Source organism: Phoenix dactylifera, chromosome 1 (assembly GCF_051530095.1).
Source record: "Phoenix dactylifera cultivar Ajwa chromosome 1, Ajwa_hap1_PhDact_Kaust_v1.1, whole genome shotgun sequence".
Classification (NCBI taxonomy): Eukaryota; Viridiplantae; Streptophyta; class Magnoliopsida; order Arecales; family Arecaceae; genus Phoenix; species Phoenix dactylifera.
This window is the reverse complement of record NC_143190.1, coordinates 17,249,735-17,306,756: the sequence shown is the minus strand read 5'-3', so window position 1 is coordinate 17,306,756 and position 57,022 is coordinate 17,249,735. Positions and strand designations below refer to the sequence as shown.

General features: G+C 39.2%; 2 protein-coding genes across 2 annotated transcripts; one reads left to right on the top strand and one right to left on the bottom strand.

Moving 5' to 3' along the window:
- Positions 1-10,184: 10,184 nt before the first annotated feature.
- On the bottom strand, positions 10,185-13,711 carry LOC148715089 (uncharacterized). Its single transcript, XM_088721054.2, has 2 exons — positions 12,665-13,711; positions 10,185-12,566 (listed from the first exon to the last, which is right to left on the bottom strand). Exon 2 carries the CDS (start codon positions 11,954-11,956, stop codon positions 10,364-10,366), a length of 1,593 nt encoding a protein of 530 aa, XP_088577180.2. The 5' UTR covers positions 11,957-12,566; positions 12,665-13,711; the 3' UTR covers positions 10,185-10,363.
- An 8,356-nt stretch (positions 13,712-22,067) lies between these two features.
- Positions 22,068-36,706, top strand: LOC103714425 (RNA polymerase II transcription elongation factor). The gene is made up of 5 exons (XM_008801666.5): positions 22,068-22,251; positions 22,334-22,541; positions 26,702-27,069; positions 33,051-33,093; positions 35,948-36,706. The coding sequence occupies exons 2-5, from the start codon at positions 22,427-22,429 to the stop codon at positions 36,391-36,393; spliced, it is 972 nt and encodes a 323-aa protein (XP_008799888.3). The 5' UTR covers positions 22,068-22,251; positions 22,334-22,426; the 3' UTR covers positions 36,394-36,706.
- Positions 36,707-57,022: the final 20,316 nt, after the last annotated feature.

Sequence of the window (57,022 nt, the reverse complement as noted above, 5' to 3'; positions counted from 1 at the left end):
TGGGTCATCTCAAGATTTGGGGATGTCCGGCCCACGTCAAGCGACTACAGGCGGACAAGTTAGAGGCTAGGACCATAAGTGCTCGTTTTATAGGATATCCTAAAGAGTCATTAGGATACAATTTTTACGTCTCAGAGGATCACAATGTGTTTGTGAGCCGTCATGCCATCTTCTTGGAAAATCAGTTTATCCTTGATAGAGGCAGTGGGAGGAAAATTGAGCTTGAAGAGAAAGTCTCTGAAAAGCAACGAGTCATGGATCCTATAGAACCCATTCATACAGAGCCAGTACACGATGTCCCTCAACCACCTCGTAGATCTAGTAGGGTCTCCCATCCTCCCGATAGATACTTAGGTATACTAGAAGAGGATACCGAGGAAATGTTCCTAGTGGGAGATAGGGATCACATACAGGATCCCAAGACCTACAACGAGGCGATATCTGATATCGATTCCGAGAAATGGCTGAAAGCTATGAAGTCAGAGATAGACTCCATGCATTCCAACCAAGTCTGGACCTTAGTAGATCCACCAGAAGGTATTGTACCTATTGGATGCAAATGGATCTACAAAAGAAAAATAGGTTCGGATGGAGAGGTAGAGACCTATAAGGCAAGGCTTGTGGCGAAAGGGTATAGTCAGCGCGAAGGTATTGACTATCAGGAGACCTTTTCACCTGTAGCCATGCTAAAATCCATCCGGACATTGCTTGCCATTGCAGCATTTCATGACTATGAAATCTGGCAGATGGATGTGAAAACTGCTTTCCTGAATGGATATCTTGATGAAGATATCTATATGGAACAGCCTTTGGGTTTCACTTCCAGTGATAGAGATCACAAGGTCTGCAAGCTGCAAAGGTCCATCTATGGACTAAAGCAAGCATCTCGGAGTTGGAACACTCGTTTCGATGATACAATCAAAACGTTTGATTTCATCAAAAACGAGGAGGAACCATGTGTTTATAAAAAGGTTAGTGGGAGTGCTGTCGCTTTTCTCGTACTGTACGTAGATGACATTCTCCTGATTGGGAATGATATTCCCATGCTAACCTCGGTCAAGGTCTGGTTGTCAAAAGAATTCTCCATGAAAGACCTTGGGGAAGCATCCTATATTTTGGGAATAAAGGTCTATAGAGATAGATCTAAAAGGATGCTTGGCCTGTCACAGAAAATGTACATAGAGGAGGTGCTGAAGAGATTCAGCATGGAAAACTCCAAGAGGGGTCTTTTACCCCTAAGGCATGGAATTCATCTCTCCAAAAAGATGTGCCCCGACACACCTGAGGAGATTCAGCGCATGAGCAAGATTCCTTATGCATCGGCAATAGGAAGCCTCATGTATGCCATGCTATGTACACGACCTGATATAGCTCTTGCTGTAAGTGTCACAAGCAGATATCAGTCGAATCCAGGTGAAGAACACTGGACAGCTGTGAAGAATATTCTTAAGTACTTAAGAAGAACTAAAGATTTATTCTTGGTTTTTGGAGGATCATCAGAGTTAAAGGTAGAAGGGTACACAGATTCAGACTTCATGACTGATGTCGATGACAGGAAGTCAACATCTGGATACGTGTTCTTGTGCAATGGTGGTACGGTGAATTGGAAGAGTTCTAAACAACCGATCATTGCTGATTCTACTATGGAAGCCGAATACATCGCCGCCTCTGAAGCTGCTAAGGAAGGCTTCTGGTTCAAGAAATTCATTGCAGAGTTGGATGTGATGACATCAGATGCCATAACACTCTACTGCGATAATAATGGCGCCATAGCCCTTGCTAAGGAGCCAAGGTCTCATCAGAAGTCTAAGCATATAGAGCGGCGCTTTCACCTCATACGCGACTATGTGGAGAAGAAATATGTAGAGGTGCAGAGAGTAGACTCCGCGGATAACGTGGCAGACCCTTTCACTAAGCAGCTGAGTCAGCAAAAGACTGAAGCCCACCTTGAGAAGATGGGCCTAAGATATATGACCAATTGGCTTTAGTGCAAGTGGGAGATTGTTAGATGTATGCCCTAGAAGCCAATTTGGCTGACACATTGTTGATTCTAGGGACATAATTTTGTACTTGACTATTTATTATTGAATAAATAAAAGGCATCTTTTTCATTCATATTGTTTATGTGTCTATAAATCGTCCAAGAAATTAATAAGATGATGATACATATTCTCAAGAGTTGAGAATTTGAGCCATGTATCATTGGTGATTAATTTCTAAATGCTCCTGATCAAAGGATCATCACGAGGACGGTGATCGATCCGATCAGTGCACAGATCACTCTCCTTCTGGATGGACGAGACTTGAGTCCACAGTGTAGGGACACTGAAGTGATAGTGCAGGTGCTTGTTAGAGAACAAGGGTACTGAGCGTGACCAATACAAGAAGTCACTTGGATGTCTATCCACTCGTCAGTGACTTGCTTGATGTTGCAGTAGTGTGACTGGTCCTTTGACCTGCGGTGCTTCGGCTACTCACAGTGAGGTTATTGTAGTTTGACTGCACACATACATGGTCTCTAGCCATATGGGTCCATGCAGTGTAGATTGGCTGCAGTAAGTTCACTGTAGGAGTAGGGTATGCACCTATATGGAATCTATCGACCTTGATAGATAAGGAGAGATCCTATGTGATTTATAAGACTGAGTTCGTAAGACCTCGGCCGGGGCAGTATACACAGTGGAGAAAGAGTTTTTCACTATCGAACTCGAGTCAAATAAATCTTGACATATGACAGACGATGGGGTTTGACGAGTTGTCCATGACCTCCGTCCTGTAGGGATCCACGATAGTAGGACTGTATCACATGTTAACTGCACCTAGAGGTTCATCATTCCATTCTGCTGGGTAGCCACTACATGCTGCTAGGTGTCACTGGTGGATGGTGGGACTTATAGGGATTATCTTGATGATCGATAAACCCTAATGAGTTGAGTTGGAATCGTTCCAACCCATTGAAAGGAGTTTTCAATGATATAGTGATAGAGATCACAATATATCTCACTACCAGTCAGAATAGAACCTATGGGGTCACACACACTAGAAGTATTGACCGATCCGATGGTTGAAATCGTGATTAGGAATCACAAGAAATCAATTTGATTGATAAGAAGTTGAAGAAGAAACAAAGGGAATTAATTAATTAGACTTAAACACAAATCCTACTTCGGAAGGGATTCCTAGAGTCCTAATTGGATTAGGGCTGGGAATCCTAGTTGGAATAGGACTGGAATTCCTACTTGGAATAGGATTCCTACAATCCTAATGAGATTAGGAATTTTGAATTAAAATTGGATTCCTACTTGGAGTAGGATTCCTAGGAATCCTAATTGGATTAGGACTTCGGATTCAAATCTAATCCTAATTGGATTAGGACTAAATACATCCTAATATGGATTAGGGTTTCTTAAGTCACAATTAATTATTAATCTAATGAATCAATAAGACTCCTAATTGGATTAGGATTGAAGAGTTCAATTGAGTCAAAATTGATTCAAGTTCTAATTGGATTAGGACTTACCTAGATTGGATCCATTGGTTCACCCTTGGGCTAAACCTAATAGGATTAGGGCTTGACCACATTAGGGCAATGCAAACCCTAATGTGGACTAGGGTTTACCAAGAGGGAGGGGCGCAAGCCCCTCCCCCTTGATCCATTGGTGCGGCACAAGAGAGGGGGCCGGCGCCCCCTCTTTGGAAAGACGTCTAGGGTTCCTACTTAGTAGGAACCCTAGATGGCTATAAAAGGAGGTGTGAGGCCGGCGCCCTAGGCATAGAAGAACTCCTCCTTCTCCTTGCCGTGAGCCTCCCTCTCCTCTCTTCTTGTGATCAGCCGCAAGCAAGGAAGACCAAGGCCAAAGGTTGGCGGCATCCTCTTCCTCCCTTCTTCCTTCCAACGCAGGGAAAAGAAAGAAGGCTGCGTGGGGATTCTTCTTCTTCCTCTTCTTCAACCTTCTTCTTCCTCCTCTCAAGCACTTTCAAGAGTTGAAAGAAAGAGAAGAGATCAGCCATCAAAGGAGTCTTTGCAAGGGAGCTAGCACCCCGGGAAGACAAGAAAGCTTTGATCGGTTCTCTACTTCGTGTGGATACCCGTAGAGGCCGGACGTTTGAACGGCTTCAAGCGAACCCTCTCCCATAACCACGAATTCAGATTCGCGGTGATCGTCTACCCGCGCAAGGTGAAGATTTGATCTTCCTATTGTTTTAAAAGCTTTAATTCTTACCTAATTACGAAAGGTCTCGAAACAAGCGTTCATGCGATGAACGTCGAACCCGTGTATGCCGATTCCGCTGCCATCTGAAAAATTTTTGAAATATCAGCGGCATGGGCGGGTTCCCAACAACTAAACGGCACCTCGCGGGAATTCTACATCCGCGGAAAGCCATACTGCACCTCGCGGGGTCTTACTATGCCCGGCGGCAAGCAGAATATAAGTCGTAGGACCGGCCGATCCTACGCCTAGGGCCGTGTCCCCCCCTAGGAAGGGACTGGGCTCCGCCCACCCAGAAGGCTACTATGTGCACAAAGGCCGATGTTCAACCCCATCGACTATAGGTGTCCTGCAGATACTGTCAAGCCATGCATGAATGCCATAATGCACCCTCCCAATACTCTATTAAAAGGAGCATAATTAAGACTACCACTCACTCGACTCCGACCCAATCATAAACTAACATCAGGTTTGGGAGTGAGGGTCAAAGAAGTGCAATACAACTCAATATACCACTAAAAAGGCTCTACAAATCTTTGAAATAGAGGAAATGAAATCAATTTACAAAAGAAATCATTTCACAATTCGGAATCAATTTGATTACTCATCAACCCCTCGTAATTCCTCTCAATGTTCCCTCAAATGCATGTACAGAATAATCAAGCATGGAGAATCAAGATTATAGAGGAATCTACTACAATATCAGTCAATATGCACAAGTGGAATCAATTCACACTTGGCGACATTCATGAAAATGAATTAAGAATGCTCATGGTGCAAAGTACATGACTCCCACTCACCTGTCAATCCGGCACAACTCTGATACGCCTCCAAAAATCTACAGCAGGCAGTGGGGAACTTCTTCCTCTTGTTCCCTAGCTTCTTGCCCAACTGTGACATGCATTTATAATACATTTAGTCCTGTATCAAGGGTCATAATCTACGTGCCAATTATAACATGGAGAAATTTAATTGATTCAACTCTCCCGTTCCCTAAATCTTTTCTTTTCTTTCTTCTTTTTCTTTTTAATTAATTAACTCACCATTTATGTGTATTAGGGACTCCCTTGCACGAGTACAAGGTCTCCCTTAGCCTAATCTAGGCTTAATACCCTATTATGGCATGAAATCCCTTATTTTCCACCCGGATGAACAGTAACCCGAACTGATAGTGGGTTACTTCATCCCGGTTTTGATCCACTTCCAGGACTCCAAATTTGATGAAATTTTTACCTAACATTCTACACTCATAGAGGATTCCAAAGAGATAACATGCATCATCATCGGAGGCCGTTTGACCCCCTAAATAATTCGCCGAAGTTGGGACTTCGACACAGTTTTTCCGTAGTGCCGGAAAAATTTGTTCAAATCCGATTCTTCCTCTTTTAACCACCTCTACAACCCTTATCCGACCCCTCTAGACTATATCCACCCTTTGTATAGCCTAATGTCATCAAAAGACTAGATAGAGACGGATATTTACCTTTTTCTTCTTGTGAAACTTGAGTCCTTGCGTAGAAGGGAAGGAGATCTACACTTTTCCCTTCAGCTGGCAGCGCAACCGGAGCTTCCTTGCACCTCGAATCCCCTCCCTCTTTCTTCTTCTTCTTCTTCTTTTTCTTCTTCTTCTCTTTTTCCCTCTCTCTGTGTTTCCACGCCTGAGACCTCCTCTCCCTCTCTGTCTCAATTCCCTCTTCTCAGCCAACCCACCGCCAGACAACCCCCATTTAAGTCAAATCAAAGCACTATTCACCTTTGTTTAATATTATTAAATTCCCATTTTGCCCCTAACACTTCAACATATCTACAACTATGCCATTATCTTTTGATTCCTTCCAATTTTACCCCTCATATCAATTTTAAATGACTATTCTATCCTTTTTTATATAAAAAAAAATATTTTGGGGTTATTACACATGAAATTCTTCTCCATCAGATTGGGAGAAGCTCGTGATCGCACGCCTAAATTGGTTCGTTCTTCCTATGGGAAAATATTTTTTTAAAAATTCATGCTGCATTTGAGCCCATGAAAGAATTGAATTGGCTTCTAATGAGTGGAGCCATTGTTTAGCTCTATCCTTAAGGGAAAAAGGAAACAGCCTAAGTTTCAGAGCATCATCAGTGAAGTTCTGAATTTTGACAGTAGTGCAGATCTCAAGGAACTCATCCAAATGTTTATATGGGTCTTCATTGTTAAGTCCATAAAAAGAGGGAAGCATTTGGATGACACTAGACTTAATTTCAAAATGTGCAGCAGCGGTGGTATCAGGTAGTCGAACACAAAATGGAGAGGTATAAATAGAAGGAGTGAAGTACTCCTTTAGGAGTTTGGGTTGTTCTTCAGCCATCTTGATAGGTGAAGCAGATCCTAGGGTTTTATAAGTGCGGATTTTAGCTCGAAGGGTCCTAATAGAACGCTCTATTTCAGGGTCAAAAGGTATTAATTCAGGAGACCTGGAACGACACCCTAGCATACACTAAGACTCATCTGATTAGTCAAATACAGTCAAGCATGCACTAAAAAGAAAAATACATCAATTCCTTAAGTTCACCCTAAAATCACTAGACAGCTCCTAACTGGTTTGAAGATGGCACCTAAGCCTCCAATCCGGTCTAATGACTGAGCTGACCAGGTAAGCTCCCAGGTAAGTGGGGGGGTCACGATGCTTTGCAAAGGTCCCACTTAAAAACCACTTGCCTCGAACAGATGAACTGTCTCCCTTAAAGGGACAAAGCTTGCCTAGACATCAACTAAGCCACAGAGCGAAATTGGTGCAACTTTCGGTGATCTTCATCCTATTGAGCTCGAATGTCCCTAGGGGCCAACGTCTAATTGATTTTAATTAACGTGATAGCTATGTGAGAATTGATTCACCTAATTTGAGCAAGAATCTGGTGATGAAATCCAGTTCTTATCTTGTTGGGGTGATTGCCCTTACTATGTGCGAATTAATTGGTGTATGTGTATCAGGCATGCATTCACACTTTTGCTGAATTTAAAATCAAACAATCACCACTCAAGAAAATTTAAATAAGAAAGGTTTAGATGTTACCAAAGGAAATTTCCCCAGCAATTTTTTTTTACTTTAAAGCAAACCTCTACAGCCTTCCTTTTCTAGCAGTTCTCTTTTTGATTGTCCCAAATTTCTTCTTCGATTCCTGATCAAATAAAAATCAAAAATTAGTAAGAGAGGAGAATGAGATAAGGAAAGTAAAAATAGAAACCATTTTTATTTTATTATTTTTTTTATTTTTCGAAAATTTTTTGAATTTTTTTTTTTAATAAAAAGGAAAACAACTATGCTACCAATCCCCGGCAACGGCGCCAAAAATTGATAGTCAACTTTAAAGACCACGCAATAGCACGTATCTAGTAGGATAGTGATTACGGGTATCGATCCACAGGGATTGGGGTACAGTTGTTTTTCTTTTAAAAAAATAAAATATTTAAAAAGGAAGAGTTGGTGAAGAAAATTAAACTAAGGAATTTTAATAAAGCAAAATGCAATTAAAAAGATATCAGTTTGGGAGAACCTAGGGCAAGGAATTCACCACTAATATCGGAACAAGGGTTATTTATATTTTAATTTATTCTTGGATAAACATGCAAATTGGCTACAAGCCTAATAAGCATTTAAATAAAAATTCACAAAAGTAATTTGGGCATAATCCATCTTCGGTTGGCATGAAATGTCTATCCTAATCTAAGGTGGTAGCACATCGCATCTTCCCTAAACATGGACTATCTTATATTTACTGAGTGATCATGAAGAACAGTTGTACGAACATCATACTTAAAATCACAGAAATTAAATATGATTCAAAAGAAGATATCCATTATAAATAATAAGTTCATACAACTCCAAGAATATAAATAAAATATAAAAACCCTTGGCCCTTTGTTAGGGCTACATCCAGCCCTAGTGAAGAAATCAGCCTTCCATGAAGTTGTGGGCGGCAGCAGCAGCACAGCAGCGGGCTCCCGTCTCTTCCTTCATGATCAGCTCCCTTTCTTTCTCCCTCAGCACTTCAATCTTATATTTTTATATACATGGGAAGTTATTCCCAAAATAACCAAACTACTCTCTCCCTTTACTTTTTCTTTCTTCCCGTGGGATTGGCCTGTGAGGGAATTCATGCCTCCGAAAGAGAAGAACTCTTCTTTATATAGGCTCTCCCTCCTTCTCTCTTCTCGGTTGAGATGAGGATGAATCCCGCCAAAGTCGCAGGAGGTTGCTTGGAGCTCGGATGGCGAGGACGTGGACTGAGAGGATCTCGGACGCGGCTGGCGACGTGGCTCTGTTCGGCTGGGAGCAGGAGACTCGGAGAGGATCATGGGACGTTGGGGTTAATCCAAAAGAAGGTTAGCTTGGTTCGGAAGAGGAGAACGCGGCTGGGGGTTTGGATTCGGTTGATGGCTGGGAGATGAACCGCAGATGATTGGGATCAATCCGATCCGAGCTCATCTGCGTTGGGATGCAGCGGAGAAAATCTCGGACGCGGAAGGAAAGAAGACGCTGGGATTTGGAGAAGATCTCGGAGCTGTGAACGGTGGACACGGCTGATAGCGGGATGAGGATGACTCTGTTTGGATCTCGTGAATGCAGGGGAGTTCGGAAGGAGCTATCCGTGGGTGGTTGTCGAACGGGATCTAGCGGAAGCTGGGAGGAGATCTAGCGGAGATGAAGAGGTTGGGAACGGAATATAGCTGATGAACCTTGTATTGCGGATGCTGGGAAGAACTGGGAGTTGATCCCTTGAACTGCAGACGCGGGAGATTCGGTGGATGCTGCCGTTGGCTTTGTTTTGTTGCTGAAACAGGGGAGGATGATGCATGGGATTTGATCTTATCTCATGAGCGTTTGAAAGGATTTCGGAACTCGGTTGGTTTGGTGAGCTGGGAGCTGTGCTTGGTTTTGGGATCTCGGTTGTTGAACGGTATGAGGATGGGAGTTCGGCTGATAACAGAGGAGTTGGGATGATGGAATCGGATCCGTGATTCATGGAGAATCAGTGTGGAGCTGTTAGCTTCCAGACGCGGAGAGAGATGGAGGCTGGCTTGATCCGCAAACGGGAGGGAGAAACGTGAAGCTCGGGTTGCTAACAAATGCTGGGAGATGATCGCGGATGGGGAGTTGGGATCGATCCGGAAGAAATGGAGCAACGAGAAGATGCGTTGGGGCTTTGTATGCGGAAGGGATGTTGCTCACAGTTGAGAGTAGATTAGGGTGAATCACGGAAGAAGATGAGGATCGGTGGGTTTGTTCTTTGGAAGAGAAACGGAAGCTTGGACGTGAGAGGTTCTCGGCTGAAATGAGCGTGGATAGGCTGTTACTCTGTTCCAAAACAGGGGATAAGGATGCAAGGTTGTTCCGCTAGGAGGATTAGACGTGAAAATACGGGAGGACTGAGCTGGGAAGTGATCACGGAAAAGATGGGATGAGCTAGAGCTTTATCCCGAAGGAAGAGGATGCTGGGTTGTGGTTATGTTCCTTAGTCCCGTTTTGGGTCCGAATGAAGGCTGGAGTGTTATTTATTTTTTTATTTTTAAATGGGGAAGGGACTTGGTTTGGAAGGAATAAGGGAGTCGGTTGTTGAGCCCAATGTTGAAAGAAATAAGGAAGTTGGGAGAGTAATGAAACGGATCTGTGAGCTAAGATATTGGGAGATCAACATGGGACAGCTGGGATCAAACTTGGAGCATTAATTACTAAGCACAGGTTCAGCTGCAGACGTGACCTGCACACATTAGACTTAATCATTAAATAATTAAATCAACTCGAATCACCTCTTATAATTATTAAAATGCAATGATGAGGGTAGCACATCTTTTATGGTTAACTTGACCAAATATGTCAATTAAAATAATGATAAGTGCTATGAATAAGATATTAATTTATGCATTATTTAGCACTTATCAGGTAGCCACTTCTAAGGTCCATTTTGGAGAAAATATTTGCTCCAGAGATCATATCTAGCATGTCATCCAGTCGGGGATTAGGGAATCGATATCGTATCGTGATTTTGTTAATTGCCCGACTATCAATGCACATTCTCCAAGTTCCGTCTTTCTTGGGAGTCAAGAGTGCAGGTACTGCACATGGACTTAGGCTTTCTCTGATAAATCCCTTCTTCAGGAGTTCTTCAATCTGTCATTTTAGCTCAGCGTGCTCTGTGGGATTGAGTCGGTATTGAGGCAAATTTGGCAGGGTTGCCCCTGGAACTAGGTCTATCGCATGCTGGATGTTCCTCATAGGTGGTAGTTGTTCGGGAAGATCTTCTGGGGTGACATCCTTAAAGTCTTCAAGGAGGCTGGTCATTTCATCAGGGGTCTGACTTGATTCGTTTATGCTAACTTCCTTAACAGCCAAAACCCACACGGAAGGGTTTTTCTTTAGGTCCTTTTCCAGTTCTTTTGCATTGATCAAATGTAATCCCTTGGATTGTTTTTCGTGTTTGGGCTCTATAGTGTTACTATCTTTGGGCTTTCTAGGGGGCGAAGGGTACAGTGTGATTTTCTTGCCCTTGTGCATGAACGAGCAAGCATTGGTCCGACCAAAGAGTGTGGCATCTTGGTCAAAAAGCCAAGGTCGACCTAAAATAATGCTGCCGACGTCCATAGGAAGAATGTCGCACCATACCTCTTCCTGGTATGATTGGAACTTAATAGGTACCTTGCAGCGGTACCTAACAGGTATGGATGAGGTATCTAACCAGGCGACCTTGTATGGATTGGGGTGGTCGACAGGTGTTAGCCCAAGTTTAGAAATTGTATCAGTAGAGACGGCATTGATGCAGCTACCACTATCAATAATAATTTTGCAGACCTTAGTTCCATTACTTATGTAGGTGTGGAAGATAGTGGTTCTTCGCCAATCTTCACTTTCTTGTGGTTGGGCCAGGGCACATCTTAATACGTTCACCCTTACTTCTGGCTCAGCTTCCTCAATGGGACTTGGTTCTTCATACACCTCAGCTAATTCTGGGTCAGCTATGTGTACTTCTTTATTTCCTATAGCTTCTTCAGGGTGTTCCTCTTCGGTCTCTCCAATGTGTAGGGATCTGGAGGGGCACTGGCTAGCAAAATGTCCGATCCCATGGCAATTGAAGCACCTACCCTTCGAGCTACCCTCCTTGCGGCCTTCAACAAGGATGCCTTTGCCTTTGTCTTCCCTTCTAGGTGGAGGAGTAACTGGTGGAGGACGGGTGGTCGGGGTCGGATTTGGATGGGGTCTGGGAACCTGGTGAGACTCGGGTCTAGGACCTAGAATACTCGGGTTCCGTGGTTCACTTAGTCGGGTTATAGACATTCTTTGGAACCTCTCGTAATCTTGGGCCAATTGATACGCCTGTTCCAGACTATAGACCTCACGCATGAAAAGCTCTCGCTGGATGTCATTTCTTAACCCGGCACGAAATCGGGAAAGGGTGACAGAGGGATCCTCGTTGACATGACATCGCATGAGATACTCATCAAACTTGGCGATGTAGTCAGTGACTGATTTGTTTCCCTGGGTCAAGGTTTGCCATTGATCAAGGAGGCGTTGTTGATAGGAAGTGGGAAGGTATTTCTCCCTGAGTTTATCCTTCATTTCATCCCAGGTTCGGATGGGCTCCTGTCTCCTATGTAGAATTAGACGTTCCACATTCTGCCAATAGTATTTGGCTTGACCGAGGAGTCTCATCTTTGCAAATCGGATTTTTCGTTCTTCAGACATATCGTACCATTCAAAGTAATGATTCATATCTGATTCCCAATCAAGGTACTCATGAGGGTCCAGACGGCCTACAAAACTTGGTGCCTCAACCTTGACACTCCGCAGTATGCGATCATCGAGGTCATGGTGATCATTATGTGGTCGGTTTGCAGGGTCGCGACCTCTTTAAAAATCATTGTGGTAAGGTCGTGCTCTGATACCAGACTGATGCGGAACGATTATGCACAGAAGCCTAAGCTAATGCGGGGTGGTCATGCAATTTGATTAAGATCAGCAATCAGATTTTTAAAACTAGCAGTCACAACATAAAGGGTTTAGCAAGGCGATTAGATTATAATCGGAAGACTAACGTTCATGCAGTTAATCGTTCCTTTTAAAACTCTAAAGAAGTGCAGGATCGGCGTTGGTTAAGAAACCAATGCTATTAGGGCACCCCAATTCTGTTTAATTTCTACTGAGTGATTAAGCATAAGAAGACAGGGTATCTTGCATGAATCAATAACGATCTACTCATTAAATTTGTGGAAAGGTCTCACCAACACGTCGCACAGGACTTCTGGAAGAGGGAGGAAAGTTCCAGCGGTCCGGGTCGTCGTCAGGTCGCCCTTTGTCCACGCACTGGATGACCCGATCAGATCTGAAACATGACCTTCCAATGATTAGTTCTAGTAGATAGAAACCAGGAAAAGGATAAAATTTCGGAAGAACTGAGGAGCCGGATTGGAAGGAGGAAACCGGAAGAAGAAAGGGGCCGGTAGATGCGCCGTCTGCGCAGAAGAATGTGCGGAAGAACAGGAAAGCTGCTGCTCACAGAGAGGAGGAATTTAGGGAAAAAGAGGGGAAGAGAAGAATGAACTTGCCCAAGGCCAAGTTTCAATTTCTTTTCTATTATCAAATATTTTTTTCAGCTTCCTTACATGTAGTACAAGGCCTCTTTAAATAGGCTTTTACATAGCAATTTTGTAATTTCAAAACAAAGGGGGGAACTTGATTTGCAGGAAGACTTAAGAGTGTTGGAACTTGCTATGGAGCGTTGGGAGCCAGCACTTGATTTGCCTCTTCGTTTTTTTTGTCCCTTTTGCTATTTCTTAAGAGGGTTGCTTTGAAAAAGGAGGGAGTGATGTTTAGCAAAATCAGTGGGACGTTGCTGCATTGTGGGAAATATTTGTGGTGTCTTGGGAGCCGGTCCTTTTGAGAATACTTGGGAACAACAGCAAGAAGTGTCACTAAATGTTCTGATGTGATGATACTTGGGAACAACGAGAGGTGTCTCTCTGGCTTACGAAATTGGAAAGGTCACGGACGGCTAAGCTTCCACTCTGCTTTCTGTTTATCGCTTTAAGCTGACCACGAATATTGTTATACTCTGCTGCCCGAACTTTCATGTTATCTTCAATTTTTGCTTCTTGGACATGAATGCAGCCAACAATCCCCTTCCCTGAAGTGGAACCAAAGTAGGGACGATGAACAGGAGCCTCTCTTTTCTTTTTTTCTTCTTTTTTTTTTTTTTTTTTGCTGGAGCAACCTACATTGGACTCAAAATTCCAAATACAAGGACTTGACTGTCTTGACCAAATAGGACTCAAAATAGAATTAACTGGAATAAAATAAGTAGACTAGTAAAAGTAACTGGACTCAAAATGAAGTACGACTCGGACTCGGCTCTAACAATCGAGCCAAAGGGATACTGACTAACTGGTATCCGCACCACATGGAAGATTAGGTTATCTTGTTACAAGGTGAGGACGTGGGCATGGAAAGGCTGTATGCTGAGAAGGTGAACGTGTGAAGAAAGGAAAAGAATTTGATGAAGTGCAGTGTGGGTTTAAGCATTATTCAATTGGATTAGACTTGATCTGCATACATAAGGCTCAATCAATAAATAATCAAATCAAACTTGAATTACCTTTGATAATTTATTAAAATGCAGTGGTGGGGGTAACACATTTTTTATGGTTAAATTTACAAAATATGTGTATTAAAATTATGATAAGTACTATGAGAAAAAGGATAATTTATGTATTATTTAGCACTTATCACACCTCCGAACCTGCATTTTGCTAGTCCTCGAGCAAAATAAAAGCTAACTCACTTTCGCAAGAATTGCGATTGCATTTACCGTATGCAATAAGGCTTTAAACCCCTAGGTGGCCCTAGTGGACGAGTTTTGTCTCGTGAGGGTTTCCGGCTCAGATACCCACAAACTGCTGTCTAAAGAATTTATTTTATAAAATCTAATTTCAAATGCCTAAGTGCCAAGAATTTCAAAAGCACATAAAATTTTAATTACTAAGTCAGCCCAAATCCTAGGTCAAGATGCAATTCCAGTTGAGGTTATTAAGTTTCTGTTAGAGAGTTGTAAGGTTTATTTATACTTGGGTGCTTGGTGATATCTGGACCATATACAAGCTAAGGCTTTAGATTTTCCAAAATATTACTAAAACTAGTAGTTTCCAAGAATGGGTCAGATAAGACCTATTCACTGATTCAAAATCATCCTTATCTTGCAAGATTTTGAGAATTGTGGATGTTTACTTTAATACCTCATGGGCTTTATCTGTAATATTCCAGTTTACTCGAATTTTTACAACGATGGCTCGCACACTATCGTCTTTTTCAAGGTTAATATTATTTTCTCTTTCGCTATTTTTTTATTTATTTATTTTGTATTTATAAATAAATTATGCACTTTTACTCTTGTAATGATTCCTCCGTGTAGCGAGCATTCAGTCAACAACTCCCACACCAGATGGCATAAGGTGTTGGGCATCAAGACTCCCCTACGGACCTATGCTCGGTTTCTGCTGAGTTACGCCCCGTTCGATGCGACGTTCGCAGCGGAATTCGAACGGAACGTCGTTCATCGCATAAACGCGCCTCGAATCGTAGAATTCAAAAATTTTTCTGGATCCAAATCCAGAAGATCTTTGAATTCATTAGGGAGGGAAGATTAGAATCTGAGGAAGGTTGATTAAGATTCATAAAACTGAAACTAAAATCAGAAGAAATTAATTTGAAGATCTCATCTTCAAAAATTCTGCAGTTGAAGAATACCGCAGCCTGATGATCTATCTAGGTTCCTGTTTGAGCCACACAACTGTCCGACCTCTACAGGTATCCACACAAGGATCTAATTTTCTGAGATAGGATCTTACCGAAGTGCTAGCTCCTTGCAAAGACCTCTCATGACTATCATATAGATTAGAAGATAAAAATCTGCAACATACCTCCTTAAAGAAGAACCCTTTCTTCTTCAACCTTGCTTGCGATGGAGGAAGAGGAAGGAGGAACCTTGCACGTGGATCTTCCTTGTCTTGCTACCATGGAAGAAGAGGAGGATGAAGACCCCTTGCTGCCGTGGAGGAGGAAGAAAGAAGAGGAGGCGTGGAGAGGAAGAGGAGAGAATTCATTCATAACTTCTTCCTTGCTACCCTTTTATAGATTGGGTTTAGGGCTCCTCCTAATCTTATTAGGAGTATGGGACTATAACCCACCCTTGGATTAATGCTAAGTGTCCAATCCTTGTGCTCATAGATGCATGACATGTGTCTATTTAATCAATTGATTAATTTTCTAATCATATTAGGATTCCTAATCTCATTAGGAGAATTAATTGATTTGGGAGCATGCATCCTACGACGTCATGTGGACTTTAAGGTCCGCATAGTGTGAACATGACTTAAGTCATATTCATCCTACAACGACATATGGTCTTTAAAATCCGCACAAACCTTGGTTTAATCAAATTGACCCAATCATGAATCCAAATCAATTTGGGTCAAACCTAATTTGATTTGGCTCATTAAATTAGTCCAATTGCAATCCCATTGCAATCAATTCCACTTAATTCTTCTTCCATTAACTCACTAACACTTAGTAGGTTAATTCAATCACCAATCATATTGATGATTGATTTCTATTATAATTCCAAATCACAATTATGATAGTCTAACTAATTAAATCCTCTATATGTGTGACCTCGTAGGTTCTATTCTGACTGGTAGTGAGAAATATTGAGATCTCCATCTCAATATACTGAAACTCCTTTCAGTGGGCTGAAACGATTTCAGTTCTACTCTTAGGGTTCACTGATCACTAAGTGAATGCCTTCGAGTCTTACAATCCACTAGTGACACCTAGCAGTATGTGGTGGGAACCCAACAGAATGGAATATCTGAACCTCTTGGTGCAGTTAGCGTATGATACAGTCCCTCTATCATGGATCCCGACGTGACGGAGGTTATGGATATCTCGTCAAACCCCATCATCTGTCATATGTCAAATTTATACGACTTCCAGTTCGAGATATGGAAAACTCTTTTTCCAAAATACCTGGCCAGGAATTTATCGAACTCCGTCTCATAAGTCACATAGGATCACTCCTAATCTATCAAGATCGATAGATCCCATCTAGATGTAACTCTATTCCAAAATGAACCTATTGCAGCCAATTCGCACTACAAGGACCCGAATGACTAGGGCCCAAGTTCACATGCTCGTCAAACTACAGCAACCTCATAGTGAATAGCTGAGGCATCGCAGGTCAAAGGACCAGTCATACAACTGCAGCATAAGTAGTCACTGACAAGTGGATAGACATCCATGTGACTACTATCTTTAGTCACGCTCAGTACCTTGTTCTCTAATAAGTACTTGCATAATCACTCCAGTGTCTCTACACCGTGGACTCGAGACTCGTCCATCTGACTAAGTGATTTGTGCACTAATCTCAGCGGATCGATCACCGTCCCTCTTGATGGATCCATCGATCAGGAGCATTTAGAAATTAATCCCTAATGACACATGCCTCAAATTCTCAACTCCTTAAAATTATGTGTCATCATCTATTAATTTTTTGGACGATTCATGGATACATACAAACATGAATGAAAAATAAATTGCCCAATCTTATTTATTAATAAGTATCAAATTACAAATTTATGCCCCAGATTACAAATATGCATCAACCACATTGGCTTCTAGGGCATACTTCTAATAATCTTCCACTTGCACTAAAGCTAATCAGACATATATTTAAGTCCCATTTTGTGAAGATGGACTTCTAATTTCTTCTGACTCAACTGCTTAGTGAATGGGTCCGCCACGTTATCAGTGGAGTCTACTCTCTGCACCTCTACATATTTCTTTTCGAGGTAGTCGCGAATTAGATGAAATCGCCGCTCTATGTGCTTGGACTTCTGGTGAGACCTCGGCTCCTTAGCCAGTGCTATGGCACCATTGTTGTCACAGAAAAGGGTTATGGCATCTGATGACATGACTCCTAGCTCTTCGGCAAACTTCTTGTACCAGAATGCTTCCTTCGCTGCATCCGATGCAGCAATGTACTCTGCTTCCATGGTAGAATCTGCAATAATCGGTTGCTTGAAACTCTTCCAATTTACCGATCCTCCATTGCATAAGAATACATATCCTGATGTAGACTTTCCATCATCAGGGTCAGTCATGAAGTCTGAATCAGTATATCCTTCTACCTTTAACTCTGTGCCTCCCCCAAAGACCAAAAACAGATCCTTAGTCCTTCTCAAGTACTTAAGGATATTTTTTGCAGCTATCTAGTGCTCCTTGCCTGGATTTGACTGATATCTGCTCGTGACACTCACAGCATGTGCTATTCAGGTCGAGTACATAGCATGGCATACATGAGGCTCCCTATTGTCGATGCATAAGGGATCCTACTCATGCGCTAAATCTCTTCAGATATTTTGGGGCACATCTTTTTGGAGAGATTTATTCCATGCCTTAGGGATAACAATCCCCACTTAGAGTTTTCCATGCTGAACCTCTTCAGCACTTCTTCTATGTACATTTTCTGTGATAGGCCAAGCATCCTCTTAAATCTATCTCTATAAACCTTAATCCCCAAAATATAAGATGCTTCACCTAGATCTTTTATGGAGATCTTCTTAGACAGCCATAACTTGACTGATGTGAGCATGGGAATATCATTCCTAATTAGGAGTATATCATCCACGTACAATACGAGGAATACTATAGCCCTCCCACTGATCTTTTTGTACACACATGGTTTGCTTTGATTCCATGTGTGTCACTAGAGACCCAAGAAATTTGCTCGAGGTGACATCGAATGCATATTTGCTCGGATTAAGCTTCATGTAGTACATTTTGAGGGTTTTGAAAGCTTCCTTCATATTGTCAATATGTTGCTCAGCTACTCGGCTTTTTACGAGCATGTCATCCATGTAGACTTCTATATTGTGGCCGATCTATTCTTTAAAAAATTTGTTGACAAGCCACTGGTAGGTTACCCCTGCATTCTTCAGTCCAAAGGGTATAACTTTATAATAATAGAGGCCTTTGTTAGTGGTGAAGACAATTTCCTCCTCGTCCTCGATGGCCATTTGAATTTGATTATAGTTGGAGAATGCATCCATAAAAGTCATAAGTTGATGTCCCAAGGTGAACTGATCGATCCTCGAAAGAGGAAAGCTATCTTTGGGATAGGCTTTATTCAAGTCAGTGTAGTCAATACAAACACGCCATTTTTCATAATACAACATTGGCCAGCCAGTTAGGGTAATTGACTTCACGGACAAATCCAACCTCTAAAAGCTTGTCAATCTCCTAATCTATGATTTGTTGCTACTCCAATGCAAAGTTTCCTCTTCTTTTGCCACATAGGTCGGTATGCAGGATTTACATTGAGCTTATGGATGATCACCTCAGAACTTATATCCAGCATGTTAGAGGTCGACCAAGCGAAAACATCGGCATTGACAAGAAGGAAGTTGATGAGCTTTGTTTGATTTTCTCGTCCAATTGCGAGCCAATCAGAACAGTTCGGTCAGGTTCCTCCTCCTTCAAAGGGATATGCACTAATTCTTTGACCGGTTCACCCCGCTACTCCTTCAGTTCATCTCTTGAGTCCTCAAAAATTCATCCCTATTTTTTATTGCGGGAATGTCTCCACAGGCTTCTTTCCTTTGAACGTGACCATATAGCACTACTGAGCTAACATTTGGTCTCCTCAGACTTCATCGACTCCATTTCTAGTGGAGAATCTCATGAGCAAATGGTAGGTAGACTGGTAGCTCGAAAGGCATTGGGATGAGGCCAACCTAAAATCGCATTGTAGGTAGAAGGGATTCGGACTACTAGGAAGTCTAGTTTCACCATGCTCTACCAAGGCTCTTGACCCGCAGTGATAGGTAGGTTAATTACATATTCCATGAGAATAGAGTCTTTTGAAAAATTGACTAGTGGTGAATTGACCTTTCTTAGCCATTCGGCAGGTAACTTTATTTTTTAGAAGGCATCGTAAAATAACATATCAGATGAACTTTCATTATCTACAGGAGTTCCTCTTACATCATAGTTTGAAATAGTAAAAGAGATAACAACAGCATCATTATGAGGAGTTTGGACTCCTTTTAGGTCAACATCGAAGAAAGAGATGACATCTTTGTCCTCTATCTCTTCGGGGACATATCTTCCTCCTGAGCACCTTAGTCACGGCCTCGTAACGAGCCTAGAGATCCATCAACAGTGCCTCCTGTGATAGTATTGATAACCCCTGCTGTTGGTCGGTTATCAATTGGTTCTTCGGAAGGATGTTGGTCCGAGGCAGGTTCCTCCCAACCACACTGATTATTGACATACCAATCTAATCGACCATGTCAGATGCGTGCTTCGATCTCATCCTTCAACTAGATGCACTCGTCGATATCATATCCGTGGTCATGGTAAAATCGATAGTACTTCTTCTTATCTCTCTTGTTCGCTAGTGCCTTCAATCTCCAAGGGACTCTCAAGTATCCTTGGCTTTCTATCTCTATTAGGATTTGGGCCCTTGGTGCATTGAGAGGAGTATATCTCTCAAACTTTTGAGGTGGGCTTATCATCTAGCAAGTACTTTTTTCGTCTCAACGAGAATCTCTTTTTGGCGCATCCCTTTCATCTCACCTCCTCTTGCTTCCTTTTTCAGGCCTATCCTTGGTTGACTCTCGTCGAGATACTATAGCTTTCTCCATGTTGGCGTATTTTTTTGCTTGGGCCAACATCTCTGCAAAATCTGTGGGAAAGTGCTTCTCCAAAGAGAAGAGAAATTGGAACAGTCTCAATCCACCCTTCAATGCCAACATGGTGACCGATTGATCCAGTTCACGCACTTCCAATGTCGCCGCATTGAAGCGGCTGAGAAAGTTATGGAGGGTTTCTCTTTTCCTCTGCTTGATGTCAAGCAAGGCGTCACAGCCCCAATGCTGCCTTTGGCTGCTGACAAAGTGTGTCATGAACAAATGATCGAGCTGCTCGAAAGAATGGATAGAACTTGGTTGAAGTCTCGAGTACCGAAATCGAGCTGCTTTGCGGAGAGTTGCATGGAATAGCACAATATCGATTGCACCATGAAACATCATGAGAGCTTTGAAGCTCTCCAAGTAATTTAGGAGGTCCAAGGTGTCGTCATACGGTTCCACCTGAGGCATTTTGAACTGAGGTAGAATCGGCTCCTCCATTATTCTTTAGAAAAAGGGTGGGTCTGTGGTAAAGTCGAGGTCATTAGTGGGCTTCGAAGTCTGTCCTCTTAGCGCCTTGATCTAGTGACCTATCTCTTTGATCTTTCGATCGAGGTTAGCCTCTCTCCTTAAGATATGGTCTGTCCGGCAAGGGAAAGAATGCCCTGGAGTTGAGTCTTTATCTGAATGGGGGCTAGGCATACAGTGCCTCTCTTCTCGACCAACACTCCTTGGTTGCATATGTCGGCTTTGCCTAGATTGTCCAGGGTTTTTGGGACGATGACTTGGAGGTCGTGCATGATGATTTGGCTTGATTGAGCAGGATCTAGCTTTTCGAGTCACTGCTGGTTTGCTATTATCTATTGTAGGCCCTGGATTGCAGTTGTTAAGGCACGCGCCTGCTGAACGAGTACTTTGAACTACTCAGGAGTAATAGGCGTGGCCGGCTCTGGTTGTGGGGCACGGGGCAGGCTCTACATGGAGGCATGGGATTCAGGTTGAGCTCGTCATTGTGATACACTAGATGCACCTCGACTCCTTCAAGACTTCATGATGGATAGCAAAGTAGTTTGATCTCTCTCTCTTTTCTCAAGTACGGGTCGGTACACCCTTCCTCTAGTGCCAACCTGTTGCTACTAGAATCCAAGTTGAGGTCGATCACCACCCAAGTTACAGTGAGATCAACCTTTGCCGAAGTGAAAGGCTAGTCAGCTGAGAGCTATGGAGTCGTGTCTAGGATTTATTGGACCAAAATTGCCACTCTAAGAAATGAGCACGGCCTACAAGAAGTCCACTTGCCGGAAGGTTTCTGGCAGGGGACCCTCCGATACTTAAGTCAGTAGAGATCTAGAACAACAGTGAAAAAGAAAGAGAATGAGAGTGGAAGAGTGCGAGAGAGAGAGAGAAAGAGAGTGTTTGAGCGTGCTTACTTAAGGATCCTCTTGTCAACCCTATATATAGATAGGGGTGAGTATCGATTACCTTATTCATCGAAAAGCGTGATAATTGCATTGCGGTAGCTGACCTCATTCACTTAGTACACGATAAGGCTCTTTGTGATATATCTGCGATATTAATGGTGTTGATTATGTATTTATGGCGGAGCTGGATGGACCGTTGCTATGACCATAATTGCCACTTCTTCAATAATTTTTGGCTTTACTCCATGACTGGACCAACCAGCATGACACATCGGCTAGAACTGAAGTCATTCACCTCGGTCAAGGCCAAGGCCAAGGAGATCGAGGTAGTCTGAGGTTAGGATGACTAATATTCTCTCCATCAATAAATATAATGAAGATGACAACAATAGTGGTAAAAGTATCACGTAACGTGACGAAGGTGATAATAGCAATGGCAACGATGATAAAAATAATTGTGATGGGGCTGATGATGATATGGTAGAGATGGCTGCTATGATGATGACAATAGCGGCAACAATATGGTGGAAGCGGTGGCATTAGTGGTGACACGATCACAGTATTTTGTATGTATGTGGTCATACTAAGGGTGCTGGTGGTAATAGTAAATAACATAATTTTCTTGTTTTGGGAATATTGAAATAATAAAATTTTATTTTCAAAATAATACAAGTGATATGAAAATAAAAAGTAAAAACAATAGCAAACTTTTTTTTTCTCGGTATTGTGTTTTTGTGTTTAAAAATAAAAAACAAGCAATAAGAGCGACACCTGACAGGCCGATTAGGATTTGGATTCATTCACCATAGAAGTTAGAGGGAGATCGACCATTTAGGGTTAGATTTGCTCGAATCTCTCTCCTCCCATTCGATCCCTCTCCTCCTCCACTCCCACGGCGCCAAGGCAGGTATGCCCTTTTCTCTCTGGTCTCGTTCTCCTCCGATCCCCCTCTCTTCCTGGGATAACCTTTTCCTTCTTGGGCATCCAAGGTACCAAATCGGGTTCCCGTCGGCATGTAATTGACTCGCTTCATAAACGAAGAAAACGCAAGCTCAACGATATCCAATTGCAACAGAGGAGAGATGGCGAGCAACAACGGAGAACCGAGCTCTGCCCCGCAGCTGGACAGATGGTACAACATCAGATTGGGCTCCTCCTTCAAAGATCCTTCTTCCACCAAATTCTGCACGCTTCGATGTGAGTTGCCGCATCCGAATCCCTTAAAAAAAAATCACAGATATCAATTTTTGATTATCTTTTCCTTTCTCGCCAGGATTCTGTTGGAAATTATGTATGTTTATTGTTTTTCGTAGATGAATTCTTATAAACTTGAATAATTATATCTTTGTTGGATTTTGCGTGAAATTTTGGCATCAAACTGTATGACTCTGAGATAATTCTCATAAAAAAGTCTGTTTTGCTGTGGATTCTCCTGAATCAACTACTCCTATTGCGCTCTGCATGAATTTGCGTCTACTTCTAGGGTCATGGAATGTTGGTTCCTTTGATAAATTTATGGTTATCACAAAGAAATACATTGGTAAAACAATTATCTCTTTTATTCTACTATGAGGATTGTTTTACAATTTTGCGGGGAAAAAACCTTGGTGTGATGAGAAAAAGGGAAAACGAATAATATACCAGTTGTCCAATAAAGACATGATAAGATGAACCAGGTGCAAATATTGGAAAGAGGTATTACTCATAGCACTTGTGTCTTATCTAGTCAGACTTGTCATATTTTAGCTTCCTCTTTTAATGGTCAAATGACGGTATCATGGACATACCTTTCTGGATTATGACATCTCAGATATCAGTGATGTGTTTCCCCTGATAATTCCAGGCAGACATAGCAAACCACTCTTAACAGGTTAAAAAATTTAGGTCTTATGCACTTATACTTACAACATTGCGAGTCGCATTTCAATTGATAGTATTTGCTACTTAATGATGTTTGAACAAATTCAACCAGATTGGTGAAGTAGTTTGTATTTCTTCTTGTTTCTTAAGGTGGTGAAGAACTACACCGATGCCTTTTGAAACCTGACTAAGCCCCATATTTAGATGCTTGAGTTCATGAGGCATTCTTATGGGAGATTCGTCTCCATGAAGATATGTCATCCCATTAGTCACGTTCTTCGTATCTGCACTCTTTGCTAGCATTGAATTAGATAACCCATACTTTTTTTTGTACTTTGATAGATGAATTTATGGAATTCAAACTATCTACAAAATGACATTGGCTTTGAATCATTATATGCTAAGGTGTTAGCACCCTTTCCAAATTTCGTTAAGTTTTTGTAACATGCAAGATCGGGATGTTAGTGAGCAGAGTCAAACTACTTCGCGGGCTTGAGTTTATTTATATAACGTTTGTGGAACTAGTTTGTCAGTTGCCCATTTAAAAATTTGGATATGGTTGACTTGGGCTTGGCCAATTAAGAACTCTACCCAAGGCAGCAGTATATTGTGTATGGATATGGTTCAGTTCGTGTAGATTTTGAATTCTTACCTAACTTTGAGTTTCCCAGACCCCTAGTCCACTTAGAAGTTGGGTAACACACTATTATAAGGATTTGATCAGTCTTCTTAAGAAGGGGGATCTGCCCAGAACTAGGCACATTATTCTTTATATATTTTTAGTAGGAATATTCCTTTGTTCAGGTAGTTCATTTTTTAAGTTTTCTTTCCTTCTGTTTGTTTCTGATATGCCCCAATTGTAGAACTACTTTTTAATTAGTGGTGAAATACTTAAAAGAGAAATTTTAAGGGATTTCCACCTTGTGGGAAACCAAAGCACCTCTTCTCTTCTTTGACTAGAATTCAGTCTTTCGAATGTTTTAGGATTTACAATATGTTATTACAGTGTTGTTATGAAGATCCTCTTCTCCATCCTTTCATAACACGTTCCTGGCGATGACTAAGGTTTGAGAACTTGGTTTTAATTTTGGTTTTGCTTAAAATACTTAGTTTAGTCCAGTGGCTTTGGCTCCAATTTCAATAGTTTTGGACTAAAATTCAAAAACAATACACAAAGTCAAATCAATTAGGAGAAAATTAGAATGAAAAGAATAAGTCAAGTCAAAAGTTAGAGTTTTAACAAGTGGCTTCATGCTGAGGTAATCAAGATTTTTTTAAAAATATATATATAATTTTATAAAATGATGTTTGCAATATAATATATCTACCAATATTTCCCTTGGAAAAGAAAAAATCTACTAATATATCACGCAAAAGGTGCAGAGGCTAGCCTTAGAGACTAAGCTCTCCCGCTCACATGAAGCCCTGTGTGGGGAGTAAACATAAAAAGAAAGTGTATCTTTCTTTGGGTCATCTCCTTAAATTCTTCATGGGAACTATTATAGTTTAAATGAGGATTGTGACATACTCTCTTATTCAACTTGAATTTTAATAGGAAACTAAATTTGTATTCTCTATAATTTAAATAAGAAAATGCAGATCTGGTTTCATAATTCACTCTTTAACTTTTCTGATTTTCCCCCTTTCCTGGGTTGGGAAGATCTCACTCTTGTGTTCTTTCAGAAGGACTCTAACTGCTATATATTAGACGATCAAGACCATCTGTCATGGAGATGGACAGTCTAGCATGTGATCTTTGTGTTATCCCGTACCACATGCATTGCACATGTCAATGTCCATTCTTTTTTTTTTTTTTTTTTTTTGGCTTTGCAATCTAATATTTGACATTTAAGATACCTATGAGATTGAGTTTCATTTTTCAAGGCTCTAGGAATTATAACTTTTCAGTGCTTTTGAATCTTCTCAAAACTCGCAGTTCTTAATTTCAATGAACCGCTTCTATGCATTACAGAAATGAAGACAATAAGAGGGCATAAATAGCTCAGATGTACTATGAATATAGAGAAACATGAATTGCACCTTGGGCAAGGAAGCATTGCAACCATAACACCATCTTCCTTGACCCTTCCTAAAACCATGTCTCAGCCATCTGCCTGGGGGCTATGAAGTTTTCCTACCCCACACCATCATCTTTGCGAAGAAGGTTTTTGTCTTTTTGGCACCAATTTGCTATGATTCTTCACCATGCAATTAAGGTCCCTTCTTCAATTGGAACTGCAGAGATCACAAAACTTGTCTATGTCGGTGGCATGGATCAGTATCACAAGAAGGTTACTTGTTAGCGCTGGAAATGCTTTTGTTTGCATTCAAACCTTATCCTGTTTTCTTCCTAGCTTGCTTTTCTACCTACACTGCCTTTGGCCCTGTTACACTTTTGCAATAATGATGGGTCTTCATTTTTTTGTTTTATTTTTTGGTGGTGGTAGCCCTAGTGGCAGTGGGGTAGAGAGAGGAGAAGCTGAACAAAGGAAGGGAGAAGAGGTTTAAAAATATGAGCTCTTTTTTTTTCTTTTAATTTTGGGAGACATGAGATCTGAACCATCTATATTTGGTAGAAAAGTCAGGAGCCTTTGGGGCCAAATAATCTTAATAGCAACCCAAACTAACTCTTATTCTCTCTTACAAATATAACACATCTTCAGTCCACTTTTTTATCATGTCAAATGCTTAAATCTAAAGTCACTTATCAAGAGCCCAGCATAAACTTTTGTAACAACTTGCAGTTCCATGCAACCTGATGGAGAGAATAGAAAGGTACGACCTTTTGTTTTTTTGATGTCAAGAATTTTGCAGCATATCTTTGCTATGGTAGCCATCAGCACTGTGGTGAATCATGTTCATAGTAACTTACTAGTTACTCTTGTTTGAACCCAATTGAACATATTTTAAACTTGGATAAATTATGAAGTGGACTGCAATATACTCCAAGCTGAGTAGAATAACTGAGGGAATCTCTGAGCCATCAGTTTCATAATTACTGTTATTTAGTGACTTGTTAAGGAGCAACCTGCTGTTTTGTATGGTTTCCTAATTTGTGTGTGGGGAAAACCGGAAAAGGCCTTACTTTTTTGGAGTAATGTCTTGTACTGATAGTTTTCTTGAACTCCTTATGCTGTACACTCTTGATTGTTCCAACACTAGAGGGCTCTTGTATCAAGAAAGCCTTCCAACACATGCTCCTTGATGGTACATTGATTATCTCTAGAGCTGGTGCTTGTCAGATTGGTATATGATTGGATGCTGATGGAATGCCTGCTCGTGGATCACCAGATTGTCTTCTTTAGGTTTATGATTGTGTTTTCATTTAGCCTTCCATATGAGTGGCCACTTTAGTGTCATCCAGAGATGTCTCAAATTTTCTATTTTATCAGACAATATAAAGTTCTGGAACTTCTTGATTTCTACGGTTGCTTCCACATAACCTAGTTCTAGACTAACATATTAAAATTGTGTTCATGGCTCTCTGTAATTTACAGATGAGTTTAAGCCAGCCTCAATTGATAAGAGCCAGGCTGGATCACTGCATAAGAGTAAGGAGAACAGGGTCACTGTGGAATTCCACAACAATCAGCCTGGGAAGCCGAAGGTGACCTTTGAAGGCAGCAGTGAGGACTACAAGGACAATGATGGGGTCTTATTTTTTGATGGGGAGACATTTCGGTTAGAGAGATTACATCGGGCTGTGAAGAGATTGAGGCATGTTCGGCTGCCTGGGGAGTCCGCTGCTGCAGCTAATATGGTATCTGCAGCTTCAACTGGTGCAAGCGTAGAGTCTCGTTCTCCTCCACTTGGAAAGATTGCGAAACTGCAGACATTGAGCAAAAGTGTAGTGCATTCAGTGCCTGTAAGTTCTATTCAACTTCTGAAACTAAGTTTGTAATTGCTGATTCATTTATTTGATTAGTTGTTTATAATTATGCTTGTACTAGAATTACATATAGTTGTAGAATGAGAACCTAAGATGATGAAAGCATATGAACTACATTATTATTTTTTATTATTATTTAGATGAAGATTAGAATAAACATTTTTACCTGTAGATTTCATGTCTATGTCATAATTGGCTGACTAGACATGCTACATGCATTTATGTATGTTTGCATGCATGCACGCATGTGTATTGCTTTTCATTAAGAATATCCATGACAACAGTTAATTTAACTTTATGGTATAGCCTGCAGATGATCCATCCTTGTCGTTTAAAAGGCCTTAGTCTCATGCTATTATTTACTGAATACTAGCAGATGGTAGCCTATTTTTCCTCTGGTTAATGATAATGATAATAATAAAAACTTGAGTGCACCAAACAGGCAAACCAGATGCAACTATGACATGACCTTTTAGCTTAATTCCATGTGTATCAAGTTGGTGTATAATTTTTATCATTCATTTCTTGACATGTTAAGGACCTGACAGATTATTTTATTCATTGACTAGGTCAAAAGTGTGATTATTGAGCTTCATGTGGAAGCAACAATTTTATTTGATACCTCTCTTGTGGGGAGATGTCCTGGGTTTGAACTGGATGGTGGCATTTTCACTTTTTGCCAAAAAAAGAAAATCCTATATCCAATCAATTTATCAGTCTGCAATGTTCATTTTTGAAGATGATGCATGGCAATGCTGTATCAATTTTTTGTCTGAAATGAAATCATCGATACAACAAATAAAGTAAAAGACATGGGAGAAGGTTTTTTAGGCTGCTTTGTAAGCCAGTAGAATGCAATGAACCCAAATTTAAGCTAGAAGGAAAAAAATGAAGATGAGTATTTTATCTGCTAGAAGGAAAAAAATGAAGATGAGTATTTTATCTGCTAGAAAGAAAAAAATGAAGATGAGTATTTTGTCTATGCTTAGCATATCACTCATCGTTGTTTCTATGAAAGGGTAGAAAGCAAACAACCGGGGACATGATGCAAATTCTCTTTGTAAACTTGGAAATATAGAAGAAAGATTGTCCACACAGTTCATCTTTTATTTATGCATAGATTGTTTATTTAGGCTTCACCAACTTAAATCTAACCTGGGAAAGGATTTCATAATATTTTTTAAAAAAATTGTTAGCAATTGATATATTCCTGTTTTCTGATATCTAACTCTAAAAGGCAGCCTGCTTACTTTTGTCTGTGTCAGCTGCCCATTTATCTGATTTGGTCCTCATTGGGTTGACCACCATTTGAGCTAGCTTGTGGCTACTTGTGCGGTCAAACTGAGCTTTTGATGTGCAATTTAGTTTGAATATTCATGTTTGAGTTTGTCTTCACCTTGCTCGTGTTCTGAATGAGCAGACTAAAACTTAAGAGATATACTAATGTTCTGTATGGATGTCTAAAATATTCCTATCTTCTGAAATTTAACATCTGATAAAGTTCAATTTCAGCATCTGATAATATTCCTATCTAAAAACTCTTGCCAAATTAGTTTAGTTGAACTCAGATATCGCCAGAGTCTGAAGATTAAAGTATCTGTTATCAGTGCCAGAAGGAAACCATCTTACTTATATCTATGATTCAAATGAAAGTATTTTGCTGAAGCATCAGTTCAACCATCACTTTTGTAAAATGCTTGGTTTGGAGAAGATCACTAGGGTCAAATGCTGAACACCTGGCTGCTTTAAATGGTATTTTGGCTTTATGTTTTCTCTGTCAAGTTTAGTTGATAGGCTATTAGATTTTGGCTTGACCTTGTCCATCTGCCAAAGCTGACACAGTTTAATAGCATTCAGTAGTTGCTTGATGAAGCCCGAGGTGAGAAGAAGACTGCTATTGTTTCTGTGCTGATGACATTAGATCTGAATTTGTGTTTGCTTTTTTTTGCGGAAAACAGTAGGAAACTATAACTTTTTCTGATTGTCATCAGATCAATTATACCCTCTTTGAAACCCCTTTCATAGCTAAAGACACAAGAAGTTCTACTTAGTAGGATTCTATAACGAGCCTGGATAAGACTTTCTCCCTGAAGAAATAAGTAATAGCAGCAAACATAATATTTTCGACATTTGAAAAACAGTAAAATTCATCCCTCTGTCAAACCAGTGTAGAAATTCATCATGTTCAATTCAAAACACATTTTTAATGTTTTAAAATCTTTTCTAAGTCAAGCTAGACATAGAGTAGGACTTGGAAACACTAATCTATTATAAAATAAGACCTCAACAAAATCCACCAGAAGTATAGCCCTATATTTAAGAACGAAAATTGGAAATCAAATATAATATATTCAATTCACTTCTCCTCATACTAAAAGTAAAAGCAAAAATAATTGAAAATAAATAAAGTAAACCTAAAACCAATCGAAACCTAGGATTTGTCATTACTGGCTGGGCACAATTTGTTCCTGTGCTGCATTCCCCTTTAGAAGAGGCAATTTCTATATCAGTGTTGAAAATTTATTATGAATTATGTGTAAAAGCATGAATTTTTTACTGATAAACATGCTATGTTGTCATCTATTAGCCTTAAAACCATTTGATTATTATGAAAATTATGAACCGACCAAACCAATATGATCTGTTATACTGATTCTATGAATTCTTAAATAGTAATTTTCTATTATGGGAAAGAAAATTTTAAAATGAAAAGCATCACTTTTCTGAAAATATGTGAGAATTTTCCATGAGGTTTAATATATAACCATTTGAATATATTTTTATGTCTATTGGAGAAATTGATAGCTTGAAGGAATCGAAAGTATCTTGTTACCTCACCTGTATGATGAATAGCGATTTGTGAGCTCATACCTGATCAGTGAAGTATTCAACTTCTGACATAGAGCAAACTGTGGAAAATTCTGTGGCATGAACAATATTTAATAAAAATAGATTTACTTTAAACAGTGGCAAAATACAAAAGATGTCGACTGTTTCATAAAATGCAATGATGCTAAGAAAGATGTGAAAAGGATGGTAAGGCTAAATATATACTGTATGATACTTTATATGATAGATTGTGCTCAAAAGAAGGATGAAATTTATAAAATAGCTAAATCTAGAGAAGCGAGCTGATCAAATTAGACATATTAAAAGTGAAGATGATAAGATATCATTGAAAGATGAGAAAATTAAAGAAAAATAGAGATAATATTAAAAATTGTTAAACATAGTTTCTACTAAAGAGATCTTTATTGGAAACTACAGTTAGGAGGAATTCAAGTTTCTATTTGTACAATTCATAAAAGAGAAAAGGAAATAACTTTGAAAAGAACGCAAAAGGCATTAGGATCAGTTGAATTGTCTATCGAGGTTCTGAAAACTACGGAAGATATTGGGTTAGATTAGCTTACTAATCTATTTAGTGAAGTTATAAGGACTAAGAAAATACCAGATCTCCTTCTTCACAATACCAGATATCCTTCTTTACAACCTCCATCCATGTTAATTTAGATCTTCCTCTTCTTTTATTACAACCTTCAACACAAACTAAAGTACCTCTCCTTACAAGAACTTTCTCAAATTTTCGTTGTACATATCCATACCATCTCAATCCATTTTCCTTCGCTTTGTCTTTAATTTGTGCAACTCCTGTAGCTTCTAGAATATATTCATTTCTTAATCTATCTTTTCTAGTTTTACCATCTCAATCAATTTTCCATCACTTTATTAAGAAAAGATGGTATGGATTAAGAAAATTGATTAATAAATTGAGATGGTATTTGTCTATAAAAACAAAGATGATGTACAAAATTGTTCCACTCTATGAATTATGAAAAAGTGATATTGGGCACAGATTAAGAAAAATAACGTCTATTTCCAATGACTAATTTGGATTTATGCTTGAAAAATTGATAATGGAGGCACTTAGATAATTGATAGAAAAATATAGAGAAAAAAGAAAAGTCTTCATCTTGTCTTGCTAATTTAGAGAATGCTTATGATAGGGTGCCAAGAAAAGTTACTTGGTGGGCTTTAAGAAGGAAGGATATACATAAACGATATATTGAAATAATCGAGAACATGTATGATAGTGCATTAATAAGCGTTAGCAGTTGCTGCAGTACAAGTTTTTTTTTCCATTTACACTTGACTTAAATTAAGGATCAGCATTAAGCCTACAACTTTTCATAGCTAATAAGTATATATTGAAATAATCGAGAACATGTATGATAGGGCATTAATGAGTATTAGGAGTTGCAGCAGTACAAGTTTTTTTTTCCCATTTACAGTTGACTTACATTAAGGATCAGCATTAAGCCTATAACTTTTCATAGCTAAGATTCAGGAAAATGTACCGTCGTGTATGCTATTTGCGGATGATATTAGTATTGGTTGATGAAAAGAAAACTAGATAAATACTAAATTAGGCATATGGAGGAACGCTTTAGAGGATAAGGGCTTAAAAATTGTTACAACCAACGTCGTCGGAACCATCCCGAACCGGACGGTTTCGGCCGTTCTCTGCCGTATCGGTGACTCACCGGTATGGTTCCAGCAACGGAAACAAAATCTGTTGGAGGCGGAGAGGGAGAAGGAAAAGAGAGAGAGCGGGGGAGAAAGGGAGGGAGGCCGGCTGAGGGCCCTTTCACAATTTACGCGGTTGTTTCTCTGTTTCGAACGAAATAGAGGTCAGCCGCTTTTTAATTTCGCTTGCCGACTTCACTTAAGCATTGCGAAATTAAAAAGCGGCCGACTTCTATTTCGAATGAAATAAGAAAACAACCGTATAAATCGCAAAAGGGCCTGACGCCGGTCTCCCTCCCTCTCCCACTCTCTCTCTTTTTCTCTCTCATTCTCCCTCTCCCCCATCTGTTCAACTGTGTCGGTACAAGCCCGGCACGGCACGACGCAAGCCCGTACTAACTCGTCCCGCCAGAGAACAACATAAGCACAATATATGGAATGTAAATTTAGTAAGAATGGAAATAAAGATATAACATTAATCAAGATTGATGAATAAGAAATACGACTGAGCGACTGATTTCAATCTATTATACAGAATAATGGGGAGATATATGAAGATATATATAAAAGAAATAGAGCTGGTTGGGTGAAGTGTCTAGGTGCATCTGGAATAATATTGATAATCGTATACCTTAGAGACTTAAGAGAAAATTTATTATTGAATTCTATTGAATATTATTGAATATTATTTTGGGCAACAAAGAAATAGATGGATAAATTGTGTGGTAGAAAGGAAATTGTTAAGATGAATGTATGGTAAATCTAGAAAAGATAGATTAAGAAATGAATATATTAAAAGCTATAAGAGCTGGACAAATTAAAGACAGCGATGGAAAATTGATTGAGATGGCATGGTTTAAGAAAATTTTAGGAGCTATAGGAGATATAGGAGTTGCACAAATTAAAGAAAAAGTGATGGAAAATTGATTGAGATAGTATGGATATATACAACGAAAATTTTGAGTAGGCTCTTGTAAGGAAAGAAGAGGAAGATCTAAATCAACATGGATGGAGATTGTGAAAAAGGATATGAAGAAACTTAGAATAACATCAGAAGTGGGTCTACATAAGAATACTTGGTGAATGAGAATCCATAAAACCAATCACAAGTAGTTGGAAAATGGCTAGATGATTATGATTATGAATAATATTTAGTAAAAGTGAGAGAAAAAGACAAATATACCTTATTTTTGGCTTATTGTTCTTTATCCTTGTTCATGTAACTCCTTTTTTCTCCACTTCTTTCTATAAATATAAACTAGTGCTTCTAAGATCAAATAGGTATACATCTTATTAAGTAAGGATCCTAACAGTTATTGCTTTTGGACAAAGATATATCTAACATATAATATACATCCTTTTTGTGAGAAAATATCGACCACACATACAAAGCTAATTTTTGTCATGCTTCTATTTTGTTTGTAATGCAGGTTGAGGTAGAACGCATTGATATTGGTGAGCCAGAAAGCCCAGGTACAACTTGTAGTTTTATACTACTCTCTCTCTCTCTCTCTCTCTCTCGCTCACCATGTGCGTATCTTTTGATGGATGAGATATTTATTAATAAAATAACCACAGTGAACTTGGGGAATCGTCAATCCAAGTTTAAATCTTCAACAAACATCGCGTGAGATGCCAATTTATGGTGCTGCTTCGGTACCTGAACTTCTAACATGAAAGTGCATGCATTTTTGAAAGATTTTCTAAGAGATTGTGCAACCTCAAGAGTTGAGCTTACGACCAAGAAGTCTTGATGTTGAGTGCATATTGAACTCTATGACACTGATTGAGCTTAGTTCCAACAATAATATTATAAAGTCCCAACTTGATTCCATAGCTGAGTCCTTTAGTTACAAATGCTTCAATAAGTTTGGCAGATGCCACTTGAACCATTTTCTTCAACATAGCTGCAATTAGCACACCTTTGTAGCCTCAAACTACCCATATGACACTGGCTTTTCCTTCTTAGAATAACACCTTTGTACTGAAATTTGTTAGACACCATCCAGTGAAGTCCATTTTCTGTAATCAAACTTCTGTTCTATCACTAATCCCTTGATTAGTTTAGAAATCTTCTAATAGCCAGCAAGCTTCAGACACTGTTGTCCATGGTTCTTGTTTATGTCCTCTTATGATGAAGTCATCCAAATTGCGCAAGCAAACATAGCAAACTTAGTTAACCCCTCCATTCCCATCCAAAATGCTTTCAGCTCTGCTTTGTACACTTCTTATCTAAAGAGGTAAAAAGCACTGCAAAGAAACATTACTTTAAGCATTGCATTACTGTGTTATCCTTCTCACCATGTAGTCTGCATAATTCATCTGTCCACTTTGTTATCTTTTTCTTCTAATCTACCTTTTTCAGGAGACTTTATTTTGTGAGCATTTGACATCATTTTTTTTTCCCTGCAATATTGGACTTTGAAAAATTGCTCTATCACAGATTTATTGAGCAGCTTTCTCCACCAGCTGTGTCCAATTTGGAGCTGCTTGCCTTCTTATATATATTCTTGCTCGACTATCTAGTGATAAGCACTCCTATTGGCTCTATTGATATATATAATCATCATATAGATTTCTGAGGTGTTGCAAAATGTATATGTAAGTGAAAGTGATATTCTTAAGTAATGTCTAAATCACTCAATTGCTTAAATTCATGTTAGTTCCACAAATATGAATAGGTTTGGTTTGGCGAAGAATACATGGTACTTGATAATATTGATGGTCGTCAAGATAGGGACTTGATGTGGTTATGACATGAAAGGAACATATCCAACTTTTCCTTGCCAAAAGCATTTTTATGTCATTAGTAGCTGCTGATACAGTATGTATCCCAGGGTCTACTGTGCCGGTACCGGGCATCGTACCACTTGCCCGAAGGCACGAGTTGATACATGCCTGCGCCATGCCATGTTGTGCTAGGCCTGTACCGACACAGGAGACTGTGGAGGAGGAAAAGAGAGAGAGCGAGTGGGGGAGGGTGAAGGTGAGGGAGGGAGGGCGGCGGAGGCTGGCACTGGTGCGGGTGGCGAAGGTCGTAGCCGAACCTTGTCGACTTCACTTAAATGTTGCAAAAAATTTTACGGCCGGACCCTTATTTCAACCGACTTGCTGACTTTACTTAAAAATTGCAAAATTTTTTACGGTCATACCCCTGTTTCAAATGAAACAAGGGTTCAGCCACGACGTCCGCTACCCGCACCAGCGCTGGCGCTCCACCGGCCTCCCTCCCCCTTCTCTCCTGCTTGCTCTCTCTTTTCTTCTCTTTCCTTCTCCTCCTCCTCCAGCGACGGTGTTTCGGTTTCTTTGCCAGAATTGTCCCGGTAACTCGTCGGTACAGCTTGGGACGTCTCAAACCGGGTGGTTTGGGATGGTTTTGCCAACCGTGATATATCCAGTTGTTAATGTTTTCATTTCTTTCTCCTATCTGATTCTATTAAGAGTTTTGTCGTAACCACTAATTACCTTGGCATGGATGACAATATTTACAAAAAGTTAGTCTTCCTGTTTTGCATTGATTTAATCGCATTTCCCTTACTTTCTGTAAAGTCTTCATCCTGAGGTTTCTTTAAAAAGAAAAAAAAAACATTCATCATGGGCGCCTGTTATGTGTTTTCTTAAGGTACATCATTCTTATATCTTTTACCAAAGACATAATTTACAGTACTTTCTTTTCTTAACAACTTATATAAAGGTCTAGAGATCTACTATTTGAGCATTATCAGTTGTTTAATGTGCTCAGTTTTGTACTGTTGTATCAAATTCATCAGGCTTTTCAATTAAGTAACATTAGCATCTCCTGGTTTATATAATTTTGTTATTTTCTTCATGCGAAGGTGCATTTAAAGTTGACTTCATTTTTCAGACCACAACTTGTCTCTCCTGTGCTCTGACTTCTTCTGGTTTCGTGATATTATCTTCTATATTCTATGCATATTGAAAAGTTACTTTAGATAAGACAATATGATTCACATGGAAAAAAAAACAGTCATTGTCTGGGTAATTTCATGGTTTAGATGTTGCTAACAGGTGTGGGACTATTCTTGCAAAAGAACACTTACTGAAACATAAAACATCAATATAATGGTAAGGGGACAGCCAGCTGATGATGGGTAGACTCTAAAGGAGTGGGGAGCCCAACTCGGTGTCTGGTAGTAAATCGGTGCAGTACCACTCTGAAATGCAGTTGTGATGCAGTAGTGAAATTTTTTGCATTTTAAGGCCTATATATAACTTTGGCTTATTGTAGTTCTATCCTTTTTTATAGTATATTGACATTTTCTAATCACATCACACTTCATTCTGTTGGCATTGATCATTGTCACAGGTCCAAAACCCACAAATAAGAGCACCAGCTATCAATCGATTCCTCCAAATTCATCATCGATGTCCCCTGATCCAAAATCTTATGAACCAGAGGAGAACCTGGATATACTTGGCGATGATGACAGAGGGACACCAAATAAGACGAGTGCTGGAGGACAGACAGCGGCCATTGGGTTTGATATCAACATTCCAAATCAGAATGAAACTGATGATGAGATTGCAGATGTGGATGTAAGTGATGAAGCAGATGAGGGGCCCAATGCTGCTGAAGCTCTGCGAGCTCAGGTGAATGCAGCGGAGGAGAAGCAACAGCAGGAGACCTCCAGCTCCAGCAGCAGCAGTGAAAGTGGCAGCAGTGGCAGTGGTAGCGGAAGTGGGAGCAGCAGCAGTGATAGCGAGGGCAGCGATGATGACTCTGCTAGCTCCGGTGGTGATATTGAAATTTGAGAACCATTCAGCTTTGATCACGTCTTGGTGGATATCGTCGGATGTGGCAATTGGAAATTGTGGGTTTGTTAGATAGCGGGCAGTTCGAGCAATTCGGACTAATATAATTGGCCTTTTTTACCATTATATGAGCGAGGAATTACAATGTCATTCCCCATGTCAGTAATCCTATCCTATTTTATCTGTTACAATGGATTTTGACGAATACGAAGCACAAGCTGTGCAGCTATTGTAATTTGTTGCCTGGATAAGCCAATCTTCACCATGACAGATTAAATATAAAACAAAAAAAGCTCCCTCTCGTTTCTGTGTCTCTCTTTTTTTTTTTTCATGTGATTTCTTTGGAGTTCATTTTTGAGGTAAGAATAATTTCTCGTCTATTTTGTTATTCATAGTTGGCCCATTATCTCATCTGGATTCACTAGATTGTACAGAAATGACTATTTTATACCCTTTATTTACCATCTTTGTTGGTCACATGCACCTTTGAGTTAGTTCAAAATATTGTATGCTCTGGAGCAGGAACTTTGAGATGCAACTAGCGGCCGGTTTAGCCGTTTGGATAATCCTAAAAACAAATGTCCAGACTCATTGCTTCATGATGCCAAATTGTGGGCCTTGTATAAGAATTGCAGGAGCAAAGGTCTATATTGTCTTAAAATTTAATGTTGGAATAATTCTTTTTTCCCTTTGCCTATAAATTTCTCATAAAAAAGCTAACATCATATCTCATATTTTCCTACTAAAATTTACCCATTGCTACAAGGATCTTATTGCCTGCAAGTGAATTGGTTGAGTGCGTTTTGTAATTATAAAATATTTTTATATAATATAGTTCCATTTATTGCGACAAATTTTGTTAAGAAAGGTGAAAATTGTTGAAGCTTATACAATTAAAGGAGCCCTGGAAGATCGGTGGGGTTTTGAGAGGATAGCCATTATAAAAAGAAGCTCTCAGGAAATTATAGAGAAACCTCCCGTCCATCTCTCATCATGGTATTCCTACGGCCGCCCTTCCCCTTCACTCCTCCCAAGGAATCCATGACTCCTTTTCCTCTCTTAAGCAAGGAACCCATGTCATCTCCAATCTCAACTCCAAACAAGCTTTCAGATCTTTCGCCAGTGTAGTCAAGCATGAGAAAAGCCAACCCCCATACCTAACCATGCCCTAAAACCCTAATTCTGCTGCAGAAGCACACCTCACTCCATCTAACTTTGCTGCAGAAGCCCACCCTAACACCCTCTACAGTCCCCTCAAGACACTCTTCCCATTCCCCTACAGACCTGGATCGCTTTCATCGCCCCGCCTCCACCAAACCCTTTAAATCTGGATTCTGCTTCCGTTGTGGAAGACTGGATCACTAGAAGCCCAACTATAGAGAACCAGTCCGGTGCCTCCACTGCCATCGCTTTGGCCACACCTTCAGACACCGCAGGCATCCCCATCCCTCAAATACCAGCTAACTTTTCCAACCAAGACCAGCCATGCAAAACCCTAATACTATCGAGCAACCTTTCCAAATCCCCAACCATCGCACATCGACTCAAGTTTTCCTCCCTTTTACTGCCGAAATGGCTGAAATTTCAGCCTACCTAAACAGAGCAACGCATGTTGAAGTCTTTGGATGGGCCATTAAAGCCAATGAGGTTTGGGCAACTTCGGTGGCATAAAGCAAAGTAAGTCGGATCATGGACAATAAGGCAGCTCTCGTCAATAGAATTCTTCATCTCCTTCCCTAATGATCAAACCGTGCATGACCTTATGGCTAGGGGACATCTTCGAGGCGGTGGATTTAGGTCCTGTTTGGAAGAGTTTTTGGAGAACCAAAAAACATTTTCTAGCCGTCCAAAAGTATTTTTCGATAAAAAAAAGTATTTAGTAAAAATTTCAAAAAATTGTTTTAGCTTTTCCAGAAAACTAAAAACAGTTTTTTGGAACAAGCTCCATTTTGGAGCTTTCCGAAAAATTACTTTTAGGCCATATCGCAAGCTTTTTTTTCCAAAATATCCGTGATAAATATAACAATTACAAAAAAAATCTCTTTATAATCCTGAAAATTAATTTACACTAATAATTATAATATTTTATACCTTTATTATTTTATTATACTATAAATATAATATTATATTACATTATAGCATAATATATTGATATGTTATGTTAAATAATTTAAAATTATATTAAATTATTATGCTATAGTATACAATATTATAGTACTATATTATAATAATATTACATTATATTACAGTAACATTATATTATATCATATATTTATATATTAATACATATTATATTTTATTATACTCTGTTGTATAATACTATGTAATGTTCTTTATGGTTTTTGTTCATACCAAAAGTACTTTCTTAGTTTTTTTTTTTTTTTTTGCTAAGGCGGGTGGATCACACCTGACGAGTATGGATACATCCAATAAAATCGAAAAACAAAATACCTCGGAGTTCTAAAGGCAACTACCCATCTCCAGCCCACAGGGTACTACCGGAGTGATTGGCTCCATAAGCAGCCATCCAATCCGCAACCCCATTAGCTTCACGGAACACGTGCTGGGCTTGGAAGGCCCCTCTAGCCCCCACCATTGCCCAAATATCTCGGAGCAAAGGGTGGGTACTACCATTGCCCTTAGCCCCCTTCGGACCCAACTGATGACCGTGGCTGAATCTCCCTCCAGAACAATGGAACTGGCCCGTAAAATATACTGAGCGTGACGAAGGCCCGCCCAAGCGGCCCTCAGCTCCATACCCGAGACCGATATGTCGAAGAGTTGACTGCCCCCTACAGCCACGACCTTAGCAAACAGGTCTCGAATAACAAAATCTGCTCCGTCTCTCGTACCTCCGTCCAAGATAGACCCATTGAAGATGACCTTGAGGAAACTCGGAGATAGGGGCTCCTAGGTGAAAAACACTGTATGGGATGCTGCTGAAGCAGAATGGGAACCCCAGATATTTCGTGCTGTCAAGGTCCCTTCGACAGGTATAATGTGACTAAGCTCCGCTGCCTACACACGAGCACTCTCCACAACAAGTCTCGACGACATACTGCATTCGCCAAAGGTTCGAGCGTTCCTAGCTAGCCAAATCTTGTAGGACGTGCAAATCATCTAAACCACCTTTTCGCAAAGCAGAGAGGACTCCGAGCATTGGTGCATGGCCTGTAGGAACTAGTTCCTTCGGCCACGAACCTCCCACGGGATTTCCGCTAGTCGCTAAGTCGCCCTAGCTCATGTGCACTGAAACAAGGCGTGGTCCACTGTCTCATCCACAACACAATCCCCATATACCGAGGGAATCCTCAATCCTTGTCCATTAAGAACTGCTCTCGTCGGAAGGCGATCATAGACCACCTTCGACAAAAATAGTGCTACCCTCGAGTGGAGTCCCAAGCGCCAGATTCAGGCGCAGTCTGGCCCAGGCTCGTACTGCCGCCGAAGAATGCCAGAGAGATTGCCCACCCTGACGTTGGCCCTGGTAGAGGTGCTCCAAACCCGCACGTCTGGACCTGCGCACCCATGTAGCGGGAGGGATCGAACCCTCTCCACCAGATGCCCTCCAAAAAACTGAGCCAGCCTAGTCTCGTCCCATTCAGCCCCCCTAGGGACTAAGAGATCGTAGACGTGCAGACCCTCTGCAGCCTCGACGCTAAACATAGTCAGCCAATGCTGCAAGGGGAGGGCATCTACCCACAGGTCCCCAGCCACATCAATACTATGCCCATCGCCTATCAGCCATCTAGTGTGGACTAACGCAGTAGGCAGGTACCTCACAATCTCTCGCCATAGGAAAGAGCATCTCTGCCCATGTGCCAGTGCCTCAAGGCCCACCCGCCCATAGCGGGCTAGCATAGTTCGGCTCCAGATCCCCTGCAGCTCCAAAAGGAACCAGACTGCATGCCGGGCAATAAGCACCTCCCGTCTCTCCAGGAGAGACAGAACCCCAAGGCCATCCTCACTGAAAGAAAGACATATGCTATCCCATGCCACCATGTGCACCCTCCGACCACCACCATGCGAGCCACGAAGTAGTCGCTCGATCTTTAGAAGCACTGTCCTTGGCACTACCGTGTCTGACATGAGATTTGAGGATGATAGTGTTATTTTGATGATTAACAAGCAATTATCTAGAGTATGTTATAAGTTAAATCGATACTACATTCTTAAGTCTGTTACTCTCAGTATATTTGGATAAATTGATATAGATACATTTCATTGTTTATTTGAATGAATCTAACCTTGAGATGCAGCAAAGTGTGGATTGAGTCGACCCAAAGGATGATTGGGTCGACCCCGGCACATCAAGAAATTATTTGGCACACTTCTGCAAAAATGGAACAGATGAACAGTGTGTTGGGTCGACCCAAGGAAAGCATGAGTCGACCCAAACATCAAGATCCTCAAAACAACTCAGAAAATGGTTCTCTGGATTTACTGAGAGGGTCGACCCAAGATGAAGTTGAGTCGACCCAAGCTTGAGTCGACCCAAACCCTGTGTGGGTCGACCCAAAGGCAAGACAGAAAAGAAGACAGAAAATGGTTTTCTGAAATTACTGAGAGGGTCGACCCAAGAAGAAGTTGAGTCGACCCAAGTGAACTTTGAGTCGACCCAAAGAATGGTTGGGTCGACCCAAGGGAAGGAAGGCTGAATTTCAAGTTTCTGTGTTTTCTGAGAGGGTCGACCCAAGGAATGTTTGAGTCGACCCAAGTGAAAGTTGGGTCGACCCAAAAAAAAGTTTGAGCTGACCCAAGGTTTGGGTCGACCCAAGAAAAGTTTGGGTCGACCCAAGCACGGGCAGAAGCATAACGACTAGTTGTGCAGAAGTGCTTTTTGGACTCCCAACGGCTATAAACGGCTAGTTTCTTCAATCCAACGGTCAGGAAGGACTATTTGGAGGTTGGAGAAGTATTTAAGAGGGAGTATTCATCAGAGGAAGTAAGTTTTGGAAAATACATCAAGTGCATTCAAGAGAGAACCCTAGCAAGGCAAGCTTCATCCAAGTGCTTCATTCAAGAATCAAAAGAAAGTGGTTGAGCAGATTCAAAGAGTCATCAAGAGCTCCATCCACCCTTGAAGAGTGAAGCATTCTTGACAAAGAAGAGAGAAGTCACATCAAGCGATAAATATTCTCTAAACTCTTCTTTGTAGATTATATTGTTATATTTGCTCATCTAGGAGTTTAAATCTTCTTTTTTTGTTTATTAAACTACTTGTAAAGGTTGGTTGGTTAGCCCGCAAAACCAACGGAATAGGTTGATTGGTGAACCCGGAAAACCAATTGTAAAGATTCGTTGGTGAGCCCGAAAAACCAACATAGGTTCGTTGGTGAGCCCGTAAAACCAACATAGGTTTTTGGTGAACCCGGAAAACCAAGGTGTAAAGGTTTTTGGATTGTGAGCCCGGAAAACAATCCAACTGTAATCCGCAGGATTATAGTGAATTCCCAAGGGGTCGCTTGGGGAGTGGACGTAGGTGCTAAGGAGAGCACCGAACCACTATACTTCTTGTTGTTTGTATTGTGATTTGTTTAAGTTCACTAACTCATCATTTAACACAAGTAAGATAGTTAAAATTAAAAGAAACCAATTCACCCCCCCTCTTGGCTTGTCACCTTGGGCAACAAGTGATATCAGAGCAAGGTGCTCCAATAGTAATTATTGATCTCACAATCAAGAGTTAAAGATCATGACAACCCAAGTGGGATGTTCTATGAGTGAGGGACAATTAATTGATAGACGTCCACTATTTAATGGCATAAACTACACACATTGGAAAGCACGCATGCGCATTTTCATTCAAGCACATAACTATGATCTATGGAGTATTATAGTCAATGGGCTACACACAAGCACTAATCATGATAAGAAAATGGCTCAACAAAATTCAAAAGCCATGAAGCTGTTATATTGTGCATTAGATGAGAATGAGTTTAATTGCATATCTTCTTGCATAACTGCTAAAGACATATGGAATATGCTAGAGGCTAAATATGAAAGTACTAATATTTTTAGTGAATCTGAAATTAGCTCTGAAGAAGATGAGAGGCAAGCTGATATTGAGAACCTAAGCCTTGTGGCACACAAGGACGAGGTATGTATTGAAACACAAAGTGTCTCCTCTTCTGAATATGAAGTATATGATAAAATTGAAAATGATTTTACACTTGATAAGTTACATGATGCATTTCTTGATCTAATGAAAGAACATAAGAAACTCATTTGTAAAAATAAGAACCTGACGAATGAAAAGAAAATCCTAGTAAATGAAAAACTGAAATTGTCTAATTATTATGAAACATTAATTAAGAAACATACTAATGAAACTAAAATCTTAATTGAGAAAAATAAAGAACTAAATCAGAAAAACCAACTTCTCACTGAAAGCTATGATAAACTTAAGAAAAATAATGAATTGCTTTCAGAAGATAATAGAAGATTAACTAAAGAAGTTGACAAATTGAAACCTGTTGTTGAAAGATTTACTTTCAGCTCTGAAAAATTAAACCTAATGATAAATAATCAAATAGCTGAATTTGATAAAGTTGGATTGGGATATCAACCTTGGTACACCCAAAAATCTTTCAAGAATATATTTGTTAAAACAGTTTCTAGTTATTTTAAAACAGATTCTTATAATGTTGATAAACAGGAACAAAAGCTAAGCAAAATCTCTTCTGTTGTTTCTAAATCTATACATTACAAATTTGATGAACCTAAAAGGCAAAAATAGAAAATTGTAAGTTTATCTACTACTCATGTTAAATCTATGTTTGTTAAATTTAATAAGAGTATGCAGAAATACATTTCTTGTAATCCTAAAACCTGCAAACTAATAAACAAAATAGCTATTAAGAGAATATGGGTTCCAAAAGAAACAATTATAGGTAACCTACAAGGACCCAAAAGAGCTTGGGTTCCTAAGTTGAAAATCTGAATATTTTCTGCAGGTGTGTCTAGCACTCAAGGCTCCAACAAAAAAATGTTAATTTAGACATTGGGTGCTCTAGACATATATTAAAGAATGAGACTTAAAATATAATTAAGAAGAGTGACTAAAATGGAAGAAATAATGAAATTAGTAATCCTTGCATCCTCTCATATTGAAATTGTAGCTAGTATTAATCATTTCTGTGATATAAGTGATACTTTTGGCATGAAAAGAAAATATATCCAAATCACTCCATCTTCCTATATTATGCTTCAGTTATTGATGGACAATTTGCTTAATCAATACTCTTAGAATAACTCTTTGAATTCTCTATATGCTTGATTGAGAGTTCTTATCCATGGCATTATCTTCTATTGATTATAAACATAAGAATGTCTACTTGGTATATTTTTTTTTAAATATATGCATTAAGAATACCAAGATTAAAGAGTCTAGTTTTGGCATATAAAATCAACTCATACTAGTATGGACTTAATCTCAAAAGACCTTGTCATTGTTTCACTTAGATTAATTTTTGCAAGGTCAAAGTTTGCTATGTATGTCATCTAGAAAAATAAACTAGAATCATTTCTAAATCTGAAAACATTGTTTCCACCTTTTAGCCTTTGAAAATTCTCCATATGAACTTATTTGGATCTCTAGGATTGTGAACCTAGGAGATAAGCTCTCTAATTTTGTAATTATGGATGATTTCTCAAAGCTAATGTTGGTTTTATTCTTGGCACTTAAATTGAAATATTTTCTGCTTTGGCACAAACTTACAAAAGGTTTCAAATGAAAAAAGTTTGCAAACTGTGAAAATTCATGGCACAACTTTGAAAACCAATTTGTTGATAAGTTTTGTACAGAAAATGGTATTGAATATAATTATGCTTGCACCAAGAACACCATTGCATATAGGGTTATAAAAACATAAAAATAGAACCCTTGGAAAATTTTTGTAATAACAATGCTTTGTGATAGTAACTTTTAATTAATGCTATCATCACAGCTTGTCATATTATAAGGTTTCTATTAGATCTATATTTGAAGAAAACCCCTTGTGAACTCAAAAAAAAAGGAAAATTAAATGTTGCACACTTTCATGTTTTTCAATTGTACATGTTATGCTCTCAACAATGAAAGATATGCCAAATCTGATAAAACAGTGTTTCTTTGGATATTACTCTTCAAGCAATGCATATTGAAAATTCAATGAAAAGATACTAGTTGTAGAAATATCAATTCATAATATTCTTATTAAAACTAGATCCTTTATTGAGAATATAGTTTATCATTTTGATTCTATGTAACAATCTGAATTTTGATAGAAACAATTGTTTAAGATAATTTGATTAAAACTTAGCTAGCACGTCTTATTGATAGTTATCTTAAGCAAATAGAATCTAAGCTAAATTGATTCTGAAAACAAGAAATTGATTTGACCTTGATGAATCTTCCTATTGCTTCACATGCTTGTTCTTGAACCATCTTGGTTAATGAAACTATCTCTTTAGTTCAAGTGACATGTGCTTGCTTATATTTAGGCAATCTCTTGAGTAAAGTGACTCAATATTCAATTATTATCATATCTTATTTTGAGTCATCTAGTTAAGAAATATGTTGTATGAATGTTTTGTATCTTGAAGTAACTAATGACTTTCTTTCAAGAAAGAAAAGGAGTTTGTTAATAATGCAGGATCCTTGAGCAAGAAAATGAGAGATTTCAACTTGAAGGACACCTCCACATAAGATACAATAAACATTCACATGCAAACAAGAGAGAGGACCTTCTTCAGCCAAACCTTCACACATAAGAAATCTAGTTTGACTTGAAGAATATAGAATGAATCGGTAATTTTAGATACTTCTCTCATAAATTAGCTGAGCAAAGTCAATAACTTAAATCTTATTGTGGCATGGTTAAAATCTTTAATTATTAATTTCTTAATATCATGTCTATATTAATTGACTTATGCTTTTAGAAATTGATTCATGGTTTGCTCAAACTAAAATGTTCCTTTGCCTATATCATAACCATGAAATACACAAATATATGCTTAAAATGCTGATTTGAATTGACTTGTGAGAAGCTATGAATTCTTGAGCATAATGAAAATGTTGTTTGCATGATATACATCTATATGATACATAAGATTATTTCTTTATTCTGCTCTTTCATGTAAATTACTTGAGAATAAAAAAAAAAGAGAGAGATAAAAAAAAGAAAATGGATATTATTCAAGAGAAGTAAAATCTAAGTAAAGGCAAATACTTCAATTTTAAGGAAAAGCAAAACAAGCATAATATATTTGGCACATTTGTGAGACTAATATGAACATTCCTTTTGGAAGAGATAAAATCCGTAATTAATTACACTTAAATAGGGAGAGTTTGAAGTGAACATTTTAATATTTCTATTTTGCTCATCATAGGGATGGTGCCAATGGGGAGGCTAGTGGTAGTACCCGGCACTATTTGACCCAACTATTCGGTGTAGGGTATATTAGGGAAGGCACAAGAGGGAGGCTAGTGGTAGTACCTCGTGCCCCTTCCAACTCTACCGGATAGGGAGCAAATAGAGTATAGAGCATAAGAAGGTAAAAATGAAAGACAAAGTAAATGAAAGTATATAAGAAGAATCAAGTCAAATCTTTTAATCACTTGAAAACACACTTTAAGGATGAAATCAGTACAAGATTATATTTAAATAGGGGGAGTTTATTTGAAAAGAATTGATTTTGATCCTTGACATGCTTGTTCTTAATATTTTAATGCATAATATATTTTGCATGTCACATGATGTTTTGAATTATATGTTTTCAATATTCAAATAACAAAGATCTTTCCTAAATATAACTTGTAATGCTTCATGCCTATAAAATTTGATTGAAACATGTTATTACCAACAACAATATCATTTTGTTTTAATGAATATATTTTGAAAAATAAAAGAAAAGAATAATTTGAATTTGCAAATTAGGCAAAATGAATTGATTCCGATTTATCTTTTATCTTGCCTAACATTAGTACATAATGTCCTCCAATTTGTACCAAAATTCAATATGAATTACAAAGATTCTGGATGTGCTCTAATGTTCTTGAAATATGTGTTTTCAATCTTAATAATTTAAGATAAGCTACAATGTAGAAGATGCATATCTCAAATTATAATCATGAAAGCCTCCTTGAAAATTTTTATGAAATTCAGAATCTGATTTTGTATAAAAGCTTAAACTTAATTTAAAAAATGCTTCTATCATTGCATTTTTGTAACTTTCATTATATGCTTCAATGATTGCATCATTTTGGGAAATAACTCAATATGATTTCTAGATAAAAACTACGGTTTAAGAAAAATAGAATTACTTTTGATGCCTTGATTGTTTGCTCCGATACGCATCTGAAACATATCATTTTCTATCTTATAAGTTTATTAAAATTAGTCTAAATGATGCGTTTTTCAATGATCTTGATTGCAAACAAATGGTTCTAAACATATGATGTTATTTTGATATTAAAAAGATTTATTGTGCTTTATATATACATTGCTGAAAAACTATGACTAAGAAATTAATATTTTGAATATACACTCCTACATAATTAAATGCTTCTATCATTAAAAAGAAAAGCTATTTTTAAGAAGAGAGTTAATGATCCTAAAGCTTAAAATATTTCAACTCACTTCAATAATTCTTATAGGAAAGAAAATGTAATTACTTTTGAAAGAAATTTGAGCTTCAAAAGAATTATTTTCTGATTAATATTTCCATACATATTCAAAAAAAAATATAGGAGGAAATATAATTTAGTCTTGAAAGATTAAAAAAAAGTGTTTGCTATAAATTTTGAAAAATTCTAGATCACTCTACATTCTTGATATTATAGAAGAACAAAAAAAAAAAAAAAGGTTTGAAAGAAAATGCATCTTTTGAGGGGGAGCTTTAAATACTCAATCTCTTTATTAAAAATTATCTTCAAACTCTAAACTCTCAAATGGAATGATTAATTAAGGGGGAGAAAGAAAATTTCAGAGTGAGAGATCATATAGAACTTAATCGTATAAATTCGCATCTAAAGATGAGACAAAGAATACTAAATGTAAAGTGGTATTAAACTTTGTGCTTCATTGAATATCTTTTGAAAGTTGGATTTCTATCTGTATTCATCGGTAAATCATTTATTTCTGAAAATTAATTGAAAAGGATTCCATCTGTCTTAGTTTCGAAAATTTATCTTGGAATCTACTTATGAGTTCTTATTGGCTTGCACTTTAGTGTTTCAATCCTGAGCCAATTCATTTTAATTGATTTTGATGCTATGATCTTTAAAGGAGTAAAAGAAAGTCTTTAAGAGAGCTCTAAAAGAACTTTCAAAGCCTTGAATTTTATGTATCCTACACTGCATAAATTCATGTTTTGGTATCTATGCCCCAATACTTTTATATCATGAAAGAACTTTGAAGTCATTAAGAATTAAGGATTCAACATAATCTTATGTTTTTCGAGTATATAAGGTTTGATCTTTATTTGCTCTTATACTATACTCTGAAAATTAATTAGATTGCTCTCATCTTGCTATATACTTAATATATATATATATATATAAAGGTGTTGAATTTTCAATTCGTGCCTTTTTTGAATATTATTCTTGATACTTCTTGAAATAACTTGAAAAAGATTCCATCTACACTTGATTTGAAAAATATCTTTGGAATCTATAGTTAGAGATCTCTTTTGGCTTACATCCTAAATATCTCATTCCTAAAGCCAAACACATAGAAATAAGATATCATTTTATTAGGGATCATGTGCAAAATGGAAACATATGTATTGAGCATATATGCACTGAAAAACAATTAGCCGACATATTCACAAAACCCTTGAGTGAAGATAGATTCTGCACGCTAAGGAGGGAATTAGGCATATGTGATCCTTTTTATTGAAGAGATATAAAAGGGAGCAAGCAGTCTCATGATACATTCCTCCCATTTCTAAAAACCTATGAAATATGAGTCAAACTTGTAATCTATAGATTCCTTACTCATGTATCATTGTCCCAGAAAGAATTTGTAAGGATTGGAAGCAAGAAAAATTTTTAGAAGCGAAAAGGAAGAGAAAGGAAAAATTTCTGAACTTGGGTCGACCCAACCCAGAATAGGGTCGACCCAACGTTGAGTCGACCCAAGAAAATTCTTGAGTCGACCCAACGTCGGGACCCCACTGTTAAAAGGGGGACCCGTGAGCTTCTAGGGTACTATTTACCCTTTGTCCTCTTCCGAAAACCCTATTCCCCACTCTCAAATCTTCTCCAATCATCTCCAAACAGTAGATTACTTCAAGATCTTGGAGAAATGGGACCCAAGAGAGCCGTAGCCAAGCGATCCGAGAGAGTCTCACGATCTTGTTTAGAGCCTAGGATATGTATCTAGTTCTCATATGTATTTTGTGTTGATCATGTATTTTGAACCTTGATTGAGGAACATTGTATTTGCTTTTGTTTTTGGCATGATTGTACTAAAATATTCCTATTTTGATCAATGAAGTTTGAATGTTTGTTATTTATTGTGTCTTTTCCCATGTACCTATTTGATGATAACAAAAAGGGAGAGAAGTAAAGAAAGAGTAATAGGGGAGAAGTAAAGATAGAGTAAATAGAGTAACAAAAAGGGGGAGAAGTAAAGAAAGAGTAATAGGGGAGAAGTAAAGATAGAGTAATAAGAGGAGAAGTAAAGAAAGAAAGAGAAATACTTTGTAAAACAAATTGAAAATCATATAGGAAAGCATATACATCCAAGGGGGAGCAATTTGCAACAATGAAAATGATCAAGTCAAAAATTTATATCAAATTTCAGAATTTGGCACATATAATTTCAGAATTTGGCACGCACCTTTCACACACATAACCTGAAACTCATGTTTTATCTCAAATTTTTGGAGTTTCATCTTTAATGAATTATAAATGAAAGGGGGAGTAATTCAAAAAGTCAAATTGGCAACATTTGAATGATATAGGGGGAGACTTCACTCTTATATATGAAAAGCTGAAATTCAGCAAGTTAAGCCCTTTCAAAAAAAAAAAAAACTGATTTTAAAGACAAGTATCAATAGGCTCATACTCTTTATTTTGTAATCATCAAAAAGGGGGAGATTGAGGATGATAGTGTTATTTTGATGATTAACAAGCAATTATCTAGAGTATGTTATAAGTTAAATCGATACTACATTCTTAAGTCTGTTACTCTCAGTATATTTGGATAAATTGATATAGATACATTTCATTGTTTATTTGAATGAATCTAACCTTGAGATGCAGCAAAGTGTGGATTGAGTCGACCCAAAGGATGATTGGGTCGACCCCGGCACATCAAGAAATCATTTGGCACACTTCTGCAAAAATGGAACAGATGAACAGTGTGTTGGGTCGACCCAAGGAAAGCATGGGTCGACCCAAACATCAAGATCCTCAAAACAACTCAGAAAATGGTTCTCTGGATTTACTGAGAGGGTCGACCCAAGATGAAGTTGAGTCGACCCAAGCTTGAGTCGACCCAAACCCTGTGTGGGTCGACCCAAAGGCAAGACAGAAAAGAAGACAGAAAATGGTTCTCTGAAATTACTGAGAGGGTCGACCCAAGAAGAAGTTGAGTCGACCCAAGTGAACTTTGAGTCGACCCAAAGAATGGTTGGGTCGACCCAAGGGAAGGAAGGCTGAATTTCAAGTTTCTGTGTTTTCTGAGAGGGTCGACCCAAGGAATGTTTGAGTCGACCCAAGTGAAAGTTGGGTCGACCCAAGAAAAGTTTGAGCTGACCCAAGGTTTGGGTCGACCCAAGAAAAGTTTGGGTCGACCCAAGCACGGGCAGAAGCATAACGGCTAGTTGTGCAGAAGTGCTTTCTGGACTCCCAACGGCTATAAACGGCTAGTTTCTTCAATCCAACGGTCAGGAAGGACTATTTGGAGGTTGGAGAAGTATTTAAGAGGGAGTATTCATCAGAGGAAGTAAGTTTTGGAAAATACATCAAGTGCATTCAAGAGAGAACCCTAGCAAGGCAAGCTTCATCCAAGTGCTTCATTCAAGAATCAAAAGAAAGTGGTTGAGCAGATTCAAAGAGTCATCAAGAGCTCCATCCACCCTTGAAGAGTGAAGCATCCTTGACAAAGAAGAGAGAAGTCACATCAAGCGATAAATATTCTCTAAACTCTTCTTTGTAGATTATATTGTTATATTTGCTCATCTAGGAGTTTAAATCTTCTTTCTTTGTTTATTAAACTACTTGTAAAGGTTGGTTGGTTAGCCCGCAAAACCAACGGAATAGGTTGATTGGTGAACCCGGAAAACCAATTGTAAAGGTTCGTTGGTGAGCCCGAAAAACCAACATAGGTTCGTTGGTGAGCCCGTAAAACCAACATAGATTTTTGGTGAACTCGGAAGACTAAGGTGTAAAGGTTTTTGGATTGTGAGCCCGGAAAACAATCCAACTGTAATCCGCAGGATTATAGTGAATTCCCAAGGGGTCACTTGGGGAGTGGACGTAGGTGCTAAGGAGAGCACCGAACCACTATACTTCTTGTTGTTTGTATTGTGATTTGTTTAAGTTCACTAACTCATCATTTAACACAAGTAAGATAGTTAAAATTAAAAGAAACCAATTCACCCCCCCCCCCTCTTGGCTTGTCACCTTGGGCAACAAGATTAATGGGCATGGAGCCAAATACAGATCTGATCAGCATCAATCTATCCATCATAGATAGAGATGCTATCCGGCATCCCTCCAGCCTACTCTGGATCCATTGCTCCAGCCCAATGCACTCAGATACCCGCAATCTCCTACCTGTAATCGATACATCCAGGTAGCTCCAGGTTCCGTCTTGCTCTGGCATCCCCAGAATCCTCCGGATACCCCGTCGAACCCCATGCGTCGTGCTAGGGCTGAAGAAGATGGTGGACTTCTGGGAATTCACTCTCTGCCCTAACAATACATAGTAGTCAACCAAAACCCTCCTAAGGGCCTATGCATCCGCTGCTCGCGCCCTCGTCAAGAGTAGACAATCATCGGCAAAGAGTAAGTGAGATATCGGCTGGGCCCCTAGAGCTGGGACAACACTTTAGAAAGTAGTTACAAAACAACAAATAGCTTTTTATAAAAACTCTGCTTCATAATGCTCTACAACTAACAGCTCTACTTTCAAAAGCTCTACTATCAATAACTCTCCCAAATAGGGCAAGGGGAGCTTTTGGAGGGCCAAAAAGCACTTTTGGCCCTCCGAAAGCACTTTTTGATAAAAAAGAATGTTTGGTAAAAATTTCGTAAAGTTGTTTAACCTTTTCAGAAAGCTAAAAACAGCTTTTTGTAGAAGCTCCATTTTGGAGTTTTTCGAAAAAGTACTTTTAGGCCCCGTGAGAAAGCTATTTTTTTGACCAAAATATTCGTAATAAAAAATAACAATTACACAAAATGCACCTTTATAATTCTGAAAAATCAATTTACACTAATAATTATAATATTTTATACCTATATTATTGTATTATACTATAAATATAATATTATATTACATTACATCATAATACATTAATATGTTATGTTAAATAATTTAATATTATGTTATAATTTGAAAAATTAATTTACACTAATAGTTATAATATTTTATACCTTTATTATTATGTTATACTATAAATATAATATTATATTACATTACATCATAATACATTGATATGTTATGTTAAATAATTTAATATTATATTAAATTATTATGCCATAGTATACAATGTTATAGTACTATATTATAATAATATTACATTATATTACAGTAATATTATATTATATCATATATTTATGTATTAATACATATTATATTTTATTATACTCTGTTGTATAATACTATGCAATGTCTTTTATTATTTTTTTATACCAAAAGTACTTTCTCAGTTTTTTTTTGGTTAAAGCGGATGGATCATACCTGACGAGTATGGATATACCCAATAAAATCGAAAAAATAAAATACTTCGGAGTGCTAGGGACAACTGCTCATCTCTAGCCTACAGGGTACTATCGAAGTGACTGGCTACATAAGCAGTCACCCAATCCGCAACACCATTAGCTTCACGGAACACGTGCTGGGCCTGAAAGGCCCCTCCAGGCCCCACCATTGCCCAGATATCTCGGAGCAAAGGGTGGGCACTACCATTACCCCTAGCCTCCCTCGGACCCAACTAACGACCATGGCCGAATCTCCCTCCAAGACAATGGAATTGATCCGTAAAACACACCGAGCGTGACAAAGGCCCGCCTAAACGGCTCTCAGCTCCGCACCCGAGACCGATATGTCGAAGAGTTGACTGCCCTCTGCAGCTACGACTTTAGCAGACGGGTCCCAAATAACAAAATCTGCTCCGCCTCTCGTACCTCTGTCCAAGACAGACCCATTGAAATTGACCATAAGGAAACTCGGGGGTGGGGGCTCCTAGGTGAAAAATACTGTACAGGATGTTGCCGAAGCAGAATGGAAACCTCAGATGTTCCGAGCTGTCAAGGTCCCTTCGACACGTATGATGTGACTAAGCTCTGCTGCCTACACACGAGCACTCTCCACAACAAGTCTCAACGACATACTGCATTCGCCAAAGGTTTGAGCGTTTCTAGCCAGCTAAATCTGGTATGATGTGCAAATCACCCAAACTACCTCCGGGCGAAGTAAAGAGGACTCCGAGCATCGGCGCATGGCCTGTAGGAACTGGTCCCTTCGGCCATGAACCTCCCGTGGGATTTCCGCCAGTCGCAAGTCGCCCTGGCCCATGTGCACTGAAACAAGGCATGGTCCACAATTCTCATGTACCGAGGGAATCCTCAATCATCGTCTACTAAGAACTGCTCTCGTTGGAAGGCGATCCCAGACCACCTTCCATAAGAACAGTGCTACCCTCGAGTGGAGTCCCAAGTGCCAGATCCAGGAGCAGTCTGGCCCAGGCTCGTACTGCCACCGGAGAATGCGGGAGAGATCGCCCACCCTAACGTTGGCCCTGGTAGAGGTGCTCCAAACACGCACATCTGCACCTGTGCACCCATGTAGCGGGAGGGATCAAACCCTCTCCACCAGATGCCCCCCCCAAAAACTGAGCCAGCCTAGTCTCGTCCCATTTAGCCCCCCCAGGGACTAGGAGATCATAGATGTGCAGACCCTCTGCAGCCTCGACGCTAAACATAGTCGACCAATGCTGCAAGAGGAGGGCATCTACCCACAGGTCCCCAGCCACATCAATACTACGCCCATCGTTTATCAGCCATCTAGTGTGGATTAACGTAGTAAGTAAGTACCTTATAATCTCTCGCCACAGGAAAGAGCATCTTTGCCTATGTGCCAGTGCCTTAGGGCCCACCCGCTCATAGCGGGCTAGCATGGTCCGGCTCCAGATCCCCTGCGACTTTAAAAGGAACCGGACTGCATGCCAGGCAATAAGCACCTCCCATCTCTTCAGGAGAGACAGAACCCCCAGGCCACCCTCACTAAAAGAAAGAGATATGCTCTCCCACGGCACCAAGTGCACCCCCGACCACCACCATGTGAGCCACGAAGTAGTTGCTCGATCTTCGGAAGCACTGTCCTCGGCACTACCGTGTTTGACTTGAGATAGATGGCATGGAGCCAAATACAGATATGATCAGCGTCAATCTATCCATCATAGATAGAAACGCTGCCCGCCATCCCTCCAGCCTATTCTGGACCCATTGCACCAGCCCAATGCACTCAGATACCCTGAGTCTTCTACTTGTAATCGGTACACCCAGGTAGCTCCAGGTTCCATCTTGCTCTGGCATCCCCAGAATCCTTCGGATCCCCCGTCAAACTCCAGGCATCGTGCTAGGGCTGAAGGAGATGGTGGACTTTTGGAAATTCACTCTTTGCCCTGACACGATGCAGTAGTTGACCAAAACCCTCCTAAAGGCCCGTGCATCCGCTGCTCGCGCCCTCGTCAAGAGCAGACAATCATCGGCAAAGAGTAAGTGAGATATCGGCTAGGCCCCTAGAGTTGGGACAACACTTTAGAAAGCAGTTATCAAACAATAAATAGCTTTTTATAATGCTTCAAAATACTCTACTTCTATTAGCTCTACTTTCAAAAGCTCTACTGCCAACAACTCTCTCAAACAGGCCGAGGGAGCTTTTGGAGGGCCAAAAAGTACTTCTGGCCATCCAAAAGCACTTTTTGATAAAAAAGAGTGAATGGTAAAAATTTTGAAAAACTGTTTAACATTTTCAGAAAGCTAAAAACAGCTTTTTGGAAGAAGCTCCATTTTGGAGTTTTTCGAAAAAATACTTTTAGGCCCCATCAGAAAGCTATTTTTTTGACCAAAATATCCGTAATAAAATATAACAATTACACAAAGTATACCTTTATAATTCTAAAAAATTAATTTACACTAATAATTATAATATTTTATACCTATATTATTGTATTATACTATAAATATAATATTATATTACATTATATCATAATACATTAATATAATATATCTTTTTCAGTTTGTTTACCAAACACATGTTAAAGTGCTACAACACTTTATAAATGTAGTTACCAAATAACAAATAACTTTTTATAAAAGCTCTGCTTCAGAAAGTTCTACTTTCAAAAGCTCTACTACCAACAGTTTTCCCAAATAGAGCCTTACTCTCCTAGTGGATCACTAAAATTGGTTTCAGAGAGGAGTGCATCACAAACTGAACTTTAAGATCTAGGCTTCAACCTAAAACATCCTCTTGATCTGCTAGACAGCGGAGGCCATCGCTGCAATCATGTTGGGATTTGGTGTTCCTCACAAAGCAAGCAGACTAAAGCTCCATTTGGAGGAGCTTTTGGAGGGCTAAAACGCACTTTCTGGCCTTCCAAAAGCACTTTTAAATGAAATAGGAATGTTTGGTAAAAAATTTTGAAAATTATTTTAGCTTTATCAAAAAACTAAAAATAGCTTTTTGGAAGAAGCTCTATTTTAGAGCTTTCCAGTAAAATACTTTTAGGCCCGGTCGGAGAACTATTTTTTTGGCCAAATACCTGTGATAAAATATAACAATTACACAAAATGTCTCTTTAATATTTTTTTAACTAATTTTATCACCTAACTAGAAAATTTGTTATATTATGAAAAATTAATTTACGTTAATAATTATAATATTTTATATTTTTATTATTGTATTATACTATAAATATAATATTATATTACATTATATCATAATACATTGATATGTTATGTTAAATAATTTAATATAATATTAAGTTTTTATGCTATAGTATATAATATTATATATCTATATTATAATAATATTATATTACATTATAGCAATATTATACTATATCATATATTTATGTATTAATACATATTATATTTTATTATACAATGTTCTTTATAGTCATTTTGTCATACCAATAGTACTTTCTCAGTTTATTTACCAAACATATGTTAAAGTGGCACAACACTTTAAAAATATAGTTATCAAACAGCAAACAGCTTTTTATAAAATCTCTACTTCAGAAAGCTCGACTTTCAAAAGCTCTACTGCCAACAATTTTTCCAAACTGGGCCTAAGTCTCCATTGGAAGGACATAACTTTCTTTGACCACCTTTTTTTATGAACATCTTGAGAACATCCCTGAAGAAGTCAAGGTAACCATTGGTCCATTCACCTACATTGGTCCATTAGTTTTCTTTATCATGGTTTACGAGGTTCGGCATGCTGATCCCAAATGAGCACATTGTTCTAGAATGTTAGAGGCACCTGCAACAAATGCAAACGTCGGGTAATCTGTGACGCGGTCATCAAATCCAAATGTGAGATATTGTGTTTGCAAGAAAGAAGCTTGACAATAGGGGGGAATGTGAGAATAGTGCCTGAATGGGTTAAAGTCAGCAGGCCCAGCCGACTCCTGCCCTTGGCCTAAAAGAGAAATGATCCCATGGTCCTCCTTCCTTCGGCTAGATGGGGTGGAGGCATCGCAGCCGCTAGGAATAGCCACTGGTCGTGCTCAATCACTGCGGAATCATGGCGGTGAACAAGCCACGACCCCATTCGGAAACTGTAATAAATCCACCCTTCTCTTGCCACCAAGCCACCATCTTCGGGCCTCTCCTCCCTCTCGTTCCCCCTTTCCTTCTTCTCCAGTGGTCGGCATGCCACCTCGACAAAGCGCCGCCGCCCAAAGCTCCCTCTTCTCCAAGTGCCCTATTTTTTTTGATTTTCCCTTGTCACCAAAAGTGCCGCCACCGCTGCTGCTTGACCACCGGACCGAGCCACCCTCGGCCAAGAACCATCCTCTCCACCACTCATCGGTGAGCCTCCCTTCCCTCTGTTCTTCTACTTTTTGTTAAATAGAGGCCAATTTCTTCTCCGTTCCGGCCCCAAACCAAGACTACTCTTGGTCTCTTCCTTCTCGCCAATCATCGCAGTGGCTGTTGGCCGCCAATGCAGTCGGCTGGCTGTCGATCGAAAATGGCTCCCAGCCACCAGGACCCGGCCACCCCGCCAGTTTCTCCTTCCCTCTCTTCCCTTTATCTCTTCCTCCTCCCTATTCAACGGGATGAAGGACACCCACAGTGAGCTATTTTGAGCCGTGAACATTCAATTGGGCCCTGTTCAATTTGGGCCCAACTCATTGATTTTGGGCCCTATTGGGTTGTGCCCATCATGGGCTGAGGGGAATT

Excerpts from the sequence above, each read along its gene's own strand:
- LOC148715089 (XM_088721054.2), bottom strand. The coding sequence starts at position 11,956 with ATGAATCATTACTTTGAATGGTACGATATGTCTGAAGAACGAAAAATC.
- LOC103714425 (XM_008801666.5), top strand. The coding sequence starts at position 22,427 with ATGGCGAGCAACAACGGAGAACCGAGCTCTGCCCCGCAGCTGGACAGA. Across the intron at positions 27,070-33,050 it reads GTGTAGTGCATTCAGTGCCT|GTTGAGGTAGAACGCATTGA; the intron begins GTAAGTTCTATT and ends TTTGTAATGCAG. Across the intron at positions 33,094-35,947 it reads TGGTGAGCCAGAAAGCCCAG|GTCCAAAACCCACAAATAAG; the intron begins GTACAACTTGTA and ends TCATTGTCACAG.